This window comes from Microcaecilia unicolor, chromosome 7 (assembly GCF_901765095.1).
Source record: "Microcaecilia unicolor chromosome 7, aMicUni1.1, whole genome shotgun sequence".
NCBI lineage: Eukaryota > Metazoa > Chordata > Amphibia > Gymnophiona > Siphonopidae > Microcaecilia > Microcaecilia unicolor.
The window spans coordinates 102,160,380-102,232,468 of record NC_044037.1 but is presented as its reverse complement, the minus strand read 5'-3'; the positions used below and the strand labels follow the sequence as shown (position 1 = coordinate 102,232,468).

General features: G+C 46.3%; 1 protein-coding gene and 1 pseudogene across 1 annotated transcript; one reads left to right on the top strand and one right to left on the bottom strand.

The window, feature by feature from the left end:
- Window positions 1-27,002: 27,002 nt before the first annotated feature.
- LOC115474130 (nuclear protein 1-like) lies at window positions 27,003-33,050 on the top strand. Its single transcript, XM_030209463.1, has 3 exons — window positions 27,003-27,196; window positions 32,103-32,262; window positions 32,566-33,050. The coding sequence occupies exons 1-2, from the start codon at window positions 27,088-27,090 to the stop codon at window positions 32,249-32,251; spliced, it is 258 nt and encodes an 85-aa protein (XP_030065323.1). The 5' UTR covers window positions 27,003-27,087; the 3' UTR covers window positions 32,252-32,262; window positions 32,566-33,050.
- A 1,891-nt stretch (window positions 33,051-34,941) lies between these two features.
- Window positions 34,942-71,390, bottom strand: LOC115474194 (annotated as a pseudogene).
- Window positions 71,391-72,089: the final 699 nt, after the last annotated feature.

Sequence of the window (72,089 nt, the reverse complement as noted above, 5' to 3'; positions counted from 1 at the left end):
GTTTTAAGAGGCATTTTCTCAAGCTTTAGACACTATTCCTGGAAACCCTGACTGTTGGGGTTCGCTCTGTGTCCTGAATGATTTAGTTACAGTTTCAGGCCATATGTTCAATATAACATTTGCTTTGTCTTGAAGTTGGCTATCTAGCCACCAGATGTATTTTTCTTTTCTTTTATATGATTTTCGGAAAGCTGGAAGAGCTGGGGGCAGGAAGGGGTAGGAATACAGGAAAAGGGAGGACTTTTGAATATGGAATGCTGGTAGAAGGAAGGGTGGAAGTGGGATGGGTTGGGGGTTGAATTGGGGCATATTTTGCTACTTTTGTGCTGTTTATTTGGCATTTGTTACTTGTGTGTTGTTCTGTTTGTTATATGATTGATACTGCTTGAGATGTTTAAATGACAATAAAGATAATTTCAAATAAAACCTCCTATTTACTTCTCTGTATTATGCAAAACCTAATGGCCTCATTTTCCATGCATTTTTAATATACTGTGTACTCATGTGTTTGATGCAAGTTAACTCCTGCACTGAACCCCTTTCTGCATTCTATGCCCATTAATGTGCATGTACAGCTCAAACTACACTTCTGCTTAAGCCCTCTATGGCAGTGGTGTAGCTGTGGGTGGGTCTGCGTGGGCACTGGCCCACCCATTCTTGGTTCAGGCCCACCCAGCAGCAGCACCTCACTCATCTCTCTCACTCTCAGTGGTGTAGCCACAGGTGGACCTGGGTGGACAGGGTTCAGACCCACCCAACAATAGCACACATTTAGTGGTAGCTGGTGGGGATCCCAAGCTCCACCAGCTGAAGACTTCCCCCTGATGATAACGAAAACACTACTCTCCACAATACCGGCACCTGTACATGCTCAGTTTTCAGCGCATGCCTGCTGCAGACTGCCAAGGTGGAAAGAAGCGTTTTCCTGACAGCTGAGATATTTTTTGGGTGGTGGTAAGGGGGGGGGGGGGGGGGGGAGAACACTTGGTGCCCACCCACTTCTTGCCTAGGCCCAACCAAAATCTGTTTTCTAGCTACGCCCCTGCTCAATCTCCTCCGACTGTTGCCCAGGATCTGCCTCTAAATTCCCCCTTCCCTGTCTCTCCCCAGTGTTCCTCAGAGGTGTCTGGCAGCCCCAGTGATTAATTTTCACTGCCTGCACCAGCCTTGCAGGCTTCCCTTGGCAACATCAGCAAGGGATGGCATGAAGTAAGCCTGTGGGGCTGGCACAGGCAGTGAAAATGAATTGCTGCAGCCGCTGGATCCCACTGAGGTACCCCAGGGTGGGGATGGAGTTTAGAAAGAGGGACAATTACTGGGCCACAGAAGGGGGCGGGGGGGGGGGAGAAAAAGAGGGACAGATGGATGCTGGGGAGCTGAGGGGAAAGTTGAAAGGCCCCTGTATTTTTATATATCTACGGGGGAGGGGGAGGAGGGGGCCACCCAAAATAACAGGTCTGGCTATTTCACTGCTCTGTGGACAGGAAATACCTATGTACCTGAATGTCAGTTACCTTGAACTACTATTGAAAAGCTGTGAACTATATCCAATCTACTCTAATTTTCATGTGAGAATTCCATCCTGAAAATGAAGAAAGCCAAAGGAGCTAGAGTGAACTTTGAAATGAGCTTAGTGGCCCTTACCATGCAGCAATCTGGAACTACCGCTGGCCCAATGCGGACACTGGCAGTCGTTCCGCCCCAGCGCATGGCATTTCCACAAGGGGTTCCCTGGCAGTAATCGGGCAGCGCACTGCCGGATTAGAGTGGGAGCCCTTACCACAACAAGGGGTTCCCTGGCAGTAATCGGGCAGCGCACTGCCGGATTAGAGTGGGAGCCCTTACCACAGCCTCAATGGGTGGTGGTAAGTGCTGCACCCCCACATGGCCATGTGGTTAGTACAATCTTACCGCATGACCATTTCTTTTTTTGGCCTTTTTACCCAATGCAGTAAAAAGGGCCTCAGTGCGCAGCAAAAATGGCCACTGTTGCTAGCGCAGGTCCCCTTTTACTGCAGCTTAGCAAAAGAGCCCCTAAGAGACCAGCAACAGGGTGAAACTGAACAGCTGAGAGCCATTCTTCAGGTGAAAGGCTTCTCTATAAATGTTCTATTTATGTATATTTTAATAATAAATAACGAGCAAGCTTACAAGAATTGTGAGAGGCAGAGATTTTAGTATTTGTTTTTAGATTAAAAATTTTTTTTTATGATTGTATAGATGTATTTATGTTTATTCTAAAATTTGATATATTGCTTTAGTTAATAAAAGGTCAAAGCGGTGTACAGTAATAATTCCAAATAAAATAAGAATGAAAAAATACCCCAATTAAGACAGGAAAGAGTGCATACATGTAAACAACATACACAGTTAATATAAATAGAATATACAATCAATTAAAATTAAACACTAGAAATAGGCTGCTTCTCTAGAAGATTGTACAGGCTGTGCACTGCAACAGCTAATTGATGGGTAAATTAAATGCCAGCTGGAAATAAGGTTTTATAAAGATTTACATTTTGGTAAAGAAAGTTCGGCTTTGATGTCAGGGGGGATGTCATTTCATAGTCTTGGTGCCAAATGTATGATATCCATTTCATGTACTCTGCTTTTGGCCATTTATGATAAAGTGGATATTAAGTGTGAGATATAAATAAATTTAATCTCCGTGCCTCCTGTCCCATGGTGCAGGGGAGGGAGCTGTATGGTAGCATGGATGCTCATATCAAATGTGATACTGCTGCTCAAATAAATCAATCCCATTTTCAGATCTGTTGCTTTATGAAGCATATAGATTTTGCTAAAGATAACATGTTTATGTTTTAAATTGCTCCATCTTTCTGTGATAAGTGAGGTCATAGGTAGTAGATCAAATCAACAAATTGATTAACACGAAGGATAGAGATGCTTCTTCCCTCCTCCCCGCCAAAAAAAAAAAATGTATGTCCTTTGACCATCTCTGCTGTTGGCACTACTCTCATCAGTCCTGCAGAGGTCTTATTTCTGTTTTTTCTGTTGTCTCTCAACCATACCTCAACCAAGTACAGTCCAGAGCAACTGCTGCCACATTCTTGCATCAGGGAAACCTTGCCATTTGTGGAAGGAGAAGCTCTCCATAGAACCTCCTTCCGCAAGGCATGGTTTGCATAAGCATAGATAATTTAAACAGCAGTATCCAACATTTATAGACGTTTACTGTATTGCTTGTGCTAATATAGTAACATAGTAAATGATGGCAAATGAAGAGCAGTATGGTCCATCCAGTCTTCCTAGAAAGGTGGCTAGGGTTGCACCTGCCCCTCTGTTCAGGTTAACCCAGTGGTTCCCAAACCTATCCTGAGTGCTCCCCAGCTAGTTAGGTTGTCAGGATATTCACAATGAACATTCATGAGAGCGATTTGCATGCATTGTCTCCACTACATGCAAATCTCTCTCACTAATATTCATTGCAGATATCCTGAAAACTTGACTGGCTGGGGAGCTCCCAGAACAGGTTTGGAAACCACTAGATTAACCCCTTTCCCCCCCTTTTGTTGTTAGGGTTGTACCTGCTGCTCTCTGGAGGTTACCGCTCTATAGGGCACTTTTACTAACCCAGAACTACTGCCGGCCCAACCTGGGTGCTGGTGTAGTTCCACCCCCAGCATGCTCCATTTCTGGCACTAGCGGAAATATTTCAAAAATATTTCCACAGGAGGTTACCCGGCGGTAATTGGGCAGCATTTTAAAGATACTGAAGGATTTGTTCAGAGCTTGATGAGTACAAGAAACAAGCTAAATCTCTTCGATGATATTTAATTATGAGAGGGTATCCAGAACAAGTTGTTACATCTGTCTATATGAGAACCTGGTTTCCGAACATGATCTTGTATTTTTGAATCAATCAAAGGCTACTGTAGAATGGACACCCACTTATGTATTTTGAAATATGCTCCTGGGATTGAGAAAGTAGTAAAAATCTTGAAATGACATTGGAACATTTTATCTTTAGAGAAGTCTTTCTCTGATAAGAATTTAAGGGTTGCCTTTTCAAGAGATTGTAATTTCAAAGAACATTTATGTCTGACTGATATAAAATCTCAATATTTACTAACATTTCAGAAAGGTAGCCATAAGAAGTATGGCATGTGTAAAATATGTGAAGTCACAATAGAGTTGAATGAATATTTTGTGCATCCCTTATCACAAAAGAAGTACAGCTTGCACATCGGAACATGTCATCTAGTGGTGATTTGTCCTTGTGCAAAAGCTTATGTTGGACAGACAACCTGGCAGTTTAAAGTGTGCATGGTTGAACATTAAAGCTGTATGAAAAGGGGCCATTTGGAAGAACCCAAGGTTCAATATTGTTCAGATAGCAAACATATTTTTTCTGATTTACAATGTTATGTAATTGATGACATACCAATGCTTGGGTCAGGAGGAAACAGAAGATTGAAATTGCTTCAACAAGAACAAGAATGGATTTTTAGATTAGGATTGGCGGAACCATCAGGTCTTAATACAAAAATAGAATGGCAACACTTTTAGTAATCTATTTATTAATTTATTTTTTGAAGTTTGAGACTTTTTTGAGAGATATTTCAGTTCCTGTCACGAAACGCCTAGCCATCGCCTGGGGTTACCCCGCGGCCACTTAAAGGGTCTATCCCCAACACAGCTCAGGTCCACCCGCACCTGTCGTTCGTGCTCTACACTAGCACCCTCTTCCCACCAACTGGGTCACAACTGCCTCTGGGCTAGGTGGCTAGGCGTTTCATGACAGACCTTTGTCCTTTTTTGGTGGCAGCGTGGTAGGACTGTCAGGCTCAGTGTGTGGTTACATCACTATAGGCACTTCCTATAATCTGTGTGCCAAATAAAAGAAAGAGAGCATGCACCATCTGCTGGCCAAATAGGAGAAATACACTTCAGACATAATTAAAACAGGAAAATATTCAATACATTTTACAGGCTTAAAACACAGTTTCTTCACATCTCCCCTCTTAAGAGAGAGAGCCCGGACTGCGGCTTCCACACTGTTTCTTCACAGTTACCGGATATGATGTCACCTGGCGAGTTAAAAGTGAAAGTAGCTGGTTCGGGGCGGCAATGTTCTGGGTGAGCAGTAATGAGTGAGCTATATGCCGGCCACATAGTGAGCAATTCTTCTTTTTCAACCATGTTTTTGAATTTGTTTTAGGTTGCTTTTGTTACATACTTCATATTCATTTGGATTTTTAGGTTTGGTCCCCTATTCCCTGAAGCAGCCTATGTTAGGCAAAACGATGTCCAGCATTGGTGGGACCTGACTGCACAATATTCAAAGGTATTTAACCGACCAGGAATGGCATCTGGCCGGTTAAATACCCTCAGGCCGGCTATCTGCCGATATTTAGCAAAAGATAACCAGCTAGTTCCCACTGAATAGCCCGTTCACTGGCTTTGTTGTGTGACTTAGGTGTATTTTCAAAGCACTTAGACCTACAAAGTTCCATAGGTTACTATGGAACTTTGTAAGTCTAAGTGCTTTGAAAATGAGCCCCATAGCTGGTTAACGCTGATTTTCAGCGGCTGACCGGCTAAGTTTAGTGGCCAGACAAACCTGCGTAATAGCAGGTCTATCTTTGGCCGCTGAATATCGGCTTAAACGGCTATGTTTGCGGTGCCAAAAAACCCTGGAAATTCAATGTTGGTGGCCAGATTCGGTCCCAGCATTGAATTTCCAGGTTCACCAGCAGCAGTGGGAACTAGCCGATCTAACTCCCACTGTCTCAATATCGGGGCTTAACAGTTTAATGTTTGATTTATTCTGTTCTCTCACATTAACAAAAAAGTCTACAAATGTTAAAAGCAATACTCGAAAGTTTTGGATACTTAAAACATTTTTGAATTTAAAAATCAACAAGGTTTTCTCAGTTGAGGTTTTTATGTCTGTGAGGATTCCCGTCAAGGGTTGGGGGAACAATATACACAGATAAAAGTTCCATCTAGGGTATCAGGCTTTTCCTCCTCTAGTTTAACTTTTGTTGTTAATTTTGAGTTTAGTTTTTTGGTTTATTCAATCCTCCAATTTTATCCCATACCTTATTGAATTCCATCACCGTTTTCATCCCCACCACCTCCTGCGGAAGATGGGCCCAATTATTGTACAAGCATTTGCAACAAAGAGCTCAGTTGGTGCACAGTAATGCAGCAATGCACTGAATTACATTCAGCATCTCATTGCCTCTTTGAGCAAAGGACTGATGGGGAGAGGACCAAGCAACATGATATGATTCAAAGACTCTCAAGCACAGAGCATGTACCATGACAAGGGGTGGAGAAAGGAATGAATAGGTTAATTTGTAGTCTCTAGAGTGAAATTAATACGTGGGCAGGCCCCTCACCAGGCTGACACCTCACGCAGTCAGGGTGGCAGGGCAGGCTGCACAGGGGCAGCAACCCTCTGATGCTGCAGCCGTACACCAGATGCTGTGCAAGAATTTAAACCTTGTAATTACTGTAGCTGCTGCTTTGGTTGCAATGGTGATATGGAGCACTAGCAACCTACCTCCTCAAAAGATGGCTTGGCACTCTATGAATCTGGTGCCCTGAGCAGTTGCTCATCTTGGACCCCCTTCTAACAACCTTGTACATGAATCACACAACTGGGACAACACTGTCCTTCCTTTTTTGTTGGCTTCTGACAGTTAGTACAGCTAAGCAGGAGGAGCTTTGGAAAACCTTGTAACCTTGTAAACACTGATATCTCTTCAGTTATTTAAACATAGGGAAGAGAGATAAAAGCAGGTGGAGTTATGGGTCAGGTACTGATTGGTTGTAGATTTCTAGCTCTGCAGTTGGGAAAACCAAGGCTGATATGGTTCAAGGTCATTATTATTAACTGCTTGTTTTTGTTAGTGAGTGTTTATCAGTTCAAGGAGAGGACAAAAATGCTGAGCGCTGTTTTCAAGGTAGGAGAGGTTAACCTTGCCCTCACCTAGAACTGCAAGAGAGTTCAAGATATGTGAGGAACAGAAGGGGATAAGAATATAAGACGACTTGCTGAACAAGGTCAGGAAAAACTAAGGTCCACGGAGCCCAGTACCCTTTCTCTGACAGTGAAAAGCAGTGGGTTCTTAAAGGAAGTGTATAAAAAAACAAGGCAGACTGCCCCCGTTCCATAATTGCGTGTGCGTGGGCCTACTCTCCTTCTTTAGAAATTCCCATGCAGTCTCTGAGTGTCAGCCAGGCCATATTAGTCTCCACACTCCAGTGGCGTAGCCAGAAGTCAATTTTTGGGTGGGCCAACAGGTTGGATGGGTGGGCACTAGACAGTGGTGTGCTGGTAAATGTTTAACAACAGGCTCTCTCCCCGGTCCACCTCTGCGCCCGTCCACCTCCCCCCCCCCCCCCCGTCCACCCCCCGTCCACCTCCCCTCAAAATTGCAGAGCTGGCTATAGCCGGGGAGAGAGCCTGGGGGGGGGGGGGCAATGCATTACTGTCTCCAGGAAAAAAAATTAAGTGATCCCAGGTTCCAATTTAATTCATGTTTAATGTGGGATAAAATGCCATAAATAAGTAAATAAATATAAACTTTTAATGTTGAGCACCTGATTCTCAAAGTGGACATATTCCAAACACTATAATGAAAATAAAATGATTTTTTTCTACCTTTGTTGTCTGGTGACTGTTTTTCTGATCATGCTGGCCCAGTATCCGATTCTGCTGCTATCTGTCCTCTTAACTCCGTTTCCAGGGCTTCCTTTCCATTTATTTCTTTACTTTCCTCCTTTCTTCTTCATTTCTTGCTCTATATCCATAAGTAAAAGCTGGGTCCTCTGCAGACTTGACTGTCTAGTGGATCCAGCTTCTGCCTATTTTCTTCATCCATGTGCAGTTTTTCTCCTCTCTTCCTTTTCCCTCATCTCATCTCCTTCCTCATTCTTCCATCCCCTCCATCCATGTCCAGCATTTCTTCTCTCTCCCTACCCTCTCATCCATTCATGTCCAGCAACCCTCCTCTCCCCTTCCCTCCATCCAGCAACCCTCCTCTCCCCTTCTTCCAACATATCCAGCAACCCTCCTCTCCCCTTCCCTTCATCCAGCAACCCTCCTCTCCCCTTCTTCCACCATGTCCAGCAACCCTCCTCTCCCCTTCTTCCACCATGTCCAGCAACCCTCCTCTCCCCTTCCCTCCATCCAGCAACCCTCCTCTCCCCTTCTTCCACCATGTCCAGCAACCCTCCTCTCCCCTTCCCTCCATCCAGCAACCCTCCTCTCCCCTTCCCTTCATCCAGCAACCCTCCTCTCCCCTGCCCTCTCCTCTCCCCTTCTTCCACCATGTCCAGCAACCCTCCTCTCCCCTTCCCTCCATCTAGCAACCCTCTTCTCCCCTTCTTCCACCATGTGCAGCAACCCTCCTCTCCCCTTCTTCCACCATGTCCAGCAACCCTCCTCTCCCCTTCCCTCCATCCAGCAACCCTCTTCTCCCCTTCTTCCACCATGTGCAGCAACCCTCCTCTCCCCTTCTTCCACCATGTCCAGCAACCCTCCTCTCCCCTTCCCTCCATCCAGCAACCCTCCTCTCCCCTTCCCTCCATCTAGCAACCCTCTTCTCCCCTTCTTCCACCATGTGCAGCAACCCTCCTCTCCCCTTCTTCCACCATATCCAGCAACCCTCCTCTCCCCTTCCCTCCATCCAGCAACCCTCCTCTCCCCTTCTTCCACCATGTCCAGCAACCCTCCTCTCCCCTTCCCTCCATCCAGCAACCCTCCTCTCCCCTTCTTCCACCATATCCAGCAACCCTCCTCTCCCCTTCCCTCCATCCAGCAACCCTCCTCTCCCCTTCACTTCATCCAGCAACCCTCCTCTCCCCGCCCTCCATCCAGCAACCCTCCTCTCCCCTTCTTCCACCATATCCAGCAACCCTCCTCTCCCCTTCCCTCCATCCAGCAACCCTCCTCTCCCCTTCTTCCATCATATCCAGCAACCCTCCTCTCCCCTTCCCTCCATCCAGCAACCCTCCTCTTCCCTTCTTCCACCATGTCCAGCAACCCTCCTCTCCCCTTCCCTTCATCCAGCAACCCTCCTCTCCCCTTCTTCCACCATGTGCAGCAACCCTCCTCTCCTCTCCCGTCTGCCTGTTTCCTTCCTGCCCCCTGCCGTACTTTTAAATATTATAGATTTGCTGGAGTCGCGGGCAGCCGGCATTGAAGACATCGGCAGGCTTACGCCGGTTCCAGCAGCCTTCCCTTCCCTCGTTGCAAGTCGGATGATGGCTCCGCCCTCGTAGAAACAGGAAATACGTCAGAAGAGGGAAGGGAAGGCTGCTGGAACCAGCGTAAGCCTGCCGATGTCTTCAATGCTGGCTGCCCGCGACTCCAGCAAAACTGTAATATTTAAAGGTACGGCGGGCGGCGGGCGGCGGGCGGCGGCGGCGGCGGCGGGGCAGTGGCGGGCTGGGGAGGCAGATGCGGGATCGGAGCTCAGCCTGCTCCCTCCGCTCCGCTGCCTCCACTGCTGGGTGGGCCTGAAACAAAACTGGGTGGGCCTGGGCCCACCCAGGCCCACCCGTGGCTACGCCCCTGCCACACTCTGTAGGAAGCTGCATTAGCTGTGCTTATGCAGTGTCTTGGGTTCTTCTTTCTTGGAAGACAGGTGACACATGCACATGACTATTATTACTGTTAATGTTGTTGTGCTACTCAGCAGAATGGAATTTCCTGCCTCTGGGCTGCTCTAAGTGTGTTCCTGCAGTATGTGCTCACCTGAGCTTTCCAAGGTTAGTTCATATGTTGTTCAGCTCTAGTCACCTAAGCTCCTTGTACCTACTCGCTTCCAAGGCTCTCTTAATTCTACTTGGCTTTGTTAATTCAAGACAGCTTCCTTCTTGTGATTATGGCTCTTTAGAACATGTTCTCCCACCAGGGTCAGCTCAATCATTGGGCATGACTAGGCAGTTGCCTCGGGCGGCAGCTTCTTAGCAGTAAACGCAAAACAATAGGTCCTGATAGTCAGACTAACTCAAAGATTATCAGCACATACTTTAACTTGCTTTGTGTAATAAGCATGATTATTGAGTTTAACTATCAAAATCTAGTGGAGGCTGCAGGCTTTGGGCCTTAAAGTTAATTGAGGGGGGCGGAGGGAAGCTGAAGATTTGCCTAGGGCACCCTTACCCTAGTACCAGCTTTGTCTCTCACCGTCTCAAAGAAGGTGGTCTTTCAGTGCCCCTGCCTGCATACAGCACAGATTAACTTCTGCAAGTGTCTGTGCAGTTGTGTATATGCAGTGTATGTTTTCTAGCGAAAAAGGTCTACTGGGCACCCCTTGTTTCTCGCTTGTCTCTTATCTCCCTATATCCCAGCTCGATCTCTTCACTCCACTACTCAACACTGCCTGAGTGTCCCTTCAATTCGAGATATTGTTCAGAATTAGAAACTCTGTCTTCTCTATACAAGGCCCACCAACTCCCAGAACGGTTTAAGACTGAGCTCAAAATCGTCCTCTTTTTTTGAGGTGTTCCATTACCCTTTGCAGCCTCATGCATAGGCAGTGGCACCGCTTGGTTCTGAGATCAATCCCTCTGCCTAATGTTTTTCCCTAACCCTCTATTCTATAATGAATATTGTAGCTCTCCCCCTTTCCCTCTCTCTCTGTCATCTTCTTCGCCCTCTTTCTCTCTTCTATCCTTTTTTTTTGTAATCTGTAAGCTGCTTAATTGGTTTTCGCCGATAGGCGGGATAGCTAGTTCTTAATAAACTTGAAACTTTAACTTTGGGGTGCAAGCACTTTCGCCATCTGGTGGAAATGGTGGTGCCTAAAGTTGGCAGTTCCACACATAAGTTATAGTATTCTATAACTTAGACATGCAACTGCAAGACACGCCCCCTTTGTAGTTGCGCACTATGGGACCCTTTTACAAAGGCACGTAAGGGCCTATGTGCATGCAGCGTGCGTCAAATCAGTATTTTTGCCTGGCTAGCGTGTGCACCTGGTGGTAATTCTGAGTTTGGCGTGTGCCGAAAACCCGGCCTGTGCTGAATATAGAAAAAAGGGTTCTTTATTTGGGCCAGGAAATGGATGTGTGACAAAATGAAACCCAGCACGCATCTATTTACGGCCTGAGCCCTTAACACGACCCATTGAATTAGTGGTAAGGGCTCATGCGTTACCTGTGCGGTAACTGTCCAGTACGTGCTGATTACTGCCGGGAAAGCACCGGCAGTAGAAAATAACTTTTGCAGTGGAGAAATGGCCCAACGCGTGTCCAATACACACACCCACACTACCACAGTCCTTATCTGTTGTCTTTTTCTCTATCTATGTTTGCAGATAAGTTGCACTTTCATGCCTTGTTTGGGTTTTCCAGCAGTGTTAAAGTTTGTTTGTGGACTGGTTAATAATTCACATAGGCCATAATCTTATCAATAAAAACCTTCTGAAATGTTCTTAGCAGCAGGAGGTCACAGGATGGAAGGACACACTTCCATTCCCACCTTCCCATATGGCTTTCATGAGAGTGCAATGATGTATAACATCTCTCCTCTCTTTTTCTCATCAGGAAATGTGTATCCAAGGTGTATCTGCTTCCTTTTATGTTAGCATTGCAAGGCCTCACTCCCTCTCATGTGATGCTTCTCTGACTTTGTCACAGCTGACAAGTTGCCTTCCTTTTCTCAGCCCCAGTTGCTCTCTGTTTCAAGAAACTTGACTGGCATGACAATTTTACATGTTCCAGAAGCAATACAGTAAGGAGGTAATTTTATAAAGGTTTTTCCAGAAATAATGCCTAATTTACATATGGGAAAGTTATTATTTATTTATTTTATTAGGATTTATTTACTGCCTTTTTGAAGGAATTCACTCAAGGCGGTGTACAGAAAGAATAAGTCAAACATAAGCAATAGACAATTACAGCAGTAAAAATATTCAAACAACAATACAAGTATAAAGGGGCATAATCGAACGGAAATGTCTATCTCCATGGGCGTTTATCTCCGAGAACGGGTCCTTGAAGGGGCAGATCGAACCGTATTTTCGAAAAACATGGACGTTTATCTTTTTTTGAGCTGGGCGTTTTTGTTTTTCAGCGATAATGGAAACCGAAAGCACCCAGCTCAAAAACGAATAACTCCAAGACATTTATTCGTGGGAGGGGCCAGGATTCGTAGTGCACTGGTCCCCCTCACATGCCAGGACACCAACCGGGCACCCTAGGGGGCACTTTTACAAAAAAAAAAAAAAAAAAGGTAAAACAGCTCCCAGGTGCATAGCACCCTTTCCTTGGGTGTTGAGCCTCCCCCCAAATCCCCCTCAAAACCCACTGCCCACAAGTCTACACCATTACTATAGCCCTAAGGAGTGAAGGGGGGCACCTACATGTGGGTACAGTGGGTTTGGGGGGCGGTTTGGAGGGCTCCCATTTACCAGCACAAGTGTAACAGGTGGAGGGGGATGGGCCTGGGTCCACCTGCCTGAAGTCCACTGCACCCCCTAATCACTGCTCCAGTGACCTGCATACTGCTGCCAGGGAGGTGGGTATGACATTTGATGGTGAAAATAAAAAGTTGTGAAACGGCATATTTTGTGGTGGGAGGGGGTTTGTGACCACTGGGGGAGTCAGGGGAGGTCATCCCCGATTCCCTCCAGTGGTCATCTGGTCATTTAGGGCACTTTTTGGGACCATATTCATGGAAAAACAGGGTCCAGGAAAAGTGCCCTAAATTCTCGCTAAGAACGCATATTTTTTTTCCATTATCGGCGAAAGGCGCCCATCTCTGATCGCCCGATAACCACGCCCCAGTTCCGCCTTCACCATGCCTTCGACATGCCCCGTCAACTTTGTCCGCATCCGCGACGGAGTGCAGTTGAAAACGTCCAAATTCGGCTTTCGATTATACCGCTTTATTCGTTTTTGTGAGATAAACGTCTATCTCCCGATTTGGGTCACAATATAGGCGTTTTTCTATTTCGATTATAAGCAGGATAGTATACTACTTACAATGTCAACACAATACACAATAAAACATTTTAATAGATAGCATAGGGTGTAAGCAAAGATAGGTAAGATAGAGTAACAAGAGTAAGAAAATAAGGGCCGCTTTTACCAAGCTGCGGCAAAGGGGCCTGCACTGGTGTTGGCATGTGTTTTTGACGCACACCGAGGCCCTCTTTTACTGCAGCTGGTAAAAGGTAGGTTTTTCTTTTAAAGAAATGACTTCGCGGCAACTGGAGCACTTGCCACGCGGCCATTTCGGGTGGGAGCCCTTACAGCCACCCTTTGAGATGACAGCACGTTGCCGGTGGGAAGTACTGCCACGCTGCAGCAGTAGCACGGCGGTACTTCCTTTTTAGCGAGTGCACAATTTCTCAGCATTCAGAACTGCTGTGGGCACTCACTGCTTTACTTCAGAGCAGACCACTATTATATTGAGCCATAATACCTATCTTTTGAGCAACTACTCACGTACCTAGTGTTGCTTGAATTGACCCCTGAAGCAGGCGTTCGTCATGCCGAAACACGGCTTATGTCAGGTCATTAATAAAGCACACTTGTCCCACTCTTGAGGTCCCTTTGTTCTTTTTCCTGGACCAAGAAATGACCCTTCACATTACTGGAAGTGCAGCTACCTGTGATTTTTGCCAGGGCTTTACATTTTCTCTTGCTCACTTTAGCCTGGTCATTACAATGATAGTCCTTGCATCAAGGTTTCCTTTGGAATATATCACTGAGGATCTTGAATTCAACCAGTTGCCGTTGCCAAAAAGCAATAGCTGAAAATTCCCTTTCCTCCAGGGACTCTAAATTCTGCCTTTGCAACTTCCAAATCTCTGGCCTGGGTATAGAACAGAGTCCTGTTCCAGGAAACCAACCCAGGTCCTATCCCAGTGACTTCTCCGTCAGCCCTACAAATATTTTTTTTAATTATTTTTTCCAACCTAATAGATGTTGTAAATAAATTATACATGAGGAGTTGAGAATGGCTGGCTGCCTGGGGGCAAAATAACTCTCTGAAAAGTAAACAGAATGAGACCAAATTTTGTGTAGGGATACAACCTGTTAAAAGACACATTGAGTTTGAAAATGGGTCAGGTTAGACATAGAGTTCTAGAGAAATATGCCCTCCCTCCCCCCCCCCCCAAATGGCTATGGGAGAAGCAGTAATTTATTATTATCAAATAACAACATATAAAAAAATAATAAAATAATATATATCATCAATGACTACATATAAAAATGTACGTCGAACTTAATTATAAATGCATTTTTAAAAATAAAAACCTATATGATATTTAAAAAACTGCATTTATAATTAAGTTCGACGTACATTTTTATATGTAGTCATTGATGATATAAATTATTTTATTATTTTTTTATATGTTGTTATTTGATATTATTTTATATTTAAACAATATATGTGGTTTGTTTCAAGTGTTTTATATTATTTCATATTATTTCTTTTGTAGCCCCTGAAGCAGCCCTGTCGGGCGAAACACGGCCTGTGTCGGGCTATTTATGTATATATAACTTCAGGTTTTAATAATAAATTACTGTTTTATTTTTGCGATCTGCTTCGTTTGTTTTCCATCTTGGAGCTTGCAGACCGTTTGCCCTTGTGTTTTCTATGGGAGAAGCAGTTCCAGCTTCTGCAGCATATTTTTATTTATTTATTTTATATTTGTACCCCGCACTTTCCCACTCATGGCAGGCTCAATGTGGCTTACATGGGGTAATGAAGGGTTAAGTGACTTGCCTAGAGTCACAAGGAGCTGCCTGTGCCTGAAGTGGGAATCTCAGTTCCTCAGTTCCCCAGGACCAAAGTCCACCACCCTAACCACTAGGCCACTCCTCCACTCCACTCCACACTGAAATACAGCAGTTGGGAAGCTGGTGTTAGAGATGCACTCTGCCCAGGACAGAAATTGAGGAATCCCAAAGCCTGTTGGCAGGATCTGTTCCTTAAGTTTCAAACAAGCAGGGTATGAAGGCTCAGGGCAATTGCTCTGACTGTACCCACCTAATGCCAGCCTCAATGCCAGCAAATATTTTATTTATGTAACTTTTTAGATTTACCTCACACCTTTCTCAGTAGTAGCTCAAAGTGAGTTACATTCAGGTCAGTAGATATTTCCCTGACCCTGGAGGGCTCACAATCTAAGGGGCCCTTTTACAAAAAGGTGTTAAGCCCTTAACACACAGTTAGCACACACAGAGAGGCTACTGAAGAAATGAATTAAAGCATTTTGTTGCATTTTGGCTGTTTGCACATGCTAACCTGCATGTTACCAATTTGTTAAAAATATTTTTTGGAGGGAGAATGAGCATTCCCAAGTCGTTAGGATTAGCATGTGCTAACTGGATACTGCAGCGTTAATGAAGGAGCACAACACCTCCTAAATAGGAGATGGTGTAAATACTCCCACATTAACTCTATGCAGGTACCGCACCTACAGGGAGATGATCTGAAGCAAACGCCGGCGTTAGATACTAGCGCCGGTGTTTGCTAACGCCCCATGATCAGAGCCCTCGAGCGCGTGAAACAACGCGTTCGACGGCTCTGAATGCAACTAGCATGCAAATGCATGCTAAACAGGGCTAAACATGTTCATCCCCAATGATCAGCGGCCAGTGTGCCAAAGATTGGGTCGCTGGCTGCGGAAAACCCTATGCAAGCTCCGAGCTGGCGTTAGGGTTTGCAGATCATTGGGGAGGAATGGTGAGCCCTGTCCAGCATGCATTTGCATGCTGGCAGGCCCCCATTCCCCCCAACAGCAAACCTGCCATTCCCCCCCCCCCCCCAGGTTCAGGGAGAGCTGGAGATCCACTGGGTCTTCAGCCCCCCCAACCCCCCCTGCAAAAGGTCCCTGGTGGCCTAGTGGGCAACAACCAACCCCCCCCCAGCGACAGGGGGGCTGGAGGTCCGCTGGAGCTCCGGTCCCCCCCCCCGACGATTCTCCCCAGGTTCAGGGAGGGCTGGAGATCCGGTGGGTCTCCAGCCCCCCATAACTCCCCCAGCAAAAGGTCCCTTATATGGTGTATAGCCCCACCCAGCGCATTCCAGGATACACTGGGCAGGGCTGGGCGCCACCATTTTGTGGTGTCGCAGGAAGAGGAGGGAGGCACGCTACCCTCCCTCCTCCAACACACAAGGTAGGGGGGTAGGACCACCAGGGACCCCTTGCTGGGGGACTAGGGGGGGCTGGAGACCCACCAGATCGCCAGCCCTCCCTGAACCTGGGGGGAATCGTTGGGGGGACCAGCCCCCCTGTCGCTAGGGTTGGTTGATCGCCCACTAGGCCACCAGGGACCTTTTGCTGGGGGAGTTAGGGGGGCTGGAGACCCACCAGATCTCCAGCACTCCCTGAACCTGGGGGAGGACCTCCAACCCCCATTGCTCGGGGCAGGGATAGTTGGGGCCTGGTGGTCCCATGGACCTCCAGCCCCTGTGTTTGACAGGTTTGAGCTTTTGACAGCCCAGACCTGTCAAACAAGTGTGGGAGGATTGTGCTGAGCGCATGCTCAAGCACAATTCTTTCGCACTTCTACCCCATGATCAGAGATAATTGCGCTGCTTAAATTTGCATGCAATTATCTCTGATCATAGGTCTAATAACGCCCCGTGCTGTTCCAGTGCTAGTTTTGGAGCGCTGTTTGGAACTGCACGGGGTTTTGATCATCTGTCTGCTAATGACAACATTAGCGCAAGACATGCAAGATTAAAAACAAACAAACAAAAAACAAAAGTGCTGCATTAAATCTGGGCTTAGCACACAGTAAAATCCTATGTTACAACATAGTAAGCTCAGATTAACATAGTAACATGGTAAATAATGGCAGATAAATACCTGAATGGTCCGTCCAGTCTGCCCAACAAGATAAACTCATTTTACATGGTATGTAATTCTAATGCATTTTAATAAAAGGGCCCCAAAGTTTGTACTTGAGGCAATGGAGGGTTAAGTGACTTGCCAAAAATCACAAAGATTGGCAGGAACTGGCTTTGAACTGGGCTTCCCTAGTTGTCCGTCTAGTGCTATAACCACTAGGTTACTCCTCCAGTTAGCTTCTGTTTAGGGATTTATAGCAGATATCTTTCTTTCTGTTTCCTGTTCTCTCATACTCATGTGATATTTATTTTGGTTTGTCCTTCTTTTATTTATTTTCTTTGTCACAGTTGGTAAGCTTTCACTTTATTTGCCTTTTCTTTCTGAGTGTGACACACACACACTTGAATAAACTGCAAGAATTGACAGGGGGGTTGGGAAAACAACATCAGTGCTAAAAGTGTAAAATTGTGCATTTCCTCTTTCACATTCATATTATGAACCACTGTTCCACAGTTTCTTTTTAACAGAGAGACTAGCCACCTGTGTATTTATACCAGAGATATTCAAGTGTCTCTAACATACCTCTCCTCTCTTCCTTTCTCCGAGAATATACATACTGAGATTTTTTAAGTCTGTTCCCAGATACAAAATTTTATTAGTTTTTATAGTTCTATTGATAAAACATCATTTTGTATATACGTTTTTGTTACTTTACTTTAAAAAAATAATTTAAAAGATTTGAACTTTAAAAAAACGAACTGGAAAATGGCCTGAAGGCAACCGATCCGTGTAATAAAGCAAGAAGAAAAGCTCACAGTGTGCTTGATTGCACAGGTACAGATATTATTGGCAGGAAAAAAAGCAATATTACCTCAATGTAGGTCACTAGGGAGATGCCACCTTGAGTACTGTGTTCTGATCTCAACTCAGACCTTTGTAAGGACACTAAGAAGATGAAGAAAAGGGCCTGAAAGACTTAACAGATCCAAAATGTATCAGTAAAGGAAAACACGGAAAGGAGGAGTAGGCCAACACATTCCACAATGTAGCAGGCGTCAGTAAATTACAGGAAAGTGAAATTGTTCATAGAAAAGGAATTTCAGGGGTAAGAGAGTAAGAACATTGGAAGGGGGAAGATTCAAAGGAAACATAGAGGGGCATAATCGAACGCGAACACCCATCTCCATGGGCGTCTATCTCCGAGAACGGGTACGTGAAGGGGCGGGACAAACCGTATTTTCGAAAAAAATGGGCGTCCATCTTTTTTCCGATAATACGGTGTGTGCCAGGCAAATGCATCGGATTTGTGCGGATTTGAGCTGGGCGGTATTGTTTTTCAGCGATAATGGAAACCGAAGGTGCCCAGCTCAAAAATGAACAAATCCAAGGCATTGGGTCATGGGAGGGGCCAAGATTCGTAGTGCACTGGTCCCCCTCACATGCCAGGACACCAACCGGGTACCCTAGGGGGCACTTGCAACAATTAACTAAAAAAAGTTAACTACCTCTGAAGTCCATAGCTCCCTTCCCTTGGGTGCTGAGCCCCCCAAATCCCCCCCAAAACCCACTCCCCACAACTCTACACCATTACCATAGCACTTATGGCTGAAGGAGAGCACCTAGGTGTGGGTACAGTGGGTTTTGGGGGCGGTTTGGAAGGCTCCCATTTACCACCACAAGTGTAACAGGTAGGGGGGGTGGGCCTGGGTCCACCTGGCTGAAGTCCACTGCACCCACTAACAACTGCTCCAGGGACCTGCATACTGCTGTGATGGAGCTGGGTATGACATTTGAGGCTGGCATACAGGCTGGAAAAAAAAGTTTTAAAAGTTGTTTTTGTTGGGTGGGAGGGGGTTAGTGACCACTGGGGGAGTCAGGAGTGGTGATCCCCGATTCCCTCCGGCGGTCATCTGGTCACTTAGGGCACTTTTTTGGGACTTGTTCGTGAAAAAAAAGGGTAAAAAAAAAGTGACCCAAATTCGCGCTAAAAACGCCTTTCTTTTTTCGATTATTGGCCGAGGACGCCCATCTCTCCTCGGCCGACAAACACGCCCCAGCCCCGCCTTCACCACGCCTCTGACACGCCCCCATCAACTTTGGCCGTTTCCGCAACGGAGTGCAGTTGAAGACGCCCAAAATTGGCTTTCGATTATACCGATTTGGGCACCCACGGGAGAAAGACCCCCATCTCCCGATTTGGGTCGAAATATGGGCATCTTTCTCTTTCAAAAATAAGGCGGATAACCTTACCCGACAGGGTTGATCCTGTCCAGGTTTTACCCTATTCTATACAGGGATTTGTAGTTCTGATTTCCAAACTGGATTCCTTATGAAAAGCATGACTGCAAATCTCTGCATGCAATAGGGTAAAACATGGACTAGATCAACCCTGTAGGGAGAATCTGGAGCCAGTTGGCAACCCTAGGTGGCAGAAACCAGTGCTGTGAAAAATTTCAAGCACATGTGGACCACACATAGAGGGCAGTATTAAAATAGGGTTGGGAGTTGACAGTATTGCAAGCAACCAGCTTTCCTTGTCTCCAGAACAGAGATATGAGGTAAATACAAGACATTCAAACTTGGATTTTCACTATATTTACGGTATATCAAATAAATTGGATTTGAACTAGTGACACATGCCTAAGGGCAACTATGTTGGAACCACAAGGCTACAACTCTCCAGACACTAACTAGGTCAATGCTGGCAGTTAGTAGTAATAAAGCAATGTGCAGATAAAGGAAATATTATCGAGGGAAACTATAGACCATTGGATCACAGGGTTGGTATAATAGGCTAAAACGTCTCAGAAGCCAATTGGACTAACATTTGAAGCCTGGCAGTGGTAGTGGTCTACAAGACTAGCAGGCTTATTTTCGAAAGAGAAGGGCGCCCATCTTTTGACACTAATCGGAAGATGGGCATCCTTCTCTCAGGGTCGCCCAAATTGGCATAATCGAAAGCCGATTTTGGGCGTCCTCAACTGCTTTCCATCACAGGAACGACCAAAGTTCACGGGGGCGTGTCGGAAGCATAGCGAAGGCGGGACTAGGGCGTGCTTAACACATGGGCGTCCTCGACCAATAATGGAAAAAAGAAGGCCATCCCTGATGAGCACTTGGGCGACTTTACTTGGTCCATTTTTTCTTATGACCAAGCATCAAAAAGGTGCCTGAACTGACCAGATGACCACCGGAGGGAATCGGGGATGACCTCCCCTTACTCTCCCAGTGGTCACTAACCCCCTCTCACCCTAAAAAAAACTTTAAAAATGTATTTTGCCAGCCTCAAATGTCATACCCAGCTCCCTGACAGCAGTATGCAGGTGCCTGGAGCAGTTTTAGTGGGTGCAGTGCACTTCAGGCAGGCGGACCCAGGCCCATCCCCCCCCCCCCACCTGTTACACTTGTGGTGGTAAATGTGAACCCTTCAAAACCCACCAGAAACCCACTGTACCCACATCTAGGTGCCCCCTTCACCCCTTAGGGCTATGGTAGTGTTGTACAGTTGTGGGTAGTGGGTTTTTTTTTTTGGGGGGGGGGGGTTGGGGGGCTCAGCATCCAAGGTAAGGGAGCTATGCACCTGGAAGCAATTTATGAAGTCCACTGCAGTGCCCCCCAGGGTGCCCGGTTGGTGTCTTGGCATGTCAGGGGGACCAGTGCACTATGAATGCTGGCTCCTCCCCCGACCAAATGGCTTGCATTTGGTCATTTCTGAGATGGGCGTCCTTGGTTTCCATTATGGCCGAAAATCGGGGATGATCATCTCTAAGGTCGACCTAAATTTCGTGATTTGGGTGTCCCCAACCGTATTATCGAAACAAAAGATGGATGACCATCTTGTTTCGATAATACGGGTTTCCCCGCCCCATCGCCAGGACGTCCTGTGAGGACGTCCTCAGGAAAACTTGGGCGCCCCTTTCGATTATGCCCCTCCACGTGACCAGATGTTTCCAGTTTTGTAAACTGTTTAGACTGTTTCAAAGTTAAGACATGGTTTAGAGAGGGCAACTCAGTTTTGGATTAAGTATGGAAACTTATCTAGCCAAGAAGGTAGAGAACTGAAGAGGAAGACACATCTTGTCTGGGACAAGATGTGATAGCTTGTAGATTATCAAGCTTCTACAGCTGGCAGCTGAGATATGTTTAGCAGTGTAGATCAGAACAACACTGAAGATCAGATAGCCAACTGGCATTATCTGCCACCATCGAGAGAGTGGTGGATACTTGGAATGCCCTCCCAAGGGAGGTGGTGGAGATGAAAAAGGTAACGGAGTTCAAAAATGCGTGGGATAAACATAAAGAAATCCTGTTCAGAAGGAATGGATCCTCAGAAGCTTAACGGAGATTGGGTGGCAGAGCCGGTGGTGGGAGGCGGGGCTAGTGCTGGGCAGACTTCTACGGTCTGTGCCCTGAAAATGGCAGATGCAAATCAAGGTCAGGTATACACATAAAGTAGCACATATGAGTTTATCTTGTTGGGCAGACTGGATGGACCGTACAGGTCTTTCTCTGCCGTCATCTACTATGTTACTATCCAGCTCATTTTTGAAAGAGAAGGGCGCCCATCTTTTGACACAAATCGGGAGATGGGCACCCTTCTCGCAAGGTCGCCCAAATCGGCATAATCGAAAGCCGATTTTTTCACACCCTCGATGGCTTTCCGTCGCGGGGATGACCAAAGTTCATGGGGACGTGTCGGCAGGGTAGCGAAGGTGGGACTGGGGCGTGATTAGGAGATGGGTGTCCTTGGCCACTAATGGAAAAAAGAAGGGCGGCCCTGACGAGCACTTGGCCGACTTTACTTGGTCCATTTTTTTTCATGACCAAGCCGTGAAAAGATGCCCAAACTGAGCAGATGACCACCGGAGGGAATCGGGGATGACCTCCCTTTACTCCCCCAGTGGTCACTAAGCCCCTCCCACCATAAAATACAGGTTAAAAATACTTTTTTTTGCCAGCCTCAAATGCCATACTCAGGTCCATCGCAGCAATATACAGGTCCCTGGAACAGTTGTAGTGGGTGCAGTGTACTTCAGGCAGGCGGACCTGGGGGGGGGGGGGGGGGGGGGGTTGGGGAGCTCAGCACCCAAGGTAAGGGAGCTATGCACCTGGGAGCAATTTCTAAAGTCCACTGCAGTGCCCCCTAGGGTGCCTGGTTGGTGTCCTGGCATGTGAGGGGGACTACAAATGCTGTCTCCTCCCATGACCAAATGGCTTGGATTTGGCCGTTTTTGAGATGGACGTCTTTGGTTTCCATTAATGGCGAAAACCAAGGTCGGCCATCTCTAAGGGCGGCCATCTCTAAGGTCGATCTAAATGTCAAGATTTGGGCATCCCCGACTGTATTATCGAAACAAAAGATGGACGCCTATCTTGTTTCGATAATACAGGTTTCCCCGCCCCTTCGTGGCGCCGTCTTTAGAGATGGGCGCCCCTGTTCGATTATACCCCTCCACGTTACTATCTACTGTGTTAGACTATATAGGCTGAGTGTACTTGGTAGAAATCCAGTGCCCTAGATGTTGTTCTGTGGGTATTATTGGGAAAACACATCATAGAGCCAGTGTCATGGTCTGGTCTGCAACGGGCAAGCAGGAACTGCACACCAGTGCAGGGAGGTGAGTTCTACAGTCCTAGCTTGGAAGGACTAAGGATGACCGATGAACCCCAGACTACTTCACCTGACCAACCGCTGTCCCCCTGGTGCAGGCGGCCGGCAGATCACCACCAGGGGAATGCCAACCAGAGGTAGATGCCCATCCAAGACCAGAAGGTTAGATGTGAGTCAAGACTCTGGAAATACAGACGGAGGCCCACAGTGGAAGAGCTCGAGGAGATAAAGGCTGAAACTATCACAGCTAAGCTCAGGGAATACAATTAGAATCTGAGTGCAGGACTCAGTAACTTAGGAAGAAGCTCACCACAGTTATGCTCAGGGAACACGGATAGATACCCAGCGCTGAAGGATTCAGTAACTTTGGCAGACGCTCACAGTAGGAAGACTCTGTAGATTTGAGACAGACAGTCACAGTAAAGGAGGTCGGTAATTTCAGGCAGACGCTCACAGCAGGAACGTTCTGTAGCTCAGGCAGACGCTCACAGTAGAAAGGCTCTGAAGCCTTCAGGCAGACACTCACAGCTAGGGGATGAAAGCCATTGCTGAAGCCCCGAATGCCCTGAGCCACAAGAATTTAAAGGGATAGGCCGGTGTCAAGGGTGTGACCAAGTGAATGCTGCCAGAGGGAAGCAGATGATGTCTGTTGCTCAATCGCGCGTCCTCCTGCCTTGGAACCACGCTACAGAGACCATGCAACGCCCCCCTACAGTAGAGGAAAATTGGGCTCCCAATCGCTGCCGAGTGCCCTGCCCATGTGCTGCTGCAGCACTTCCTGGTGAGGAGCACGACAGCCAGAACTATGAGACCAGAAGAAGATGACTAGAGCCACCACTCCAGAGCTGCAGGCCCAGAGTTATAGAGCCTCCTCGTTACAGTAGCTCCTTCGACTCTCAGATTTACTGATGGAGTATCATGGGAATCTAGAATGTACTCGAGTCCCAATGTGGTCAACCCATTTTCACTCATTCCAGGTCAGCAACATCAACATAATATGCAGTGTTTGTTCTGTGAAATGCACACATACAGTTGGCATTGGGCACATTTAGTGTTGAGTTGGGTTGCAGCACCTGCAGGAAGAAGTCAAGTCAGGCTAATGACTATTTCAGATTACAGTGATACCTCGGTTTTTGTCAATAATCCATCCGAAAACAATCGGCGAAGTCCACAACTGACGAAAACCGAGGCAATTATTTCCTGAGCAGGAGAACGCGTGGGTCAACCTTTGTTTTCGCAAAATTAGCAGCGAGGTCACATGGGCAAGCTGGCGAAATCCGAGGCAACTGACGAAATCCGAGACAAATTTCAGAAAACAATCGACGAAAACCGAAACCGACGTCAATGAAAACCGAGGTATTATTGTATTTTAAGTCTTGGCTCTCGGGGGGGGGGGGGGGGAGAGACAAGGGGCCTATTATTTCAGGCTGTGTTTAAAACAACATAGACATGTTCAGCCTGGACACGGGTGGTAGTAAGTGCAGGTGAGTGCGTCAGTTGCTCAGGGAGAAGTGGCAGTGGCTGCTTTAAGCCAAACCAGCTATTTTGGGAAGGAAGCGGGTGGGGGGTTAATGGTGGTATGAGAGACAGGGCTGCTGAGTCTGGGCTGTTGCAAGCATGATAGGGGTGGCAGTTTCAGAAAGTTGTGATTTGCAACCAGCTCTTGTGGCAATACTGCATTTGAGGGCCATGGCACCTGGAGAAAGGCATAGGCTCTATCCAGTCTCTAGTGGCAGCAGCAGTACATGGTTTCTGATGCGGAGGAACTGAGGTAACTAGAGAAGAGAAGGCTTGTGGGGGGAGGGGGAGAGAAGTAGAGGAGGGAGAAGATAAGAGTGAGAGGAATGGATAGGGGATAAAGAATAGTGGAAGAGACCAGTTGGGGAGAGGAGAGAGAGAGAGGTCTATGAAACTGACCTCTTGGAAGCAACCATCTGTGGACACACAGAACAAAGGCCTCATAAGGACTGTTTGTATATGTATACAGAAGTGACAATTATTCCTAAGGGCAAACTGAGCCGTCTCATACTATACCGTTATATACTTAATTCATTCAATTCAAGTAGACTTTTCTTTCCAGTATATATTGTGTGGAAATGTGTTGTTGATTCATGTGTTTTAACATTCATAGCGAGCTCTGCTATACCCCTATCTGTTGCAACTCTGTGTAATCCAAGCTTTATTGTTACCAGGAGCCAGAATCACTGCAAGATCAAAAACAGCTATTGCACAGGAGTGACTGGGGAATTATACTCCTGTGGATTAGTGCAGAAGCTGCATCCAAATCTAATATCTACATCAGTATTTTCCTCACCATAATGGAAAGATCCTCAGCCTTAGGACAAATGCTGATTGTGAAATTAAATAACTGCTTTATGCATAAGAACGTAAGAGTAGCTATACTGGGTCAGACCAATGGTCCATCTAGCCCAGTGTTCTGTTTCAAACAGTGGCCAAGCCAGGTCACAAGTACCTGGCAAAACCCCATATCGTGGCAACACCCCATGCTACCAATCCCAGGGCAAGCAGTTGCTTCCCCACGTCTACTGAAAAGGTGTGAGCAAAAATCTAAATAAATAAATAAATAGCAGATTATGGACCTTTCCTCCAGGAACTTATACATACCTTTATTTTAAACCCAGATACACTAACCACTGTTACTACATCCTCTAGCAAAGAGTTCCAGAGCTTAACTATTTGTTGAGTGAAGAAATATTTCCTCCTATTTGTTTTTAAAGTATTTCCATGTAACCTCCTTGAGTATCCCCTGGTCTTTGTACTTTTGGAACGAGTAAAAAATGATTCACTTCTACTCGTTCTATACCACACAAGATTTTGCAGACCTCAATCATATTTCCCCTCAGCTATCTCTTTTCCAAGCTTAAGAGCCCTAATCTCTTTAGCCTTTCCTCATATGAGAGGAGTTCCATCCCCTTTATCATTTTGGTTGCTGTTCTTTGAACCTTTTCTAATACTGTATACCTTTTTTGAGATACGGCGACCAGAACTGAACTCGAATGGTATGGACTGTGAATTATATGTTAAGACCTGGTAATAAATAGAAATAACAAATAGAAAAGAAAATAAGATGATACCTTTTTTATTGGACTAACTGGATACATTTTTTGATTAACTTTTGAAAGCAACCCTTCTTCTTCAGATCGGAAGTAAACAAATGTTGACAGATATCAGAATATATAAGCGAAACACAAAAGCATTCCAATAACAGTCTCACAGGAAGAGGGTGGGGTAGGTTAGATGAGAAACAAGGGTTTTTCAAAGAGTATCTTACCATCTTGCAAGGCTTCTTTCTGTTTCTGTGAGTCTGACGTCCTGCACATACAAAGTGCAGGACGTCAAAAACAGAATGAAGCCTTCGCGGGAAGAAGAGGCCCATGGCAACAATGGCGGTGGCGGGGGAGGGTTGGCGGCAGAAGGGGGGTTGAGAGGGTCGCCGTCGGGAGGGGGGTCGAGACGGTCGTCGGCAGGGGTCGTCAAAGTTGTTGGTGGTGGTGGCGGCGGCAGCGGGGAGGGGGGGGGGGAGTCGGCAGCGGCACCACGGGCTCTGTGTCATACAGTTAATTGTAATTCATATTGCTCTCCAGGTGATCATAAGCAATAGTACACATCTGGGCTAATACACATGCTTAACCCTCATGCCTGTCCTACAGCTCAGTTATAACTCAGAATGGATTTCACACTCTGTACTTCAATACCATCTGGGCTGGACTTCCAGTAACTGTGCACTTCCTTCAGGCTGCCACTCTGACAGTCTCGCTATCAGCCAGGGGTAGACTGCAATTCCACCCGAGCAACTGTCACTGTTCAGTTGAGAGGTTCACATGTGAGAAGCAGAGAACAAAAAGATCCCCCAGTTGGCAAGAAGATCAAGGGCCTAGACTAGAGCATCATGGGTGGGTCTTGTTTCTGAATCTGGGCCTGGACAGGGGACAAGAGGAGCGCTTGGTGAATTTCGCAGTGACAGACAAAGCTAAAGCAGAAGAAAAGGAGTTGGAAAAACCGGTTAGCTCAATCATTTTTATTAAGAATATAGGCATAAAAAGGTGTTTTCCAATCGTGTATGTGTCCAGATCCTTTTATCCATTATCCTGCTTAGGTAATAACTGTTAAAAGGGTCTGGTGGACACATACAAGATGAATCAACTGTTTTCCCCCCTGCTGTTTGTATTTCGCGTTTGCTTAGTGTATTATTAACACACAGGATACTATAGCAGCAGGGAGGGAGAGAGAATGATTCTGGGATACACGGAGTGCTAGTGACGGGAATCTGAGCTGTGAGTTCCTTCTCCCTTTCCTCGAGCTGCTGAAGAAGGAGACCTGTGACTCACACGCTCTGGCTCCGTCTCCTAAATGCAATACGTATATGTGTATGTATGCGCTTGACTCACTTTGTACACATGCACACGTGTCCCCCATCACGCGCTCTCTGCCTCCCTCCCTCCTCGGGCTGACTGACGATGGCGCAATGCTTGGCAAATCAAGCAGCAGGAGGCAGCCCTGCCCAAAGAAGCTGATGCAACCCGAGGATGGGAGGAGGCGAGGTGAGTATATAAATGCAGCAATGAACAAAGCTGGAACTTCATAAACAAAGAAAGAGGAATCAGTTAGAACTAGAAGGATCTTTGCACTGCAGCCTTTGCGCCTCACCAGCAGTTCAGCATGAGTGCCTCAGCCTCATTCGTGGAAGCGGACAAGCTACAGCCCACAGCCTTCGAGGTGCAGTACTTTGACGAGTACGATTTCTACAACTTGACCGATCGCTACTCCAGTAAGTGACTTCCCGTTCCTTCTCGCCCCCCCCCCCCCCCCACTTTAAATTATAATTTAAATGTTGGTGGTATTTTTTTTAAAGACAGTTGGCAGCAGGGTTTTTTTTTTCCTGTACGCGAAAATCTGATGCAGATTTCTTAAATTGCATCTTATTTGAGAAAAGCTAAACAGATCCCCTCTTGGGAATTTGGAAAAAAAGTCCTTCCCAGTGTATGTTGGAATCTATAGTCTCATTCTATTTTCAGTGCGAGCTACGCTACTGTTTTATTCCGAAAATGAAGTGGGGGTTCACCACTCAGTAATATACACCCAGGCAGTCGGGTTTGATCGTCTTTTATGAATATGCATGAATTAAAGATTTGCATGCACACTCTTCATTTTATGTAGGTCTGCTTGTGGGGTGGTCCGAGAACTGGGTTGAAAACTGCTAAAATTAAAGCGTTCACCTCAGAGTTTGTATGGCTGGGTATTATAATCCAGGAATAGCTCGTCTCAACCCAGTCCTTAGGGTACAGCCACCCTGGGCGTGGTTTTTTTTAGGATGGCCGCTCGTGCATATTCATTTCATTGTAGTTCTCAATAGGGCTGTCGCGAGTCGCGCCACACTGTGTCGCAAGACCATCAGGCGAACGCTGTATCTGAAACGTAAAGATGTTCAACAAGCGGGAACAGCAAAAGCAAGCTAATTACAGTATCGGGGCCAGAACAAAAGCCAATTATCAGAATATTCCCCGCAGGCTGCTGAAGAGAAAGCTGTGGGGTAGGGGGACACCTGTTATAGAAGCAGTGCTCTTTCAAGTGACCAGCCCTGTCCAGTGCCCAGAAGGAGAAAGATGACCTGTTTGCAGCACTGGCTTTTTGTGGTCCTCTGTCCCCCAGATTCCAAAGGAAACAAGGAAGATTAAAAGGGGATCCACTCCTTCCACAGTAACCCAAGCAAACCAAACAAAGGGTGGAAGAAAACCAAGTCCAAGTGACCAGCCAAAACACAGGAGTAAGAGCTCCAAACAAAGTTTTATTGGGTCCCCCTACGCGGTCCGTGTTTCGGCGGAAATGCCTTCTTCAGGGGTCAATAGACGAATCCTCTGCTATTTGGTTTGGCTGCCTTCCTGTTCGTGGACCCAGCATCCTCGTACCCGTGCTTTCACAGCACTCTAAGTTGGTTTGACGTTCAACAGAGGATTCGTCTATCGACCCCCGAAGAAGGCATTTCCCCCGAAAACACGGACTGCGTAAGGTCCCAATAAAACTTTGTTTGAAGCTCTTACTCCTGTGTTTTGGCTGGTCGCATGGACTTGGTTTTCTCCACCATTTGTTTGGTTTGCCCCAGATTCCAAAAACAGCAAAGAGGCTTCATTTATTACACTGTTGCCTCCCTTGTGCAGATGTTTATCAACTTACATGGCTGCATTTATTTCCATCCCCCATTGTTTTTTTTCTTCCCTTTGCTAGAAACTCTGCTGTTCTGATGGGGGGAGTTGCTGACATCTCTAATCTGAACTCAGTGCCGCTATGCTGGCTGATCAGCCTTTTGCATCACCTCTTATCCCCTGGCAGGCCCCTTCTTTCCCCTAATCTCTGGCATCCTCCAATACATCGTTTTCTCCATGTTTCTGCACACAGCACACTTTGGTGGTTGGGGGGGGGGGGGGTTCCATCACTGCACTTAATAATTCTCCTTATGGTATGAATTGGGCTGAAAACTGCAAGCGTAAATTTCAGGGGCCCAGAACTTGGTACGAGAAAACATCCCAGAGATAGTTCAGGATTCAGACCACTTAAAAGGGGGTAGCATCTGTGTACAGACACCAATATCAGAGGTAAACTGGCTGTATTAGAGGGGGATGGAAAAGGCTGAGGCTTAATAGGAGCATGGGAGAGGAGGGCTGCTGGTCAGAATCAGAGGAAAGCAGGAGAAAGGGAGTAGTACAGGGAAAGGGAATGAAGTGTTTACAGGGATGGTCAGGGGGCTCCCAGGCAGGGATGGGAGGGTGAGTGGTTGAAACGGAATAGTGTGAGAAGTGAGGAGATGGTTGGAGAGAAGGTCAGTATGAGGATGATTAGAAATACATTTTTTTTTTAAAAATCCTCCAGAATTGCCACTTTAAGGGAAAGGATTTGATATTATGCCTTTCTCTATTACAATCAAAAGTTTACATATTACTCACAGGCACTTATTTTGTACCTGGGGCAATTGAAGATTAGGCGACATTCCCAGAGCGACAAGGAGCTGCAGTGGAAATTTAACTCAGTTCCCTGCACTAATGGCTACTCTTCCAGTCCTAAAGTCACCAGCCCAGCTAGTTTTTGTTTTGGAGATATGGATGATCTTGGATCCCATCAGATCTGAGGCCAAAACAAAAAGTACACTGGTATACACCCTAAGAGAACTGAGTCTGATAGTATTTGTATTATATAACACACAGTAGCAAAGCGCCAGCTCCCAGAATAGAACACAGTCCTTGTAGTGGCCCGTCAGGCTGTCCAGTGACAATGCACAAGATAGATTTGCATGCAGTACCTCTATCCTATGCAAATCTATCTTCCACATTTTCATTGTGGCCATCCTGAAAACCTGACTGGCTGAGTGTCCTCAGTGATGTTAAACCCCTGTATCAGATGCAAAAAAAAAAAAATTGGGGCACAAAAATCAATTGAAGATGGGAGAAAACATGTGAGTATAAATACTCTAGTCAACAATGGTGGTTGGAAAAGACATGATAATAAACCTGTACCACCATTTACAAAGCCCAGCTTTTCTCCAGGGTTGCTGAAATTTAGGCAAAGATATAGTCTCACCAAATCTTAGCACCAGACTGGTACAAGGTTAGATTAAGGGCCCGATGCACAAAGTCTCCTGGGCCGCCTGTTTAGTGAGCACGTTAGCGGGAGATGTACAAAGGGGTGCTGTAGGCTTTCTATTCACAGTAATCGGTAACAGACTACCATAATGAAATGCAAATTTATTACAAGTAGCTGATTACAGTGTAAATGTGTATTCTGAGGGATGCACAGCCGTTTGCGAGAGCAATGCACAGAAAGGAACGCTTACCTTGGAAGATAGAATTTTAAGATATCAGGAGCTGTGTTACTGAGAGGAAGATTTGCTGTTTGATGAAGGGGCCCAAGATGCAGGAAGAGTTGGAAGGAAAAAAAGTCTTTTTTTCCGTTTTTGTTTTTCTGTAGTCGCACACACCAGCCGCTGGGACAGGGAGCACCTCTGCAGATAAGAGGTGTTTTTTTTTTTTTTTTTTAAGAGGCTCTAACTCTTCAGAGGGAGACCTGTACCCAAATTTCCAGCCAGCAGCCCAGAACCCCAGCAACACCTGAATTATCAGCTCCTTTAGCTGGCAAAGCGCTATGCAGCACAAGTTACCCAACCTCTGCTGGTTTGGTTGTGTTCAGGAAGGGAGCCGTCTGCATGCTCAGGTTACATAAATCTTCCTCTGCCAGCCTGATTCCAATCTTTCCCTTCTCTCTGCTCCTCTCCCCACAGCTTTCATACATGCAGCTTGTATGAAAGCCATGGGTAGCAATTTGGGGGTGGGGGAAGAAAAAGCCATGGGTAGCATGCTGAGCAGCCACATTTAGTGATTGCTCTGTGCATGTGCAGCTCACAGACTGGCTGTTTTCTTACCAAGCTGCTGTTTGCATGAGCAGCTCAGGTGCATGCTATTTCCTTTGGGAATCACCCGCTATTTCCGCCTCGGTAATTTTTACCTGGGTGGAAATAGGTGGTTGCCTCTGGGGATTTTAGTACATCAGCCTCTTAAGTCTTATGTACAGTTTTCTGGACTAAAGTTAAGAAAAAGGCAGCAGGTTGTATTTGCATATTAAATCATGGGAAATTAAAATATATATTTTATAAAATAAATTTCTCATGTATATAGGTGCTACTGGGGGAAGGGAGGTGCAGTGAAGGAAACATTTTTATGATGGAGGGAGAAAAGTATGGGATGGGGGCATAGGAGCCGACTCTGTGGGTGCTTGAGCACCCCCCCCCCCCAAATATTGAAAAACTTCCTTGTATGTGTCCATAGAGGGGTTATTTCCATTGGGTTTAGCACCCCCCAATAATTTTAAAAAGTTGGTTCCTATAGATGGGGGTTACACAGGACAGGTGGAGTGGTGTGGAATTTCCACTCCATTGCTACAAAGCAGGCACCCCCCTCATCTTTTTTTTTTTTTTTTAAACCTTCCCTCTACCCTGTGTTGACTTTTGTTTTTCTATCACACTATGCCAGTGGCGGTCAGGTTTTCAGCACATCCACAATATTCATGAGATCTCATGAATATTCATTGTGGATATCTTGAAAACCTGACTGGCTGGGGTGCCTCCAGGAGCAGGTTTGGGAACCACTGCACTATACTGATTGTGCTAGCAGTAGGGGCAGAGCTGTAGTAGTTTAGGTATCTCTCTTGCTCAGTCTCAACCATGCAGTCACTGTAGTGTTGCATAGCTTATAGCATGAGGCAGGCACTAGAGGGCAGAGAATGCAACCAAATCACCAATTGGTAGGCTATAGCTGGAATTATGAACAGTCCAAATACGCAGGGCTTTCTGCTACTCTTCCCCTATCCCAGCCTCTTGCGAGACCATGGAAATCTACAAAGACAACATTTTTACATGTGTCTACAGACACAATTATTTTCAAAGTGCCTGTGATAAACAGGGGTCAGAGCAGCTACAAGGCAAGGGGGAAGGAAATGAGGGAAGCCAGTTTCCAGATATTTAATAAGGCAGTACCAACCAAACATTTTTCCACCAATATATAAATGGGGGAGGGAGGGGGCTCTGTCAGGTTCTAAGAGCCAGAGCAGTTATAGGTGTACTTGCATATTTGCAGATATTGACAGCTGCAGTCTGAGAATCCCAGTGTAACCTAATATGCTCTTTTCTTCAGTGCCAGGTGGGACGAGCCGCAAAGGACGCACCAAGAAGGAAGCCAGCGAGAACACCAACCGCAACAATCCTTGCGGACATGAACGCAAGATCGTAGAGAAGATGCAAAGGACTGAGGCCAAGCGAAAAAGCCAGAATGTACAGGAATGAGGGACACACAGGTGAGGGCAGAAGGAAGGGCCACAAATGGGAGCAAAGAAACATGAGCTGGGCCACACAAGCATAGCCCAGTATACAAAGGATTATGAATGTGGGGACATAGGAGCCAACATTTCAAAATGATTGGGGGATGCTAAACTCCAAAAAATTACCGCTCCTTAGATAAAATTAAAGCATTAGCTGAATATTGGGGGTGCACTCACAGAGCTAGCACCTCTTCTGGGGAGACAGTATTTTGGAGGGCAAAAGAGGCTTGAATAAGTAGTGAGTTTTGACTGACTTTTTCTCTCTTTGGACTCCTAAAGGCAAACCGGACTGTGCTCTCAGGCTCCTAGAATACGGCATCGGAATGGAACTTTGGCTCTGCAACAGCTCAGACACTGCGATGTCACCACAGGTGGTGGCCGGGGCTCAAGACTGAAGGCAACAGGAGGAAGGTTCCACACAGGATCAACATTCCTCCATCAAGAGCAGTTTTAGTCTACAGGCTTGCATGGAAGCAGAAAAGAGAACTCAAGAGAGACAAAGCCAAGTAACTCCCCTTGTATGGAACAGCTTCAAGGAGGAGTGTATGTGGCTCTGTTAATTTAGCACAAAACCAGTACCTAGCTTCACTGCCCTGTTAACCAGGGACTGGCAGTTCCAATTTCTCTAAAGTAGGACTGCATGTTTTGAAATGCAATGGGTTAAAAAAACGACTGCCAGAAATGTAGTTACCAGGTAGTGAGTTGGGGATGGGGAATCATTTTGGAACTCCCTGAAGTATTATGAGAAAATGGAAAGTCAGGGGGGGAAAGGGGTAGGTAGCTCCTTTTTCATTAATCTCCAGCTATGTCATAACTTGCTAATTAGTACAGTACTTGATTTGTAGGATACAAAATTTCATACAGATTGGGTGGGTGGGGGGAAGGGGTCCCAGTGGCACAAGACATTCTGGGTCCTACAGTTTGCACCTGCTGACAGTCGGGCACAGATGTTGCCTATATGGTTGATCTTTATATTCCAAGGTTATTGTGCCCAATTTTGTTTTATGTAAAATAAAGTGGTACAAAAAAAAATCTTGTGCAAGGGTTCTTTTTCAATTTGCTCCCAGCCTCACTAGGCTATTTGCCCAATGAAGCTGCACAGGTACAGTAGCCCTTCTTTATCCCCCTCTTTCTATGGGCTGGATCCTGTCGAAAGCCATCCAGCAGTGAGAGAGGGAGTAAAATGACTACATTCTACAGGCTAACTGAAACAATTTATTGCATTTACAAAAATAGCACACAAGGAGGAAGCAGACACTTGGGAATGGCATGTAGTGGTAAATTTTCTTTAAAATATAGACCAGGTCAGGGTTGGGGAGAGAAAGGGTATTTCCGCTATAATCGGGTTAAGAAAGCATATTTCAAAAGCTTTCATAAAAGGTTAGTGACTTGGCAGAAAATCAACTGCATTCAAACCCCAACTGGTTACCAAATAAGGGATTATGGCCCTTGGGCAATGAAATATGGCTCAGGGCTCACATAAACCCACTTCACTATATAAATATAGGAAATGGCAGGTCAAAGTCAGCAGGCTTCTCAAGGAATCATCACTTAAGGCAGGGAAGGATATCTCAAAGGCAGCACAACCACCCAACCCTAAGCAGTGACACGAGATCCAAAAGACGGGGGCAGGGTGGGATGTCACTACTGCTGTTTGCAGCAGGGGCGTAGCCAGACTTCGGCGGGGGGGGGGGGGGGGGGGGGGGTCCAGCGGTGAGGGGGCACATTTTAGCCCCCCCCCCCCCCCGCCAACCTTTGCTGGCGAGGGACCCCCAATCCCTGCCAGCCGAGGTCCTCTTGCTTCCTGCGCAAAGCTTCGTTCGCAGGATGTCAGACTCAATGAAACAGAATGAAGCCTTGATTTGCAAGGCTTCGTTCTGTTTCTGATGTCCTGCACGTCGTTTCTGTGAGTCTGACGTCCTGCACGTACAACATGCAGGATGTCAGAAACAGAACAAAGCCTTCCACAGGAAGCAAGAGGACCTCGGTTGGCGAGGGTTGGGTCCCACGCCAGCAAAGGTAGCCCACGGCGACGGTGGGGGAGGGTTGGCAGCGGGAGGGGGGGGGGGTCCAGGACCAAATCTATGGGGAGCTGAAGCCCCCGTGGCCCCATGTAGCTACGCCCCTGATTTGCAGAGAAATAAATCATGGGTGAAGCACTCGCATTGGACCAGATCTCCTAACATATTTTCCTCATTCTCTTGTGAGGAAAGTACTTATTAGATCTGAGACATTATGAACTATCAAGCTTCTGCAAACAGCCATTAGTCTTACAGGCAACACTAAACCTTTAGATGCAGTAGCCTACATTACTGGAACTGGGCTACAGGGCAGTAAGAGTGGCACAATGCATTCTTTCCCTTAAAAGATATCCTTCATTTCTGATACCCTAAGCAGCCACTCTGCAATGGATTCAGGATCGATCTACCCCCTTCAAAAGATTCCCTCTACAGGCAGTGAGGACTGGCTAGACAGAAACTAGGGCTCCAACTCCGTTATTCACTTAAACTACAGCAAGAAATATGTCACTTTAGAACAAGGGTTCTCAACCCAGTGCCTGGGACACACCTAGCCAGTCAGGTTGTCAGGATACCCACAATGAATATGCAAGAAATAGTGCATGCAAATCTATCTTCTTTCTATATAAAACTCTCATGCATATTAATTGTGGATATCCTGAAAACCTAATTGTGGCCCAAGGACTGGGTTGAGAATGCCTGCTTTAGAAGAATAACAAGTCAGTTGTAAGAGAAACTTAACTACAGAAAATAAGATTCACAGTAGCAAGACTGCACAAGGCTCCAGAAAAAAACAAATTAGCACATAGCATGGAAAGTTTTTTTGTTTTAAACAGTAGCAGGAAAGAATATGACTTCAATAAAGACCATATTATCCTCATATACAGTGGTTCAAGTTCACATTGCTGCACTGAGCAAAAATACCAACCCATGACAGATTAGTGTGGGCTGTGAAAACATCTGCTAAGGGTAGGGGGAAAGAAGAAACGCCTCTTCAGTATTCTCATTGACAGATGCTTCTCCCATAACTCAGGGAGGGCAGGGTGGAGGTCTCTTCACATATGTAAGGCACTCAGATTCCAAGCCTTTGCTAGGTGTCGAAGAAATGGGGGGGGGGGGGGGGGTCCCCACACAAGTGGACAGTATTCCAGTTCTAAGGAATTCACAGCTTCTAAGTCACAGGAAAAGGGAGTAGAAAGCACAGATTTCCATGTGGTAAAGTGAAGCAGGCTCTACTCCATCATCACAGTCTTATTAGTATCCTACATGGAAAAAGGAAAGGAGTTTCTGCTCTTCATCCCCTCCACAAGTGTGGGAGGTAAGAGGGCAGAGTGCAAATGGGACAGGGGCATTAGGGGGAAGAGTTTTATCTCCAGGGGCAACACAGATGAACAGGACAGTCGATATAACACCATCCGTGAGGACAGCAGAGGCAGCTGTTTATCCTTCCTCATAGCTTATATAGTAGTGTTGGTCCTTCTGTCTCCAGCTACAGCAAAAGATGTCAGTTTTCTCAGCTCATGTCCTGTTCTCCAATACTCTGTCTCAGGTATTCTTCATACAGCTGCTTCTGCAAAGTGAAAGGGGGGGAGGGGGGAATACAACAAGTGACTGAGGAACATCCTCCCACACTTAAATAACTGCATAAAATCTTTCAGATGGAAGTGTGGAGGATCTTCCATCTGCCTTATCTCACCTTCTTTTGTCGTACCACCTCCTGCACATATTCCCGTTGTTCCCAGAGGCAACGTCTCTGCCTCTTAGACAGAGTCCTTTGGGTCCTGGAGGAAGAAATCAGGGAGTGAACTCCTGCAGTCCTAGCCTCTCCCTACAGGTGGTGCTGTAAGCAATAATGCAGGGGCACTGGCTAGGACAGAAAGGTTCCATTTACACAGTACTACAACCTATTTAGCCAGTGGCAATTTGGGGATTTGAACCTTCAGCCAGCTGGTTGCAAAGGGGACTACTGAGCTCAAAGTATAGATCCCAAGCTGAACTAGTAGCAGAACTCAAGTGCACAGTGTTGTGTATGTCTAGTAGCGCTATAGAAATGATTAGTAGTAGTAGTATGTACACCAGGGGTGTAGCTACGTGGGGCCTGGGGCCCCCCAGATTTGGCCATGGCCCCCACCAACCCTTTCGACCCCCCTTCCCACCGCCGCTAACCCTCCCCCGCCGCTGCCATTGGGTACCTGTGCTGGCAGAGGTCCCCAAACTCCGCCAGCTGAAGTCCTCTTCAGCCGGTCTCCGGGCCGGCGCATTGCTGCAGCTGATGAGGAATCCTAGGATTCTGTTTCTGTGTGAGTCATCTTGACACAGGATGTCAAGATGACTCACACAGAAGAAACAGAATCCTAGGCTTCCACATCAGCTGCAGCAATGCACCGGCCCGGAGACCGGCTGAAGACTTCAGCTGGCGGGGGTTGGGGACCCCTGCCAGCACAGGTACCTGACGGCGGCGGCGGGAGACTCGAGGGAGGGTTGGCGGCAGTGGGAAGGGGGGGGGGGTCGAAAGGGGAGGGGGCTAAAATGTGCCTCCTCACCTCAGGCTCTGGCCCCCCTCCCACTGAAGTCTGGCTATACCCCTGTTATACACTAAGCAGGTTGCTCGTAGCCATGACGTTATTCCAGTCACATCTATGGTTCCAGCATTATCTGTAGGAGCTGTTATACAGAATGATGGCAGAGCTCACAGCTCCTGCAGTCCCTCCCCATGTTTACAGTAAAGTTCCTCTTTTTTTTTTTTTTTTTTTACCTGAAGGAGTATCTGGCCAGGAATAGCAGCAGCAGGGAGAGGAGGAAGAGGCCTACAAAGACATACAGGATGTGCTGCTCAGGGATCAGCTGCCACAGCACTGCCACAGGACCCTACAAGAGACAAGAAGCAAAGCTGTGGACCACGAGATGTGCCCTGTGGAAGAAAAGAGTGAAGGAGGCTCTAATTGGGGCAAGAGGACCTGTCCATCCACTCACTACTGACCCTGTGAGGATTGTGAACAAAAGAGCAAAGCCTTACAAAATGTAAACTGTTTTACCCTGCAGAAGTACTGGTGACTTCGGTACTCTATTATGTGCACAAAACAAACCATATGTGCCAAGGTTTTTCCTGTGAGATGGTACCTGCTTAAAATCAGGGGCATAACTGGAGTAAAAGGCCCTCTCACTCCGCATTATAGGGGGTGCAGGAGACACTAGAAATCTGAATGCCAGAAGTGCTCTCTACTATCCCATACCGTGTATATTTCCAGTGTCTCTGTGCCATTCTCCCCCAACACTGCAGTCCAGAGTTCTCGAGAGGTCACACCTAAAATCACGCTCACAAGAAGGAAGACGGGGAGCAGAAGGCCAGCAAGGCCAAAGAAGCAACCCTTCAGCCAAGTACGCCTGTTAGTGCTCTTCATCTCACTGACAGAAAGAGAGTGAGAAAGGTTACACGTTAAAAGGATTCACAGGAAGATGACAGCACTACAATATGCAGGCAAACAAAAAAAAAAAGCCTAAAATATATTTAAAACATTTACTGTTTTTTCAGCAAGCGGGAGTTTGACCGACTAACTCCTGCGGTCGGTGCTGAGAGCCGATATTCAGTGCCAGGCTGTTTCCAGTGACCGGCATTGAATATCCGGCTTAACTGATCAGACTTTAACTGGCCAAGCCGATATTCAGCGCTGGCCAGTTAAAGTCAGACTGGCCAAAGATATTCCAGGGCTTCATGTGGCCAAATATGCCTGCAAACCTTGGCTGGTCTGAGTTAAAAATAGGTGCACAGCCGGTTATAATCACCCGACAGAACTGGCTATTTGCTAACCAGCAATATTCAGTGGTACATGGCTGGCATGTACTTCTGTATATCAGAAGATAGCCTGTTATCCTGCAATTAACCAGCCAGGTGTCGATTCTGGCTGATCAAAAGCAGCTGAATATTGGAGGGGGAGGGGAATATTCTCATGTCAATATTCAGCATAGTTTAAGATTGTAGGAGAGGCTCCGACCCACGTAATCCATGCTGAGTGGGCTGGCTGCCAATATTCAACAGCACTTAACCAGGCAGTGTCGCTGAATATCAACTCTGACCACCATGGCACTGTCCAGTTAGCGCCAGGGTGGTTGTGGGCAAAGCTGGTACAGTATTTAAACAGCTAGCGGCAATATTCAGCCTGTTAACTGGTTAAGTAGACACAAAGTTACTAACTTTGTTACTAATACTAACCAAGCTAACCAGATATGGATCTGATTATAGGCCAGTGCCTGGTTAACTTCCATGTCACTGTAGTGATCCAAATATTCAATGCCAATACCCAGACATGGCCCAGCACTTAATACACAGGCTTAATTCAGCCCACGGCTTGTCAGTGCCTTAAAAACCCTTGTTACAAAAACTTGCTGAAATTAAGTTATGAAATTGTATCTTTTCCTCATAGATGGTTTCACCTATGCTTACTTCATCAGTAAGAAAGCTAGGATTGATATATTGCACATTGGTATGGGGTTGAATGGTAGACACACTCACACTAAACCTAATGTCAGTATCAAGACATTTTTACCTATTCTTTCACCTATACAGAGCAGAGCCGGATGTTTCTCCTCACAGTTTGCCAAACAGAAAGATAAAAAATAAAATTCTGGTTATCGTCTCAATAGCATGAAATCCTTCCACTGTCAAGACGCTTTGTGAAGTAACACAAATACCTCCAAATAAGTATGCAGCAAATCTTCCATACCTAACAGCACCAACTCCTCAGAGCAAAAGAGAAAGAACTATTTCTTTACAAAGACAGCACTGCAGGTAGAGAACACCAATACATCTCCTCAATCCGACAGTACAGATCCCCCATAAAATCTACATGCTCAGATCAACCTTCACTAATTACAAAATAAAAGGACCAAAGATTAGGAATGGAAACCCCGAGAAGCCAATATTTCCATGAGCAGTACAACACACAGGAAATAAAAATAGAAATGCATTTTCTCTGTACTGAGCAAAATGCAAAGATGTAAGAAAGGCACACTCCCAATGCTGAAAATAAAATCCCCTTTGTTATATGGGTGATTTATTTTTTTCTAAATGTAGTCTCTCTTCCCACTCCTTTTGTGGATCTTCTAAATCCTTTTACAACTCTTCTTTCCATTTTTAATTTTCTTCTGTCTACTCTTTTCCATCCCTAATCTTTTCTCTTCATTTCTCTATTCTGTGCTATCCCTCATAGCTCTTTTCACCCCTCTATCTCCCTTTTTTTCATCCCTTACTCTCTACTAAAATTTTCCATCTTCATGCCTCCCTAGTTAACTGCCTCCCTCTTCTGTCTTTCACACCTTTCCCAGCCTTGTCGCATATCTGTCTTTCACTCAAACTCCCTGTACTCGCCCTCTTCTTCTGTCTTGTCTCCTCACCAGCACCTCATCCTCTCTCTGGCCTCCAGTCCTTCTTCTTATTAGCTTACCATATCTCTTTCACTTCTTCCTTACTTCTCTTTTCCACAGGTGGCTGCTAAAGAAAAGAACAAGCTTGCGGTTTACATCAAATTTCCATGGCTCATCATTAGAAAGTTGTATATTTTTCTGCTTGGGTTGGACAACTGCCATCTTTCATAGGGAAGGAAACTGAGTGGCTGAGAAACTGGTAGACAGCATAATTGTAAGCTGCGAGTGTAAGACAGGAAGGAGGAAGCGCAAGCAAGGTCGAGAGATGATGGTCCGAGGGGCTATTGTACGTCTATAATAGACTATATTGTTTGAGAAATAGAAGAAGATGGGGAGGCAAAAGAAGAAAAGCGTCAATGTACCTGTAGATGTTGCATCACCATGCTGTTCATCTACACCCAGAAACCATTCAACTGGATGTGTCTCAGAAACTGTTCCAATTTTCTACAAAAAATACGTAGCTATATCGGATGCTGTATGAGAGGGTAAAGATGAGGTGGAACGGTGGCTCGTATAAGATCTTAGGATTGTGTAAAGTACTCTAGAATCTGGGGCTTCCATTATACGTTGAGAGTAGAGCTTCCTTTTAGCCAGGTAGATACTCCATTTGTAAAATTGAGCTGTTTGTTGTAGGTCAATAGCAGTCTGTCAAATACAACGTTTCAGCCAGACACGCTCGCAATGATGGAGTTGTGGGCGCATCACCCAGAAATCATTTATGTACATTTTTGCTTTTTACGGGATGCAGACCCACTGGTACTTTAGGTACTACGAGTCAATGGCTGATTGGAGGGCAGAGTCTAAAATCTCTGCCTGAGCATCTACAGATAATTGAAAACATGGCAACGTCAAAATCTAATGATTCTGCAAAGTTTGCAGTACTAAAGTCTCAAAAATCACAAATTTGTTTTTGTTCTAGGAGAGGGGAGGGGAAGGGGATTGGTATGGATAGTCAGCTGCAATACATGGTGATCGGTAAACGGACGGGAGTACTGGGTATATGAGGAGAGCTTTAAGACACAATGTTAGTAAAGATTTCACTACACATATGACTGTTTCTATAAGTGTTGACTGATGACTGTGACGAAAGAACGATAGGTCCTCAAAGAATGACAGAACTCCCTGGAAAATGGTGCCCTTTGGTCATCCATGTGATATTAAAATTCCTCAAAACAAGTTAGGGGAAATCAAGGATTTGTTGAGCTACGATACGCAAAAGAGTAGTAACAAAAAGATGTAGGTGGTGGAGGATGGTAGACAAGTAAAACGTCAATGGAGAAGGGGGGGGGGGAGTCTAAAAAGAAGACTCTTTATTCTATGTGATTGTACTTAGTAGTGTATTTTATCTGTAAATAAGTACGGAATATAACAGCCAGCACCCCACCTTGGCTGGCAGTTCAAAGGTGGAGAACAGAGAAATAGCTCTGTGAAGTTGCCCGATTTAGACATGCCAGGTCCCTCTGCTGTAGCCATGTTTCCACTAAACAAAGAATGTCTAGCCTATAAGCAGTGATCAGATCATGAATTAAAAATTGTTTACCTCGTAAACAGCGGGTATTAAGCAGTCCTAAGCGTAGGGTACAGGATAAGCTAATATGTGGGGGTGATGAAGAAAGTCGCAATTGGAGAAGGATAAGTGTTCTATAGGTGAGAGCAGAAGAGGGCAGTCAGGTGGAGAGCCGCCATCCCAAAAGGCAGGGATCAGGGCGTCCAGGGTGATGGGGGGGGGGGGGGGGGGGTTACCCACAGAAAGAAAAATTATGCACAGGAAGGAGTGAACATGTGAATAAAGCAGACAAAAAAAAAAACAGAGTGTGCAGTGTCTTACACCTCACAGCCTGTCTTCCACAGTCCACACTCTCCCTTTTCCCCTTCCCTTCCACTACTCATGCATCCTACTGCAGCACCTGTGCACATTGAAGGTACTTGACTGTAGGAGGTGCTCTCAGATGACAGCAGGCTTTATATTTCCACAAGTGAGTGATGCCAACCTGCGTCGCCCAGTCCAGAACTTATAACTAGCATAAGCAGAGCTTTGTGGAGCGCGAGACATGCTCCATTGCACATGCGCGAGTGCTTTCCCACCCGCCATGAGAACACAGTCTCCTCAGTTTAATACTAAAGCAAGAATAAAGTAAAATAATAGAGGAGACAACTCCAAGGGGAGGTGGGAGGAACTGTGAGAACATAAAGCCTGCTGTCTTCAGAGAACACCTGCTAAAGGCAAATACCTTTGCTTTCTCACAGGTCAAGCAGGCTTATCTATTCTCACAAGTGGGAAATCCCTAGCATCCAGGCCCACCAAAAACAAACAACATTGGTCAATTGGGCCTCGCAATGGTGAAGACCTTAACATAGATTAACCTGAAACTATATACAACTGAGTGAGAATGCAGCCTGGAACAGAATAAAATGGGCCTAGGAGGGTGGAGTTGAATTCTAGACCCCAAACAGCTTCTGCAACACTCTGCCAGAACCGACTGTTGTGTCAGGTATCCTGCTCAAGGCAGTAGTATGATGTGAATGTGTGGACTGAAGACCACATCGCAGCCTTGCAAATTTCTTCAATGGAGGCTGACCTCAAGTGGGCTACCGACACAGCCATGGTTCTGATATTGTGAGCTGTGACATGAGTCTCTAGGGCCAGTCCAGCCTGGGCATAAGTGAAGGAAATGCAATCTGCCAGCCCTGATGGCAACCCCCATTCTGTTGGGATCAAAAGAAACAAAAAGTTGGACAGACTGTCTGTGAGGCAATGGTACCTGAAAAAGGGGCAAGGCATGGCAAAATCGAAGGGAAAATTCCCGGCCCAAGTCTAGGCCTAAAAGTGGCCAAACAATGACGAAAATGAAAGGAAAAACGTAAAACTGGGCAAAATAAACTAACAATATAAAGGGAAAGGAAAAAAAAAGGGGGGGGGGGGGTTTCCACAACAGGGAACACAATTTAAGATGAAAAAAAAAATCACAGAAAGACATGAAAAAAAAAAAAAAAAAAACTCTTTAGGACCAAGTGTTGTGGGACCCGATCCGGGTGTAGCACCCCAAGGGGAAAAGGGGGCCCCACTGGACCCCCCCCCTCCCAGAAGCACTTAGAGGTGCCAAGTACAGGGTTACCTTTACCACACAGAATCAAAACACTAAGGACCCCCAAGAGCCCACCAGACCGGTCAGGCTGCACGCTTACCCTCTGCTGAGACTGAGGAATTACTGGCTGGTTGGGGGTTCTGCACAGGTTATAGGTACAGTGTTTCAAGTTAAGTGTTGTCAGTCTCCCTCTGCTGGTAGGTGACCATGACCCAAGAGTCTTGACCGGTCTGGACGGTTGCTGAGGAAACCATGGTAGAAAAAGAACTGAGAAGACCGCGTTCTTGCGAAGGGCAGGAAAGCACTTACATGCATGCGCAGTGGAACACTTCTCACCCTCCACAAAGCTCTACTTATACTAGTTATAAGTTCTGGATCAAGCGACCCGGGTTGGCATCACCCACTTGTGAGAATAGATAAGCCTGCTTGTCCTCAGATAAAAGTGTCTTACACCTCACAGTCCTTCTCCAGTCTCTCTCTGTTTCCTTTCCTCCCCAGTACTCATGCATGCTGCTACAGTACACTTTTTCCACAGTGCCTGCGATCAGCTCACAGTCCTTCTCCGGACTCTCTACCTCTTCCCCTTCCCTCCCCAGCACTCACCCATCCTGTTGCAGCACCCTCTCCACGGTGCCTGTGATCAACTCACAGTCCTTCTCCAGGGAGTTTAGTGTGTTCTGCACAGTCTGATTGATCGTCTTCTCAATGGTTTTACAGACATCTTCTATCTGATTGACACAGCGGCTGGGCTGGGGAAAAAAAAAAAAAAAAAAGAGTGGGAAGGGTAGAGGTTAATCTCAGCAAAAAGCAATGACACCTAGTGGTAGAAATAGCAGAGAAATGTGAAGCTGTCTGTGCAGCTGAATACAGAAGAGGAAGCAGGTACTACTGCAGCTTTCTATGGAAAAAGGACAGATCCATGTGTCACCGCAATCCATTAATCAGGCTATAAGAGTGTGCTCAGGGACAGATGCACAGAACTCCGGGGAAAAAAAAAAACGTGGAACATAGATTTTTATTTTTTTTGGCGTCCAATGCTCAACACTAACAGCATGCAAATTACATGCATGCTGTCGTGTTGAGCATTAGTCAGTAAAGGGCTTGGAGCTTCTTGACTCATGTCCACAAGAGCTGTGCGGTAGAAATAGCCCTTGAGCGCATTTCCAGTGAAGGTGGGAGGAAAAAGAAAACCTTTCAGCAGTGGCTGGAAGTAGGAAGCGATGGGGTAAGTGTGCAGGGGAGAGAAAAAGCTGATGTTGCCACCAAAGAAGAAGCTTAGAGACAATCACTGCTGTTAATGTCACCCTTCCATAACAAATAAAACCAAACGACTGCTCCAGAGCAGTCGGTAGGTTTTGGTTGTTAGGGCAGGCAGTTTCTGTGTGTCATTAATTCTGAACATTGTATGGAATTGCTAATGAGCTCATTTTAATACTAGCAACTTCATTAGCATAAGACCTTCGGTCATTGTTTCGAAGCATGGTAAAGCAGTGGCCGAAAGCCTCTGTGCATTCGCAACAAAAAACATTTAAGAACGAACCCTCCATAGAGCACTGATGCAACGTACCCCGCCGAAAAACCTAGGATACATCAAACATAAACGGGAACAAGAGTCAGGGGTAACATTGGAGGGATGGAACATAGGAGCTGCACTGGGATGCATCCCGCTACTCACCATAGATGAAAGGCTAAGGGAGTGTGCATACAGAGTGATCATGCGAGCCTACACGTCGGGACAGCAGTGGGGACACATGACATCCACAAGGGACACGAAATGTGTTAAATGTGCTCAAATGTCACACACCTTGTAACATGCCTTCTGGGGCTGCCCGAAGGTACAATGCTTTTTTTGGAGGCAGATTCAGGAGTTCATGACCAACGCGTGGGGAGACCACTGGGGGGAACATGACCACTACATGTTAGACACACAGAGTGCATTTAAAACACAGACAGAAGGAGCAAGGCTTTGGTGCCGTAAGGCATGCTTACTGGCCCGTAAGGCCATCCTACAAAACTGGGTCTCTCCAGATCTGCCTGCGTATTGGCAATGGCGAAACCAAATGCACGAGTTGGCTACATGGGAAGCGAAGGAAGCAAAAGGTAACCCGAAACGGAAAAAACAATTTCTGCTAACCTGGAACCAATATCTACAGGGCCTTAGCTTACAGGGACGTAGTCTGCTCCTAAACCAGTCGTAAATCAGTTTCGTTCTGGGTGGGAAACAGTTATTCACAGGCCTTCCCCAGCAAGGTTGGCAAGAGAAGAGAAAGGGATGATAGGAATCAGGAGAGGGATGGTGGGGAGACAGGGATGGGGGGTAAGGTGTATTAGAGTATGAGTGAAGACGGTCAATGTGATCACGAGACACCCCACCTGTATGGGTACATTTGTTGTACTAATAAGGGCAAGTGACCTAGCTTCATAAATGCCAATGTTAACAGTTTGTGTTAAGTTTTAGAGGGGAAAGCAACCAGAACAAGGGCTCCCTCTCAGACAAGATGTTGTTATTTAGTTTATTGTAATTAGACTAGGAGGGCTGGGAATGATATGGACTAAAGCATTATGTGCAAGCATGCCCATACATATTCACTGTTAGTTTGGTGACACAAAAAGGGTCACGAGGGGAGGGGAGGAATAGAGAAGGGGGGGGGGGGGGAGAAAACTATAAAATTATAGAGAGCAAATAGCAACTCATTCGGATGCAAGGTTGTATTTTATTTCGTTGTACAATGAGTGGATTGACTATGAGGCGTATTTTCAAAGCACTTAACCTTCCAAAGTTCCATAGTAACCTATGGAACTTTGGAAGACTAAGTGCTTTGAAAATATGCCTCTATGTGTACTAAGATGACTTTTCAATAAAATGTTGAAACATAAAAACATTTAAGAACGTTAAGCATTGTCATACTGGGACAGACCGAAGGTCCATCAAGCCCAGTATCCTGTTTCCAATAGTGGCCAATCCAGGTCACACGTACTTGGCAAGATCCCAAAACAATATATTTTATGATGCTTATCCTAGAAATAAGCAGTGGATTTTCAAACGTCCATTTTAATAATGGCTTATGGACTTTTCTTTTAGGAAGCTATCCAAACCTTTTTTTAAACCCCGCTAAGCTAACTGCTTTACTACATTTTCTGGCAACAATTCCAGAGTTTAATTACACGATGAGTGAAGAAATATTTTCTCTGATTTGTTTTAAAATTTCCTACTTAGTAGCTTCAATGCATGCTCCCTGGTCCTAGTATTTTTTGGGAGGGGGGGGGGGAGGAAAAAAAAAAAAGTAAAAAGGTGATTCACATCTACCTGTTTCATATTTTATATACCTCTATCATATCTCCCCTCAGCCATCTTTTCTCCAAGCTGAAGAGCCCTAGCTGCTTCAGCCTTTCCTCAGAGGGAAGTCATCCCATCTTTTTCTCTGTACCTTTTCTAATTCCACTATATCTTTTTTTTGAGATGCAGTGACCAGAATTGCACACAGTATTCAAGGTGTGGTTGCACCATAGAGCAATACAAAGGCATTATAACATCATTTTGTTTTCCAAGTCTAATGAAATGTTGCCAAGCCCGGTCTGTTACGACACAGCCAACCTTCAGTTTTTATGGAGGGGTTGAAGGGGGCGTAAAGTCAAACTGGGTGGGCACAAAATTTTGCCCCCCCCCCCCCCCCCCCAATTCAACCTTTACCTGAGCTGGCGGGGCTTCCCAAGCCCTTCCAGCTGAAAGATGTCATTTGGCAGCTAGAAACTCCAACGCTGATAGTGGTGGCACTTTCTATGGGCCAAAGCCATGTCGCTGCTCCCCCTCCCTGTAAAGGCTTAGTTTTTGCTTATGTACAGGAGGAGGGGGCGGAGCAGGGGGACCAGTGCTGTCAGCATTGGGGAGTTTTCTGTATGCTGGAGGAGGACCTCTTCTGCTAGTGTGGCTTGGAGATCCCCACCAGTGAAAGCAACAGTGCATAATTTGGGATGGAAGAGGAGCCTGAGCCCAAAGTGTGTGTGTGTGTGGGGGGGGGGGGGGGGGGGGGGGGAGATGCTCCCTTGCCTCTCACCTCCTCTCCCTACCCCCCCCCCCCATGGCTATGTTACTAGTGTCTCTGTACCAGATGAGAATGAAGCTGGTTCTTACTTCCTGGGCTCGGCATGTCAAAGCCTACACTTATTGAGTATCAGACTGTTGGTGTATGAGAGTGGGTGTGACTGGGCCTTCAGTTCATGAAGCAGGAAAGGAGATTACCTTGTTAGAGTTCGGGATGTAGATTGTTGGCATGTCAAAGCCACATTTGTTGAGTCCAGGTCTCTTGCAGAGCTCCTGCACAATTTGCATCAGCACCCTCTGAGAAGGAAGGTGGAAGGACAGTCAGCCAGAGGACTCACATCACCCATATCCCCAACACAAGCCCTCATGCTCCCCCCCTCCTAGGGTCCTCCCAATCATGGAGCTGAGATCCCCAGATCCACTTCCAGCACAGAGTCACCCCAACATCACTGCAAACAGCAACTCACTCCTGAAACCCTCCAATATTCAGCTTCAAGGATTCCTACCCAAACAGCCCACCTTCTTCCCCCTCTCCAGCTGTGTCCCACATCTTCTCTGCCGTCTTTCTCCCCTTGTTTCTGCGAGCCAATGACTACTACCTTCTTCTCTTTCTCCACCAGTGCCCCTTCCCCCTCCATACACCACCACCATTAGCCATTTTATTATTGTTTGACAACCCTCTCTCCTCTAACATGCATGTGTCATTCTTGGTGATCAGTGCCCCAGTACCTGTCTGTCACTCTCAGTTTCCTGCCTCATCAGCTTTGCTCAGTAAAAACGCAGTTTGTCCCCATGCCCCTCGTTCAGCCTTTCCACAATGTTCAGGGTTCGCTTGCAAAGAGCTTGTCCCATCGGATCGAAGAAGACAAAGATCAAGTCACAGTGCTCTCCTGAGAGAAAGAGAGAGAGAAGAATGAGACCACACAGTTCTAGGAGGACAGAGGAAGAATTGGGGATTTTTTTTTTCTTTATTTGGCAACAATGTTCTATTGTATCGACAAGTCCTGGCACCTAGACATTGCACCCTGGTGCCTGGGATTTCATTGCCCCTTCCTTCCTTTTTTTTCACATTATTTTGCAGATCTGCCTCACAAATTATGTCTAGCAAGCAGACCAGAGGGAAGCAGCAACGTGAAGCAATAACAGCATAGTGGGTTGCAGATGAAACAAGGCGGAGCCAAAAAGTCACACAAAGCAGATTTCATTGGAGGACCTGACACAGCCCGTGTTCTGCAAATGCCTGCGTCAGGGGTCATAAAGGGGTAAGAACTGTGCAAAGCTTCCTATATCAGTCCATCAGTCACAGTGCCAAAGTAGCCAGTAAACAGATCAGTGCTTCTTCCAGGCATCTGCCGAAACACGGGCCGTGTCGGGTACTCCAATAAAATCTGCTTCCTCTAACTTTTTGGCTCCACCTTGTTTCATCTGTGGCCCACTACACTGCTACTGATTCACAAACTATGCATCGAGATTCAGCTCTCTATAAACCTGAGCCACGCGGTGCAGGAAGTTGGGGAAGTTTCACAGTTTAGGTCCTGTGAGATTTGAAACCATGAGACTTCCCAAACTTCCTGCACAGCACAGTTCAAATTTATAGACAACTGAATTTCAGTGCAGAGCCAGAACAGCAAGGCAAGGGCTATTGGTGGTTGACTACAAAGCACAGTTGTCTGGGCTGGAAGTAACTTATGAGACTGGAAGAGCGGGTGATTGGGTGAAGCCTGGCAGATGTACATGAGAGCAAGCAAGAGAGTGACTGATGGGGAATCAGGCTATGGTGTATGTGAAACAAATAAAATTGCCTCTTTGCTTCAACTATCGAGGCAGTGCTATCACATAGCTGGATAGCCTGTTTTGGGAAGAAAGATACAGCTTGCTTCTGCCAATGATTTGCAGAGGCACCTTAAGGGGCTGATTTACTAAAAAGTTTCCTTGCCCAGGGATACAGAATAGGAAAAGAGCCTTAGTACATCAGTTTCTAAAAGAGCTACTGCTGATCTGGGAAGGATTCTCACTCCTCCTCCCCTAAAAAGATCACTGTTGACAATGTTGGAGAGGTGGAGAAGGGAAAAAAAACAAAAAAAAGAGAGAGAGAGATCTTAGCTGCTGGCTCTTAAGTTCTATGTGCCAGCAACTCTCCCTCTCTCTTCCCCTCCCTCCTTCTGCCCCCCCCCCCCCCGGCCCAAATCCAGCAGGTGTTCCTCTCTTCCCTCATTCCTGTTCTGTCTCCCCTTTGCAGGGCCAGCATCTCTCCCCTCTTCCTTCTTTCCCCACAGATCCTGGCGCATCTCTCCTTCCTTGTCCTCCTTCCTCTTAAGTCCAGCACTTATTTCCCTTTCTGCAACTTTCTCTTGCTCACCCCCCTGATTGGATCTCTTCCCTGACCTCCCTGTCGAGCCCTTGCCCCCACCCCCAAGATGCAGCACCTGTCTCCCTCCTTGCCCCCCCCCACAATGCAGCAAGTGTCTCCCTCCTTCCTGACCTCCCTGTCCAGCCCTTGTCCCCCCACGATGCAGCACCTGTCTCCCTCCTTGCCCCCCCCACAATGCAGCACCCGTCTTCTTCCTTGCCCCCCCCACAATGCAGCAACAGCCTTCCTCATTATCCCCCACAATGCAGCACCCGTCTTCTTCCCTTGCCCCCCCACACAATGCAGCACCCGTCTCCCTCCTTGCCCCCCCACATCCCGTCTTCTTCCTTGCCCCCCCCCACAATGCAGCACCCGTCTCCCTCCTTGCCCCCCCACAATGCAGCAACCGTCTCCCTCCTTGCCCCCCCCACAATGCAGCAACCGTCTCCTTCCCTGCCCCCCCCCACAATGCAGCAACCGTCTCCCTCCTTGCCCCCAAACAATGCAGCAACCGTCTCCTTCCTTGCCCCCCCACAATGCAGTAACAGTCTCCTTCCCTGCCCCCCCCCACAATGCAGCAACAGTCTCCCTCCTTGTACCCCCAGCACGATATAGCACCTGTTTCCCTCCTTTGTCCTCCCTCCCTTGTTGCATTCTCTTCTCTCCTTTCTGCAGTTAATCTTTCTGTGCATTGCCGGAATTATCAGCAATAGCAGACAGCTTCAACCACGTCCTGCTCCTTATCCTTGAGGGAGGAAAACGGCTGAAAGAAGGTTCCCGAGATTGGTTGAACCAGCCTGCTATTGCTGGCAATGCAGAGAAAGATTAACCGCGAAAAGGAAACAAAAGAAGGAAAAAAGGCATTGGACTCCGGGGGGGGGGGGGGGGGGGGGGGGGGGGGAGGCTTGGTGGGAGAACAAAGAGGGAGATAGGTGCTGCTCTCGAGGGGGGCTGTGAGGGAGAGATGCCACACCCACAGGAGGGCCCCTTAAGCGTGTGAGCTGGAGAAGGAGCTGAGACAAGTTTCCATAAAGCTGGGGTTCATCGGCATCCTTCCCTCAAGTCACTCACTGAGTGGTACGATCCCATATGCCTCCTTAATACTCCTTGGCGTAAAAAAGAATCCCTTGGTATCCCATTCTCCAGTACTCATTAACCAAGCTGGGAGAAGAGAATGGCTTCCCTTAGGCCTCACATCAGGAGTCACTCACCAAGCCAGAGCAGAGCTTTGTCCACATCAAAGGGGTACTTCATGTCTCCATCCACTAGGCCTGGAGTGTCCACAAAAGTCACAAGGCTGAATTTCTTCTGCTTTGAGGTCGAGATCTCTGTGGTCAGGTACTCAGATACACCTACAGTACAAAGGAGAGTGGGGAACAAACATCCCACAATTCACACAGAGTGACTATTGCTTATAGCACTGGATTTTCTGTTATCCGGTGCAAAACCTCGGGGCATAGACATAGAAACTGAAGTCTTCTTATAGCACAGGAGCAAAAGATCCCCAGAGACTATTAGAGGATTTTCAGTTGAGGTGAGTACCATAAGGAATAAGAGGGTTTGGATTCTGGGAAAGGGCTAGCATTCCAACCAAGGGTTGAAGCCTCATTTCTTAAATGTGGCTCCCCCTCTCCAGAGTGCACCAACATTCCCTACTTCTGAGGCCTCACTGACCTCCGCTGCCCCACCAGCTCACTGTGCAACTGCTGCCACTACTCTTATGCTCTGTGAGTTAGTGCAGAAGCACGGGCACCTCTATTTCTCTTATATCTACCCATCCCATAAGCCCCTTCTTCAGGTACTCCCCCATTTTGTTAAAGTCAGCATGTTGGATATCAAGTACTCTGGTTTTGTGTGTCTGCACTATGCCATGAAAATGGTAAGTACAGCTCAAGACTAAGTATGTATGCATACGTTGGACAGACTTTATGGACCATGTAAGTCTGTCTTCATCTACTATGTAGCCCTATGTTAAGAACGGAATAGCCATACTGGGTTATACCAATGGTCCATCTAGCCCAGTATCCTGTTTCCAACAGTGGCTAATCCAGTCACAAGTACCTGGCAGAAACCCAATTAGAAGAACCATTCCATGCCACCAATCCTAGAGCAAGTAGTGGCTTCCCCCATGTTCATTTCAATAACAGACTATGGACTTTTCCTCCAGGAACCTGCCCAAACCTTTTTTTAAACCCAGATACGCTAACCTCTGTTACCACATCCTCTGGCAATGAGTTCTAGAGCTTAACTATTCTTTGAGTGAAAAAATATTTCGTCCTATTTGTTTTAAAAGTATTTCATTGTAATTTGAGTGGCCCTGTTTTTTGGGTTTTCTTTTTTCAAAAAGTAGAAAGAGTGAAAAATCGATTCACTTTTACCCGTTCTACACCATTCAGGATTTTGTAGATCTCAATCATATCCCCCCCCCCCACCTCAGCTGTCTCTTTTCCAAGCTGAAGAGCCCTAACCTCTTTAGCTTTTCCTGGCCCCTTTACCATTTCAGTCTCTCTTCTTTGAACCTTTTCTAATTCTGATATCTTTTTTTGAGATAAGGTGACCAGAACTGAACGCAAGACTCAAGGTGAGGTTGCATTGGGGGGAAAATCTAAGATGGTGCAGCAGTGACAAGCCAGTGTTTCTCTGCTCCTTTTGTGCTATTATTTCCTGGCAAGTTACTTTGCTGCTGTTACCTTTACATAACAAAAAGGAAGGGAAAGATCACTGTGGCTGCCCGACAGTCATTGAACCCCGTTTTGAGGCAAGCAGAGATCACAGGCTTCTTTTCAACCTCTCAGGGCATTCCAGATGGCCCGAGCATGAGGGAGAGCTTGGGCCTCGAGAGTGAGGCCTCACTCATCCCAGTGGGAGTGGTTTCTCCCCAAACGCTGTGAGACTCAGTTCTGGGGTTTCCCCTGTCAATGGAAGGAGTGTCAAGTAACATAGTAGACGACGGCAGATAAGACCTATACGGTCCATCCAGTCTGCCCAACAAGATAAACTTACATGTGCTACTTTATATGTATACCTGACCTTGATTTAGCCTTGCCATTTTCGGGGCATAGACTGTAGAAGTCTTCCCAGTACTTACCCCGCCTCCCAACCACCGGTGCTGCCACCCAACCTCCGCTAAGCTTCTGAGGATCCATTCCTTCTGAACAGGATTCCTTTATGTGAATCCCATGCATTTATGAATTCCGTTACCATTTTCATCTCCACCACCTCCCGCGGGAAGGCATTCCAAGTATCAACCACTCTCTCTGTGAAAAAAAATACATCCTGATATTTTTCTTGAGTCTGCCCCCCTTCAACCTCATTTCATGTCCTCTAGTTCTACCGCCTTCCCATCTCTGGAAAAGATTTGTTTGCAGATTAATACCTTTCAAATATTTGAACGTCTGTATCATATCATCCATTTCTCTTTTCTTCCAGGGTATACATGTTCAGGTCAGCAAGTCTCTCCTTATATGTCTCGTAACGCAAATCCCATACCATTTTTGTAGCTTTTCTTTGCACCGCCTCAATTCTTTTTACATCCTTAGCAAGATACAGCCTCCAAAACTGAACACAATACTCCAAGTGGGGCCTCATCAACGGAGGATCTGAGGGCACGCTGCAGTTGCTGGATCTCTCGCAGCTTGAGTCAACTGAGGAGGGCTTTGCTCAAAGATCTGTTGTTGGGGAGCCGTGAGGGAGTAAGTCTGGAGGGACTTTTCGTTCTTTGCCATTGATTCTTCCCTTAGAAAAACCAGCAGAGATGGCACTGGAGGCCATATGGACTGCCTTGGAATCTCTATACAAGTTATGTGCTAGGACACCATCCTCCTTTAATCAATATTTGCAGAGAACTGGCAAATGTGAAGAGGTTTTGAAGTCACATTCTGAGAAGATATTCACTTTGGCATATCAGGTTCAGCAGTCCCAAGCCTTACAATCTAGTATGGCTCAGGATAAGCTGTTGGTTTACTCAAGCTGAAAAAGTTTGATAATTATGTTAGACATTTAATTTGCATATCTTGAATTTTCCTCAACTTTTGACAACATCCCCAAAAGATCTGTTTTACAGATTTTTATAGGAGAAAATTATTGACTCTGGTTTTCCGCCTCTACATAAGATTTACTGTCTCCCAGTTCCTACACAACTTTCAAGCTCTCAAGCTGTTAATTCAAGTTGTGGATATTTCTCCTGACAGCTTAAATATAACTAAAATTTTGGAAAGCTCTATATTATTGGTAACTTTCGTTTTCCTGTAAGATAAAGTCTTTTATTGCGCCTCTTTTTCAGACTTACGGATCTTACTTTTTTAAAGAGGGAAATTGTCTATTTTTCCTGATATATCAAAGTGGACTCAAACACGTAGGAAGACGTTCTTAGCATATATGCCTTACATAGTATCCTTGAGAGCTTGGTTCCAATTCAGATTTCCCTTTAAATGTTTAATTTTCCTGGATCAGCATACTTTTGTGTGTTTTATGAACCCTCCCAGTTACAATTTTTCATAGAGGGATTTCACAGTCAACTCCTTTGGCTTCTTAAGCTACTTAAAAGAACTGTCTTTATGTTATAGATTGACACTCTACAATTTCTTCATTAATTATTTTTCTTCATTAGGCCAACTTCCTCTGGTCTTAGTGGTTGGATTTCCTCCCTTTATTTGGTCTATTCTAGCTTGATTATATTTTCTAGATTAATGATGATATTGTGTTTGTTTTCCTATAATCATGCTTGATGTGTTTCATGATTTTCTTGATGTATGTTGCAAAATTTAAAAAAATAATAAAGAAAAGGGTGATGTCGCACCATGGAGCAATAGAGAGACATTAGAATATTCTTGGTCTTATTTTGCATCTCTTTATTAATAACGATCGTTTAGCTGTATAGACTCACAGAAGGGGCAGCAGCTGTTTAGGGAACTGGACAGTAGTGTTAGGGGAAGGGGAAGGGGCAGGGGACTGAAATCTAATGGTTAGAGCAGCGGCCTGAGAGCAAGAGAAGCCAGGGTTTTCCTACTGCTGCTCCTAGTGACATTGGGAAGGTCACTTCATTTTCCACTGTCATTGATAAACCCTTTCAGTGGGGGGGGGGGGGGGGGGGGGGGGGGGCAAAACCTATTTCCACTCGTGTTGAGCTCTGATTTGTAAAGGCAAGAAGTTAAACCTAAAATCCAAATCCTGAACCAAGTAGACATGTCTAAGGGAGGTCAGAAGCAGTGGCTGCAGCTATGGCATCTGCAGATACAGGAAAGCAGACATTCAGTAGGAACACAGAATGAGCAAGAGGGCAATACAGAAGTAGGGATAGACTGCTGGATGAGGAAAAAAATTCTTTAAAAATTAGTTTTTTTTGTTTTTTTTTTAGTATTCTTGAAATAAAAGTCTAAGTAAGTGTTTGTGGCTACACCCTGAAGTCGAGAACCAATAGACTAACCTCTGATGGGACTATCCCTCTTTCTACATATAAAGACTATAGAGGATTAAGGGAGAAATCATTGATACTGTAGGGATCCGGATGAGGGTCACAGTTAACATGGCTACTTGAGAACTAGGATATGAAACTGCACCAGGTACGAGTGGCATCTCCTGGGCAGACATTCTCCGGGGGCTCTCTACCTCCTTAAACCAGCTTCAAACACATCTGGGAACTTTTCAGTCTTCCAACAACTCCCTCTTCTGCTCCCAGTTCAGTTTAGCAAAGAATAGGGGGCGAAATCTTACCTTCAAAGTTCTGTAGGGGCTTGAAGTGAGGGTACAGGTGCAGTGTGGCATTACCCTGGCAGACAGATGCAGTGTGATTAGAAACTGGCAAAAAAAAACCTATATGTTCACTCACTACTTACAACCCTGCTTTACAAGAGCTCTCTAAATTCTGCCATCAGCTCATAGCCTCCCCATAGTCCATCTCAAGAAGTCCCTAAGATGAAGAAGTACTGCAGCACTCACCAAGTCTAACCCATCTCCAGTATACCCACTATCAGTGTATTCTTGCATGAATGCCAAGTTAGAAAGCAAGTACACATTAACCCCCACCTCTTCCATGATACATATACCAGGGATAGCATACAGTGCTCTGCTGGCTAAACTGGACCCCATCGCTCATTAATGGGCTATAAAGGCGACTTCAGAGATTCTTCCAGCCACTGTACAGACCATGCAGCAGGTGTTATAACACACTTGGTGTCTCAATTAATATACACAAAGGAATTTTCCCTTAAACTAAATTTCCTGATATGATTGTGTCTGTCTAGATAAAATTTGTTCTTACATTTTTTCTGCTTCCATTTTAATTTTTCTCGTTCTGCTTAACATTCACTGGTTACTTTCCCCAGTCCTATTTTCTCTTCTCACCCCAGTTTCACTAAAAACTAGTCTTTTCCCTTCCTTTCTTCAGCCATTCTACTTTTCTTTCATCCTCCTCTGTTTTATTCCTCACCAAGTTCTCCTCTCCCTTCAGTGTCAATCTTCTCTTCCCTGTAGCTTCTCCTCATGTCTATCCTCCAATTTCTCCTGCAGAAGCAGGACGCCCTATGCCCATCCCTTTAAGGTCCCTGCTGCCTGGCTCCCTCATACTGCTGGCACTACACAGCAGCATTAGCAGTAGGCTAGAAGCTGTTATAAGACAGCCAAGTGTGGCAGCAGTGAGAGGAGACAAACAGAGCTGAGGTCAGGGCAACATCCGTGATCAGTGGTAACATAGGCGGACAGTGTCCCCACAATTCTCCAACACAAAAGCAGGTTCAGTAGCATCTTATGAAAGATATGGTCCATGGCTGCATGCAAGACTGGATTTTATATTTAATGACTTGCATTTCCAAACCTAGGCTCAATGTGAATTACAATTCAGGCACAGTAGGCAGTTCCTAATCCCAATGGTTTACAATCTAATTTGTTATCTGGGACAATGGAGGGCAAAATGACTATTCCAAAAAACATGAGGAGCATCAGTAGACGGCATGAAATTTGAACCCTCTTTCCCACAGTTCTCAGTCGCTGCTCTTATCTTTAGGGCACTCCAAAGCTGGAGTTGTTGGGTCCCCTTACTCACTGCTCACCGTCAGAGACTCCCGCTTCCGACCACTGGTGATGAAGGTGAAGCCCTGGGTCTCTATAGCCACACCTGTCCGCTGAATGTGCTCCTCAATGTACCTGTAAGAGAGAAAGGGGGGGGGGGGGGTTACAACATACCCAGTTACAGCACGGCACAATTTCTGGCTGCTGGCTTACCACTGCCAACTGGACAGTATGCATATGTGTACTGGGTACCACAGTCCTGACTAAAAATAACTTCCAACTGTATCTTGATATGTTGTTTGTATATATTACACTCTATGAGTGCCAGGGAGTGGCTCTCTTAGGCACAATACAAGTGTTTATATATTATAAACAGGTACAATGGGGGCAATGGAGGGTTAAGTGACATGTCCAGAGTCACAAAGAGCTGTATTGGGAATCGAACCCAGTTCCCCTGGCTCTCAGGTCACTGCACTAACCATTAGGCTACTTCTCCACTCCAAAATCAAGAGACTGTAGGTCCAAAGTTCTTGTGTTCTTACTCTGGCTTAGAAGTGAAGTTCATTCTTGTCATGGTATATGAAAACCATATATACAAAAGAAACCGTTATATGCCAATATATTATCTTCTTTTTTTTTTTTTAATTTTAAGATTGCAGTGACTCATATATCAGTGAAAAAAATATAAAAAAAAAAACCAAATGTATAGTGAAAGCATATGACTAATGTTTATAAAGAGTGCTCAGTAAAACATGCTGCTACGGCTGGACTCTTCAAATGCAGACATGGTATATGAAAAACCAGGGGTTTTTTTTTTTGAGGGGGTACTGAGTACCGGCACCTTTTCCATTATCTGCTAAAATTGACCCATGAACCCCAAGTTTTAATGAAAGATCTCAGGCTCTACACAACAATTCTGATTTGTCACAGATTCTGTGACTGGTTGCAGGGGGCTATTGTGGGGTGGGCCTATCAGTGATCACCTCCCCCTGAAGGGTGGCCTATCATTTGAGTACCGGCACCATTTTTGCTAGTAAAAACACACTGTTCAAAACTAACCCAGTTGGAGACACTGCACAGGAGTCACTGCATCAGTAAAGCAAAGGAGGGGAGGAGAAGCAGGAAGTGATGTTACTTCCATCTGTTCTCACAGCCTATTGGCTGTCAGGTGAGTACCGATAACCAGTGACATAGCTACCGGAGCTATCTTTTTGTTTCGAAAATGGCCATTTGCTAGATGTTGTTCTGCACAGTGCGTCAATCTTTTTGGACCATTTTCGGGGGGGGGGGGGGGGGGGGGGGAGTCCAAGTGAAAAATGCACAAAATCAAGGCATTGGGATGTAGGAGGAGCCAGCATTCTTCTTAATAGACTGGCCACACAAACATCTCAGCAGAGCAACCTAGGGGGGGCACTGCAGTGGACGTCATATAAAAGGTCCCAGGTACATTACCCCTTTATAATGTATAGTGAACCCTACAAAATCCACCAGAACACCTACTGTACTCAACTGTACACCACTACAATAACCCTTATAGCTGCAGGTGTCATCTATATGAGGGTACAAACTCTCCACAAGTGTAACAGTTAAAGTGCAATATGAGCCTGGGTCCCCTTCCCTACAGTGCACTGCACTGACAACTAGGCTACTCCAGGGATCTGCTTGCTGCTCTAACAGGATAACATCTGAAGCTGATATGTACTGTTTCTTTTACAGCTTTGGGGGGGTGAGAGGGGGGTCAGTGACCACTGGGGGAGTAAGGGGAGGAAGGATCATGCCTTAATCCCTCCCAGTGGTCATTAAGGGCACCTTTTACTGACTTAGTCGTGATAACAACAGGTCTAGACCAAAACATCTAAATTGTAGCCCTGGATGTTTTTGTTTTGTTTCATTAAGGCAGAAAAATGTCCAAGTTTTCGGAATACCCAAATCCCACCCCTAAAACACTCTGGACACACCCCCTTGGGATATGGATACACTGCATAGAAAAACATCTTAAAAATTTGTTTCAAAAATCAGCGGATTTGGACGTTTTGGCAAATAAAACATCCAAATGCCACTTTGTGCTGCTTTTAAGACGTTCTTCTGTTTTGAAAATGAGCCCCTAAAGAACATAGGAGAGAGCAGAGAACCCCGTGGGACTCTACAATGTGATTTCCAGCTTGAAGACAAGGCACTGTTCATTTTAGCCTTAGAGGAGGTAATTCTCTATCCATCGCTTACAGTTAGATGCTGGGATGATGCACACTAAACACGAATTCTACAATGGCAGGTGCACATGCAATTGTCATTATACAATATTAGCTCAAGTCCACAATGGCTGGTTTAACTATGCACGCCTAACTATAGGCAATTAGGCATGTACCTGTTAGTATCCTATAATGTGTGCAATCCCATGCTATGTATTTGCACTCACAATTTGCAGAATCCTAATACCCATGCAACTGATAACTAGTGCCTAACGCCAATTATAGCCTATAATAGACAATTACAGCAGTAAAAATATTCAAAAACAATACAAAGTATGGCATGGTATACTATTTACAATGTCAACACAATACATAATAGAACATCATAGGTGACAGCGAAGGGTAAAGCAAAGAGGTAACATATAGAAGGGTAAGAAAGTAGGAAGAGTTAGAAAGTAAGGTGACTGATTTAAAGAAAGTTGCACTTGAGGTCAGAGAAATGGTTAAATGTTATCTCTACTAGAGTAGGATTGGATAAACATGTCCTGCTGCAGTATATGCAGCCTGAGTACTCCTGGTGTGTGTGAGTGAGACTAACGAGTTAGTTACTTCTTCCAGTAAAGGCCTGATTGAAGAGCCAAGTTTTCACCTGCTTTCTGAAGTAGAGATAGTCTTGTGTTAGCGTGCAGCAAGGTAGCTATGCTAATTAATTAGTGAAGAACACACCCATTCTCTGTCCCTAGATCACCCCTGTGCAATAAAATATATTTTCTTTTTTAGCAGATGGGTAGTGCACACACATGTAAAAATTACCGTGGGATGCCTAAGCATGTCCCATGGTAAGCTTTTTTTTTTTTAGCACGTGTCAGTGCTAACCATAGCTTAGTAAAAAGACCCGAAAATGAGGATGATTGCCTCTGAAGTAGGAGAGATCTGAGCTAGACTGGCTGAAGTAAAAGCTTCCCAAAAAGTATTTTTAAAGGGAATTTCCAGATTCCTTTGTTTACAGGAATACAAAGCAAACACTGAAATCAGAGAAGAGAAAAAGACTTCTAAACTTAAAAGTTATTCAATTAAAGTAAGTACATAAGTACATAAGCACTGCCATGCTGGGAAAAGACCAAAGGTCCATCAAGCCCAGCACTGTCTCCAACAGCAGCCAATCCAGGCCCCAAGAACCTGGCAAAAACCCAGAATTTAATTAAAAACCTATTAGACTAATTTAACACATTTTCCTGACTAGATTGTGGGAGCTAAATCCCTCTTCCTCAGTTCATGATATAATATATACAGTAAGTGAATCAATAAAGCATGGCAATGATAGTCTAATCACAACAGCTGAAGAGAAATAGGTGTGGTGAGGGGGTGGGGGGGCAGGAGGTAGAGGAGAGAATTAAAAAATGTAGTTAGTCCCTTAAGCCTTCCATTGACTTACACTGTGAGCCCACTAGGGACAGAAAAACTACCTGTGTATAATAAATGTAAACTGTTTTGCTTATACCACAGAAAGGCAGTATATAAAATCCATGTCCCTTTAAATAGGTATCACTTTATGTTCTTTTGGTTTTATTTAGTAACCTTTATTTTTATATTTTCAAGTGGACTAACACATCAACCACCCTACTTTATGCAAAATTAATATATAGGGACAGATGACCTGACTAGAAATTGATTTCCAGAGATGATACAGCGCACAGTCACAGTGTTCAATATATTTGTGAGTGACATTGCCGAAGGGTTACAAGGTAAAGTTTGCCTTTTTGCGGATGACACCAAGATTTGCAACAGAGTGGACACCCCGGAGGAAGTGGAAAACATGAAAAAAGATCTGAAGAAGCTGGAAAAATGGTCTAACGTTTGGCAATTAAAATTCAATGCGAAGAAATGCAAAGTGATGCACTTAGGGAGTAGAAATCCAAGGGAGGCGTATGTGTTAGGTGGGGAGAGCCTGATAGTCACGGACGGGGAGAGGGATCTTGGGGTGATAGTATCTGAGGACCTAAAGGCTATGAAACAGTGCGACAAGGCGGTGGCCGTAGCGAGAAGGTTGCTAGGCTGTATAGAGAGAGGTGTGACCAGCAGAAAAAAGGAGGTTTTAATGCCCCTGTATAAGACGTTGGTGAGGCCCCACCTGGAGTATTGTGTTCAGTTTTGGAGGCCGTACCTTGCGAAGGATGTTAAAAAAATGGAAGCGGTACAAAGAAAAGCTACGAGGATGGTATGGGAGTTGCGTTCCAAGACGTATGAAGAGAGACTTGCTGACCTGAACATGTATACTCTGGAGGAAAGGAGGAACAGGGGTGATATGATACAGACGTTCAAATATTTGAAAGGTATTAATCCGCAAACAAATCTTTTCCGGAGAGGGGAAGGCGGTAGAACGAGAGGACATGAAATGAGATTGAAGGGGGGCAGACTCAGGAAAGATGTCAGGAAGTATTTCTTCACGGAGAGGGTGGTGAACGCTTGGAATGCCCTCCCGCGGGAGGTGGTGGAGATGAAAACGGTAATGGAATTCAAGCATGCGTGGGACAGGCATAAAGGAATCCTGTGCAGAAGGAATGGATCCACAGAAGCTTAGCTGAAATTGGGTGGCGGGGGGAAGAGGGGTTGGTGGTTGAGAGGCTAGGATGGGGGAGGGCAGACTTATACGGGGTCTGTGCCGGAGCCGGTGATGGGAGGCGGGACTGGTGGTTGGGAGGCGGGAAATACTGCTGCACAGACTTATATGGTCTGTGCCCTGAAAAAGACAGGTACAAATCAAGGTAAGGTATACACATGAGTTTATCGTGGGCAGACTAGATGGACCGTGCAGGTCTTTTTCTGCCGTCATCTACTATGTTACTATGTTAACATACAGCTCTAAACCTGGTGTAAGAAGCCTTTAGTTATAAGGGCAAGCTAGGGCAACAAGTGGAATAACGAGAGGCTAATGATAGACTACATCTTTCTGTGACAGGAAAAAGGATTCCAAGCAAAATGTTACTGGGTATTTAAACTACAGGCAGTGGGAAGGACAACACATGGAATGGTATGAATTTAGCTGACAATTCATAAATAATATGAGTTGTATTATGGACTTGTAAGAACCAGGCCAATTTAAGATTTTGTTATATGTAATTGTTTGTATAATAGTGTGCACTCCGCTTAGTATTTGAGATAATGTAGAATATAAATATTTGTAAATAAATAAATGGAACAGAATGTGCTTGGGATGTCATCCCCTCCACGCAACAAAAGCATCTGGTAGAGAAAATAGGAAAAGAAATCATCTTAACTCCATTATCAGTAACAAAGTGGAAGATCAGGAAGTGGAAGAGACCAGGAATGAGGCTATTTTTTTGTTTGTTTCATTTGTACCCCCTATGCAGAAAACAAGTCATTGAAAAATTGCTGGAAAGCTTTAGTGCAAAGGCTCACATTCTACACAATAATATTCCAGATCTGCAAGCCCTAATGGCGGAAGGGGACTTAGGCATTGCTGCTATTAAAGATACATGGTTCAAAGATCATACTGGGCTATTGTCTGTTTAGGAGAGAAAGTGACGAGAGAAAAGGAATATCCTTTATGCCAACCTAAGCACCAGTGATCATCAGATGGTATGGTTTTAAGCTAACAGAGATCAGACACGCCAAACTCAAAAAGTCCTGAATTTCCAGAATGCTGACACTGACAAAAATAGGAAAGTACCTGAAAAATAAGCTGTTACAGTGGGAAGTGGAAGATCCGTGTAAAACTAAAAGAAGCAGATAGCAAATCTTTATGTCAGCAAAGTAAATAGCAGCAAGAAAAAGAAATCAATATGGATCGTTGAAGAAATGGATGAAAAAATAAAAGGGGGGAAAAAAAGGTAGTATTCCCAGAGCAAATAGGGTGTAAAAAAAGGGAACACAGAAAAGAATATCAGGTACAGCTGAAAGAGAAAGAAAGAAATCAGGATGGTAAAAGCACAGTCAAAAGAAAACAAAAATGGCTAACGCTGTAAAGCCAAGCAATGACATTTTTCAGGTACGTCAGGGAGAGGAGGAAGGCCAGAGGTGGAATTGTAAGACTGGAATGTGCCAAGGACCAACATATAGAGGGTGATGAGGAAAAATACAGAACTGCTCAACAAATACTTCTGCCTGGTGTTTATGAAAGATGATCTTAGAGAAGGTTTGCAGACAGCTGGCAAATATCTACTTTGTTCCTGTATGAATACCTCACCGTTCACAAAGAATGTTTCTGGACAACACCACTGGGCCAAATGAGATATATCTCATCCTGGCAGGTCCGCTAAGGATGTGTTTAATAGATCCTTAGAGGTGAGAAAGGTTCCATAGAACTGGAAAGAGCCAATGTAGCACCACAGCAGGTTTTCACTTTGAAAACTGATTTGCAGTGAAAGGTCAAGGAGTAAAAAGAAAAGGGAGTAGTGTAAAGAGAAGAAAAGATCTCACAGGTTGAAATTCTGGGGTTTATTCAAGCTGAGGGTAAGGCATGTGGGGAGGGTAGGGGAATGGAGCAGGAAATTCATACACAATTTTGTGGTATAGAGAGTAGCTGGTGACAAACATTGACTCTCAGGTACTGGTACATTTTTCCAGCAGGTAGGCAAGCCCAAGAAATTAGGCAGAAGGAAACAAAGATCACACTTAATGACACCAACCAGGATAGGCACTACCACCTATATACTTGTTTTGATTATTGAATTTCTGGTTCTATTATATATATGTTATATAATCATATAACTCAGTATAACACAGGATTGGTTATAATGCAGTCAAGGATTGAACCCCATTTTTTAAATTACATATTACTCTATAGACTTCCTCCGAGAAAACCTGCACTGGCTCCCAATCAAAGAAGGTAAAATTATGTATAATCATACCTGATAATTTTCTTTCCATTAATCATAGCTGATCAATCCATAGACTGGTGGGTTGTGTCCATCTACCAGCAGGTGGAGATAGAGAGCAAACTTTTGCCTCCCTATATGTGGTCATGTGCTGCCGGAAACTCCTCAGTATGTCGATATCAAAGCTCCATCCGCAGGACTCAGCACTTAGAGAATTACACCCACGAAGGGACACTCTGCCCAGCTCACCACCGCCGAAACGGGGGAGGGGAATTAACCCAGCTCATCCCCACACAAGTGGGGGAGGGGAATCCGTCCAGCTCATCCCCGCGGAGCGGGGGAGGGACACCACACCCGCCGATGCGGGGGGATCTGGCTTATCCTGCAACCGCAACCGCGGGAGGAGCTGACTGACCCTAACACCGCCGAAGCGGGAGGGGTACAAAGCTGCCCTACAGCCGCACGAAGCGGGAGGGAGTGCCGGCAGAATTTATGTCTCAATCCAGCCCCGTAAAACGGAGGGGAGAGGAATGCAGCAGCTCACTGTAACACAAACTCGTCTCAACTCTTGAAGAATCCAAGTGAAAGAAGAACTTGAACACGAAGTCCTCCTGAAGTAACTGAAGGCTAAACTTGAACCTAAAATTCAACCAGAATATAAACAGTACAGATATCTGGGAGGGGCTATGGATTGATCAGCTATGATTAATGGAAAGAAAATTATCAGGTATGATTATACATAATTTTACCTTCCATATCATCAAGCTGATCAATCCATAGACTGGTGGGATGTACCGAAGCAGTACTCACCCAGGGCGGGACATAGAAATCCCTGACCTCAACACTGAAGCTCCAAACCGGGCCTCCGCCCGTGCAGCCACAGTCAAACGGTAATGCTTGGAGAATGTATGAGCCGAAGCCCCCGTTGCCGCCTTGCATATCTCTTCCAAGGAGACGGATCCGGCCTCTGCCATCGAGGCCGCCTGAGCTCTCGTGGAGTGAGCCTTCAGCTGGATAGGCGGCACCTTCCCCGCGGCCACATAAGCCGCTGCAATGGCTTCCTTGACCCATCTTGCCACTGTAGGCTTAGCAGCCTGCAGACCCTTACGAGGACCTGCAAACAGGACAAACAGATGATCCGATTTCCGGAAATCATTGGTCACTTCCAAGTATCTGATGATGACTTGTCTCACATCCAGATATTCAAGAGCGGAGTACTCCTCTGGGTAGTCCTCCCTACGAAAGGAAGGGAGACAGAGCTGCTGATTCACATGGAAGCGAGAAACAATCTTGGGCAGGAAGGAAGGCACTGTGCGAATAGTCACTCCTGCCTCAGTGAACTGCAGAAAAGGCTCTCGACATGAGAGCGCCTGGAGCTCGGAAACTCTTCTGGCTGAAGTGATAGCCACCAAAAAGACTGCTTTCAACGTCAGGTCTTTCAGAGATGCCCTCGACAAGGGTTCAAAAGGCGGCTTCTGCAATGCTCTTAGCACCAGGTTGAGATTCCACGCAGGCACCACTGAGTGCAGAGGAGGGCGCAGGTGATTAACTCCCTTGAGAAAGCGCACCACATCTGGCTGCGAAGCCAGGGAAGCACCCTTCAGGCGGCCCCTGAAGCAAGCCAGAGCCGCTACCTGGACTTTAAGGGAACTGAGCGACAGGCCTTTCTCCAGACCTTCTTGCAGGAACGCCAACACTGAAGAAATTGGAGCAGTGAAGGGAGAAAGTGAGCCTGCTTCACACCATGCTGCAAAGATACGCCAAACCCTGGCGTAAGCAGTAGAAGTAGAGCGCTTCCTCGCTCTCAGCATAGTGGCGATGACCTTGTCTGAGAAGCCCTTCTTCCTCAGACGCTGCCGCTCAATAGCCAGGCCGTAAGACCAAAGGGAGAGGGATCCTCCATCACCACGGGACCCTGATGTAACAGGCCCTGCTCCACTGACAGCCGCAGAGGATCGTCGACTGAGAGCCTGATCAAGTCCGCATACCAGGGACGTCTGGGCCAATCCGGACCCACCAGGATTACCCTGCCGGGATGCTTTGCCACCCGGTCTAGCACCCTGCCCAACATGGGCCAGGGCGGGAACACATAGAGGAGCTCTTGTGTCGGCCACTGTTGGAGAAGAGCATCTACTCCCAGGGATCGAGGGTCCCGTCCTCTGCTGAAAAAGCGCGGCACTTGGCAATTGGCCGATGACGCCATCAGATCTAGGCTCGGCTGGCCCCAGCGCTTCGTGATGTCCAAGAACGCCTGAGCAGATAGTTGCCACTCTCCGGGCTCTAAGGTATGGCGACTGAGAAAGTCCGCCTTGACATTCATGACTCCGGCAATGTGGGCCGCTGAAAGCTGCTCCAGGTTCGCTTCCGCCCACTGGCAAAGACTCATAGCCTCCTTGGCTAGAGGGGCGCTCTTGGTACCTCCCTGGCGGTTGATATAGGCCACAGCCGTGGCATTGTCCGACAGGACCCGTACAGGCTACAACACCAGTACCGGGATGAACTCCAATAACACCAACCGAATGGCTCTGAGTTCCAGGAGGTTGATAGACCACTTGCCTCTGCAGGAGACTAGAGCCCCTGCGCTGTCCTTCCCAAGCAGTGGGCTCCCCAGCCCATCAAAGAGGCGTCTGTCGTGACGACAATCCACTCCGGGGTCACCAGAGGCAATCCTGCAGACAACTTGTCTGTCTGCGTCCACCAGCTCAGCGCCTTGCGCACTGCTGGGTCCACAGGAAGGCGCACAGCATAATCCTCCGACATCGGAGTCCAGCGCAGCAGCAGAGATAGCTGTAGTGGTCTCATATGAGCCCTGGCCCAGGGCACTACTTCCATCGTGGCCGTCATAGAGCCCAACAGCTGCACGTAGTCCCAAGCCCGAATAGGAGAGGCTACTAGGAACTAGTCCACCTGAGCCTGAAGCTTGACAATCCGATTGTCTGGCAGGAACACTCTGCCCACTTGGGTGTCGAATCGAACTCCCAGATACTCCAGGGACTGAGTCGGGCGCAGCTGGCTCTTCTTCCAGTTGATGATCCATCCCAGGGAGCTCACAAGAGCAACTACCCGGTCCATAGCTTTGCCGCACTCTGCATAAGAGGGGGCTCGGATCAACCAGTCGTCCAGATAAGGATGGACTTGTACTCCTTCCTTTAGCAGGAAGGCCGCTATGACCCCCATTACTTTGGAAAAGGTCCGCGGAGCAGTAGCCAACCCGAAAGGGAGGGCTCTGAACTGGAAGTGTCGTCTCAGGACTGTAAAACGCAGAAAGCGTTGGAGAGGAGGCCAGATGGGAATATGCAGGTACGCTTCCTTGATGTCCAAGGAAGCCAAGAACTCTCCTGCCTTCACTGCCGCTATAACAGAGCGGAGAGTCTCCATGCGAAAGTGCCTCACTTTCCAGGCCCGATTGACCCCTTTGAGGTCGAGGATAGGCCGGACAGAACCTCCTTTCTTTGGAACCACAAAGTAAATGGAGTAACGTCCCTTGCCAATCTGATTTTTTGGCACCGGAACGACCGCACCCAGGCGGATCAGGTTGTCCAAGGTCTGCTGCACTGCCACAGCTTGACCGGAGACTTGCAGGGAGAGAGTACAAACCCGTCTCTTAAGGGTTGGCAGAACTCTAGCTTGTAGCCGTCTCTGATGACTTCCAGCACCCACGCGTCTGAAGTTATAGTGGTCCACTCGCCCAGAAACGAGGACAGCCGTCCTCCAATCTGCACTGGGTCATTGGGTACGAGACCCTGGGGGAGGACCGGAGGGAGCACCTCCGGGACGGCGGTCTCTGCGAAAGGAATGCTGCTTGGGGGAGAAATTCCTCTTGAAGGAAGAGGGGGCAGAGGAACCCGACTTGCCCGGGCGGTACCGACGGGCTTCCAGCAACCGTCCTCTGGAGGTACCGGGACGAGTACTAGCCCGAGCCCTGACCTCTGGTAATTTCTTGCCCTTAGATGTGCCGAGATCGGTCACGATTTTGTCCAGCTCGACCCCAAAGAGCAGCTTGCCTTTAAAAGGCAATCTAGCCAGGCGGGATTTAGAGGCGTGGTCAGCAGACCAATGTTTCAGCCAAAGCCACCGCCGCGCAGAGACTGTCTGAGCCATGCCTTTAGCTGAGGCTCTCAAGACATCATACAGCAAGTCTGCCAAATAGGCTAAGCCCGATTCCAGGGCCGGCCAATCAGCCCTCAAGGAAGATCCGAGGGGGAAGCCCGCTGCACCATAGTCAGGCACGCCCTGGCCACATAGGAGCCGCAAACTGAGGCCTGCAAACTTAAAGCAGCTGCCTCAAAGGACGACCTTAAGGCCGCCTCCAATCTTCTGTCTTGGGCGTCCTTTAGGGCCGTGCCACCTTCCACCGGCAACGCCGTTTTCTTAGTCACCGCAGTGATTAAAGAATCCACGGTAGGCCACAGATAGGCCTCACGTTCACTCACAGCCAAAGGATAGAGGCGGGACATAGCCCTAGCCACTTTAAGGCTCGTTTCCGGGACATCCCATTGAGCCGCAATTAAGGTGTGCATGGCAACATGCACGTGGAAGGATCTAGGCGGGCGCTTCGTCCCCAGCATAATGGCAGAGCCAACAGGGGCTGAGGGAAAGACGTCCTCCGGAGAGGAAATCTTCAAAGTGTCCATGGCCTGTAACAACAGGTTGGGCAAATCCTCTGGGCTAAAAAGCCGCGCTGCAGAGGGGTCATCCGCTCTATCCGAGCGGGGATCTATCTCCTCCAAGGAATCCGCAAAGGACCGTTGGGAGACCTCAGACACGCTGCCCTCATCTACATCGGAGGAGACAAAGTCCTCCAAGGCCTGGAAATCAACCCGAGGGCGTTTACCTCTGGGAACCTCAACCTCTTTATCAGAAGAGGGAGCAGGGGCAGCGTTTTGCATGAGGAAAGCCTGATGCAGCAGCAAAACAAACTCGGGGGAGAAACCCCCCAGACTGTGCACTTCCGCAGCCTGGGCAACAGCCCTAGACGCACTCTCAACCGGCGCTCGCAATAGCGGGGGAGAGACATGCTGCGCATCCAAAATGGCGTCCGGCGCGAAACTCCGCGAAGGAGCCGCGCGGGAAGAACGGCGCTTAACTTTAGCCGCTTTGTGCCGTCGCCCAAATTAAGGGCGTTCATGGCATTAATGTCTCCAACCTCAAGGGCGGCCCACGAAGAAGCCGTCCGAGCCGCGTGGCCGGCCAAGATGGCGGAGGCGAGGAGCGGGGGATGGGCGTTTATGGCGGGAAAAAACCGCCACGCCGGAGGAACGACCGGGACATTCATCGGTCACTAAACTGTCACCCATCAAGGGCGAATCAGGTTGTAAAACCCCCGCATCCCCTCTAGAAGCGCTCCAGCGATCCGGGGAGCGACCCTTTGCGCCCTCGCCCTCCGACGCCATATGCCACGAGGAGAAGAATCGGGGAACCCCCTGCCCGCCATAAAAAGGTAAAATTACCTGCTTGCCGCTCCGAGCTGTAACGAACTGGTGTCCCAGTGAGTAGCTGCAATGAACGTTTAAAGAAACGTCGAATTAAACGCCTTTAAAGACGTTTAAAATTTTTTTTTTTTTTTTTTTTTAAACGGAGCCAGCGGGAGGGGGGAGAAAAGGAGGGACCTGGCACCACCAGGTTTGCACTTGCTCAAAAGAGCCCTCAACCCCAGGCCTCAACAAAACCTAAGGATTAGGCTTGGAGGCCTAGCCAGAGCTGCTGCTGTGTGTGACCACCACCTGCTGAGATAGAGAACATACTGAGGAGTTTCCGGCAGCACATGACCACATATAGGGAGGCAAAAGTTTGCTCTCTATCTCCACCTGCTGGTAGATGGACACAACCCACCAGTCTATGGATTGATCAGCTTGATGATATGGAACGGATCTTCTTCAAAATCTGCACTTTGGTCCATAAAATCATCTACAGCGTAGTTCCAGGATACATGACAGATCTCACAGATCTATCAACTAGAAATAGATCAAAATCAGCGCGATCATACCTAAACCTACAATACCCCAACTGTTAAGGGTTAAATTACAACACATGCATCTAGCTTCTCCTACTTGAGCGCACAACTATAGAACGGACTCTCGCATGCTGTGAGAACAATACATGGCCACCTAAAGTTCAGGAAATCATTAAAAACTCACCTCTTCAAAAAAGCCTATCCCTCAGATCCAACTTAACCCCCCACAGCCAGCAACACAACATAATCAAGGATCGCACTGGACAACTTACAACCACCATTCCCCTTGACCCAATGACGCCTGATTCACACCTACCTCATCTGACCACAATTTTGTATTTGTTATCAACCGTAAAGGCAAATGCCTTTATGGTACTTGTAAGCCACATTGAGCCTGCAAACAGGTGGGAAAATGTGGGTATAAATGTAACAAATAAATAAATAAATAACAGTTTAATATCTTCAACCTCCATTACATGAGGCATACATCCCCGGATTCTATATACTGCGACTTAAGTTGTACACGCAAATCCAGTTGTACTCTGGATTTGCGCAGACAACGTAATTAGTTAACAAGCCAATCAGTGTCACTAATTGCCATTTAACAAGCAATTGACACTCACTGGTATTAATTAGAATTTATACGATCTAAACATACTCTATAACATGACGCGTGCAAATTCTAAATCGCATAGTTGAAAGGGGGCATAGCCATGGGCATTTCTCAAATCTATGCATATTTTACTTGGAATAACTTTCCACGACTAAATTTAGTCATGCAGATGGGTGCTTGGTGTATTTTATAACCTGCACAGCCGTATAGGGTTATTCTATAAAGTACATTTAAATTTAGGTGTACTTTATAGAATACTCCTAGGAATATTTTTTTGTGCGATTTTTCAGGTGCTATATATTGAATCTAGTCCACAATGTATAAGAATCACTCTGAAGAGAGCATAGGAGCTGACTCTGGGTGCTTGACCCCCAATACTGTGAAAATTCCTTGTATGTGTCTAGGGAAGTGTTATTTCCATTGGGCTTAGTACCCCCAATACTTTTGAAAAGTTGGCTCCTATGGAAAAAGGAATGCACTTAGAGAATATTAGGGGAGGGGGGGGGGAAGAGCGGAAAACAGGGAGAGAAAAATACTTGTTATGAAGGCACATAAGCATCATTAGGCTTATCTAGTCTGTCCAGTTTCCTGCCTTTTGCAATGCTGTGGTCCACACTCTACAGTGAATTATGGTACTTAACTCAATTTTTGGCAATGGGGGGGGGGCGGGGGGAGGAGAGAGAGAGAAAGTAGTTGGGGGGGGGGCAGTTAAGGAGATAAATGGCCAGAAATGGGGCAGACTTATGAAAGGAATAGGGAATGACTGAGAACCACGCACCAGTTAATAAAGCTGCTCTTGCCGGCTGAGTGATTCCCCATCAGCATAACAGTGATCTTCTTGCGAGGGACCAGGAGATTCACATTGAGAGCGGAAGCCAGAGCGATGAGACCTTAAGGGGTAAATGAGAACGAGAATTAGCATCGCCTGAATAAATCACCAATCGGCAGGACCAAGGACTGCAGAAGAGCCTTCTGAGCAAAGCAGACTCTTTCTTTCCACTGTAAAATAATGTAGTGCATACCAAAATACTGCTCACATCTATGACACCCGAATACAATAACATGATGCATAGTTAGCGTACAATGGACTCTTAACATTTATTTTTATTTATTTTTGTTACATTTGTACCCCGCGCTTTCCCACTCATAGCAGGCTCAATGCGGCTATGGGGCAATGGAGGGTTAAGTGACTTGTCCAGAGTCACAAGGAGCTGCCCTCTCACAACTTTCTGGGTCAGCAACTTACCCAGTCCCACAGCATTTCAGAACATAGGTGCAGAGGGGAGGGCAAAATGAATTGAGTTTAATACCCTAGTAATTTTTTAAAAGTTGGCTCCCTATAGTTCAGAATAATGACTGGTCTGATCTGGCCCCGCCCCTCAAACTCACCACTCTCTGGCTCAGTATACAGTCCGTGACATGCCCGCAAGATCTTTTCATTCACGGAGACAACCCCAGACACGGCATCCACATTCGCGACAGCTCTAGTTTTCAGTTTTCCAGACATGGCGACGACTCACCACCCACCGACCACTAACCACACTCTCCTGTTGTGTCCCGGATCTCTCTCAGCCCGGCCGGCTCCGGGAACCAAGCTCCACCCCCAGAAGCTGGACGCGCGGAATTTCGGGAGACGTAGTCCTAAATTATGGGGCGTTACTTTGCGATCACTGGTGATGTCGTCAAGCAAAGACTAAAACCCCCGAGGATCTCCTAAACTTGGAATGCTGACGTACGCCGCTACTCTACGTCATGTGTCGGGACTGAGGTATTATGGGAAACTTAGTTTTCTTGTTCATAGAGACTTTCCCGATTTTTTTTTTTTTTTTAACTATAAGCCTCATTATCACCTGGAACTGAAAATAAATTTGGAGGCGGTGAGCGGAAGAATTTTGACTTATTTTATTGAGATATTTATATGTGTGAGAATCTGGCTGGCAGGCAGGCAGGCTCCGTGTATGGGAACATGATGATAACATATCTGAACGTTCCCTGCTAATGGCTGTTACATTTCTTTAGTGTTACACAAAAAACCACACAGTAATTGGAGACATCCAATGGCTTTTTCATACAATTCTGAACTTGAAGTAATAGGTTTTATTATATTTCTTTCTCTACTCCGTGAGCTACCAAGTTCCCTAAGACCAGATAGGAGACTTTTAGACCAGTTCTTCTTTTTAAACGGATGTCTCAAAGCAGCGTGGTATTTGTAGTCCCTGCTTATACTCAATGAAATCAGTGCTTCAGTTCCCCTAATGCAGCAGCATTGGTGTGGGGATGGTGGATCA

Coding starts and splice junctions, on each gene's coding strand:
- LOC115474130 (XM_030209463.1), top strand. CDS start 27,088: ATGAGTGCCTCAGCCTCATTCGTGGAAGCGGACAAGCTACAGCCCACA. Junction 27,197..32,102: donor CTTGACCGATCGCTACTCCA/GTAAGTGACTTC, acceptor TCTTTTCTTCAG/TGCCAGGTGGGACGAGCCGC.